The following is a 59,268-nucleotide window of genomic DNA, read 5'->3' on the forward strand; positions in this document are numbered from 1 at the left end:
AAAGTTAAAATACTAAATGTTGCAACATTAAAAATTGTTTGAGACAATTTTCAAATAAATTTTCAAGACATATAATAATTTTAAAAATGGATTTTTAATGGAATGTTTTCAAAATTTTGCTGACTTATTTTTCCTCTCCCTGAACCTAAGATTAATTTAAAATAATCTAATCAGCTATAAATTATCCTAACTATCTAACTGTTAGTTACTAACTAACTATCAGAAGATAGCAGTGTTTACATGGTTAGTTAGGTTAGGTCTTTGTATACAGTTAGTGTTTAACTAACCTGAATTACTTAACCTGATTACTGTAGATTTGGTATTTAACGCCCAGACTTATGTTGATGCACTAATATAAGCATGTTAAGTCCAGGCAAGCTGCCTATGCATCTCACCCCTTTCTAAGTTTGGAATACACAAACAAGGTAACCCTAATGTGTTGGTGAGATGCTCAAGTCCTAAATCTATAGGAGCATGCTTTCTATGGGTTCGATTGAGACTACAACTAAAATTGATTTTAAAAATTTTAAAAATAAGGGAATTTTAAAAAAATAAGTAAAGAATTTTTTCCCTAAATTTGGAAATGTTGAAAATAATATTGAAAATATTGATCCTAGTCTATGAAACACATTCCTAATTGACGTCATAAGTTGCTAAATTCACTTTCATAGAGGGGTTTCATGAATATGTTGGCTAAATTTGACTTGGACTCAATGTAATTAATTTCAATGTCATCTTTAGTGACATAATCCCTAATAAAGTGATGTCTAATTTGAATATGTTTGGTTCTTGAATGATGCACAGGATTTTTTATTAAATTAATTGAGCTAACATTGTCAATTAGTACTTTTATTTTTGTAAAGTTTAAATTAAAATCTTTTAGAGTGGGCATCATCTAAAACAATTTTACAACACATTCTCCTATTTCTATATATTCTGCCTTAGTAGTAGATAAGGCAACACAATGTTACTTTTTACTAACCTAGTTGACAAGTGATAGGCCAAGCAACTGACACCCACCACTAGTACTTTTACGGTCTAGTTTACAGCCAGCATAGTCTGAGTCAGAGTAACATATAAGTTCAAAGTTGGTTGTTCTAGGATACCAAATTCCTACATTTGAAGTTCCATTTAGATATATGAAAATTCTCTTTACGTTAGTTAAGTGAGATTCTTTAGCATAGGTTTGGTATCTAGCACACATACTAATTGCAAATAAAATGTCAGGTCGACTTGCAGTCAAGTATAGAAGGCTACCTATGGAACTTCTGTTGGTGCGAGAAGCATCCGACGATCGAACCTGAGTTTTGATAATGGCAAAAGATTCAAAGTTAAGGTTTGTGGTGATCTAACATGTAGAATAAGTGTTTCAGGAAAGTCCTAGCTACTGTTAGGCAAAGGGAAAATCCTAAGGGGTGGTAACCTTAGGTCCTAGGGGGCGGTAACCCTAGGTGAGGGAAAACCCTAAGGGGCGGCAACCTTAGGTCCTAGGGGGCGGTAACCCTAGGTGAAGGAAAACCCTAAGGGGCAGCAACCTTAAGTCCTAGGGGGTGGCAACCCTAGGTGGAGAAAAACCCTAGGGGGCGGTAACCCTAGGTCCTAGGGGTGGTAACCCTAGGCGGAAAGTCCAGTCGGTCTGGAGGACCGGACTAGCATCAGATAATCTCTCCTGAGGGGAGTAGGTGAGGACGCGTTGCCCGTAGAGGGAACAGTAGGCGTCGGGTCGACCTAGGGTTTCCGGATGGAAATCCGAAGTCAGACTCGGACAGTCCGAAGACTGTCAGTTCTTCTTTACTATGATTTATCATATTCTAACACTATCTTGCAGGGTATTTGCTCGGACTAACCTTGTTTTGCAGGAGAGGAACCTGCTAGAAAAAGGTGGTCCGGGAGCCTAGGATGGATCCGGGCGCCTGGAGGTCCAAGCGCCCGGAACAGGTCCGGGCGCCCGGAACCAAGTTTTATCCCTACCGTGACTTCACCACGTGGAGCATCCTGGTTGGTTGGCCATGTCACACTCCAGGCGCCCGGAATGTCATATAAAAAGAGGGTCGAGGGAGCAGCTGAAAGAACAACATATTCTAAGCTTTCTTCTGTGAAGTGCTGCCATCGAGACGACCTTGAAGTGCTACGACTCGACGCCGACAACCCGAAGCTCAGACTCTTCGATCTTTCGTTGTCGGTATTAGTTTTTGCTTTACATAATTGTAATCTCTACTGTATTCCAGTTGTAATATTTTACGAGCTTATAGTTGTTGCCCACGGAAAGCGATCAAGGATCGCAGGCTTTCGAGTAGGAGTCGTCACAGGCTCCGAACGAAGTAAACTCCATGTGTCGTTCTGTGCTTGCTTTACTTTTTCCGCTGCATTACTTAATTTTACGATTCCGATATTTCGAAAAACGAAATAGCCACGAGCGCTATTCACCCCCCCTCTAGCGCTTTCGATCCATCAATTGGTATCAGAGTGGGGTCATTTTGAATCGGTGCAACCACCATTCAAAATATTTTTCGTGGTATTTTTAGATTTTTAGGAGTCGATTAGAATTTAGCTTCATAGCTATATTCTAATTCTTTTTCTCGAATCGGTTTTCTGCTCGGAGTTGGTGCAGCACCACCCGAGTTCGTGATCCATTTTCTTCCTTCCGCACTACTAAGCCAGGACCAAGTCCTGGAACATTTTTTCAGTTGTTTTCTTTTTAGGTTGATCTGAAATGGCCCTTCAAGAAGGCTACAGTACAGCTCGCCCTTCGCTATTCGCCGGAGACGACTTCGGGTACTGGAAAGGTCGGATGGAGGCATATCTCCAGACTCACTTTGAAGTCTGAATGATTGTCAAAACCGGACTCCAACTACCAACTGATAGCGCCGGCAAACCACTACCATACGAGGATTGGGACGCATCTCTAACTAAGAAGGTGGAAGCTAATGCCAAGGCAACCTGCACCCTCCAGTGCGGCCTATCAAAAGAAGAACTCAACCGCGTCGGCCCCTTCAACAGTGCCAAAGAGTTGTGGGAGAAGCTCATTGAACTTCACGAAGGGACATCCGACACCAAAGTAAGTAAAAGAGACTTAATTTTCAATAAATTATTTAACATCAAATTGCAGGAAGGTGAATCAGCTGCCCAACTCCATGCTCAGATTCAAGATCTGCTCAATGGTCTTCATGCAATTGGACAGAAGGTAGACAACCGGGACATCATAAGGTATTCTTTAAATGTTTTTCCAAGGAACACCTTGTGGGCATCCATGGTAGATGCCTACAAGGTCTCCAAGGACTTATCTACCATTAAGTTAGATGAACTTTTTGCAGAATTTGAACTTCACGAACAGACTAATGCACGCCCGATCGAGAAAGGGTTGGCTTTGGTTGCAGGAACAGGGAGAACGCGCGAATCAAAAATCAAGCGCAGAACCGAACCTGAGTCAGAAGAAGAACCAGATTCGAAAGACGACGATGAACTTACAACCGAAATAGTCAACTTGGTAAAGAAGCTCTGCAAAAAGAAGGGCTTCAACAAAAAGGATGTCAAAAGGCCATTCAGTCTAAAGAAGCCCAACCAAGCTCGAAGGTTAAATTCGAAGTGACCTGCTACGGGTGCAATCAGAAGGGGCACATCAAGGCAAACTGCCCGAACCAAAAGGATCCAAAGAAACTAAAGAGAAAGAAGGCATTGAAGGCAACATGGGACGAGCCCTCTTCCGAGGAATCCGACGACGAAGAACTAGAGCAGACTAACTTTCTCGCATTGACAGCTCGGGACTACACCAACGAATCCGGAAGCGAGGATGAATCGGAAGCCGAGTCCGAGAGAAGCCACAGATCCGCATCCGTTTCCGAAGGGCCAAACCCCTCTGTAAGTCAAAATAGGTTATATTGCATAATTAATTATTTAATGCATAAAGTAGCTAAGTCCAAAATTCGAATCAAGTCGCTTCTAAAGGAGGTAACACTCCTTAAAGAGACGACTAATAACGAATCCTTAACTGATCCAGTTCTGACTGGAACCTCAACTCAAGTTCAAAAACTTGAGGAAGAGAATTCCAACCTGAAAAGTCAAGTCAAGGATTTGAAGACAACCTTAGAACGATTTTCCTTGGGATCTAAAAATCTTAACTTGATTCTTGGAACACAAAGGGCAATCTACAATCAAACTGGACTAGGATACAAAACGAAAAACAAATATAGGTCATACCTATCTCTCATACAAAGAACAAATAGAAAAATGGTCCAAGCATAGGTTGCCAAGTCCAACCTGATCAATCAAGTTGAACTTGGACAGTATTGGGTCCCTAAGGATCAAATACATTACCTCAATAGACCTTATCGAGACTATGATCCAGGGGGAGCTAAAACTATAAAAATTCGAAATTAATTATTAAAATTCAAAATTTGAAATTCGAAATTAATTATTAAAATTCAAAATTCAAATTCAAAATTAATTATTAAAATTCAAAATTTGAAATTCGAAATTAATTATTAAAATTCAAAATTCAAATTCGAAATTAATTATTAAAATTCAAAATTCAAAATTCAAATTCAAAATTAATTATTAAAATTTAAAATTCAAAATTCAAAATTCAAATTCGAAATTAATTATTAAAATTCAAAATTCAAAATTTGAAATTAATTATTAAAATTCAAAATTCAAAATTTGAAATTAATTATTAAAATTCAAAATTCAAATTCGAAATTAATTATTAAAATTCAAAATTCAAAATTAATTATTAAAATTCAAATTCGAAATTAATTATTAAAATTCAAAATTCAAAATTCGATATTAATTATTAAATTCAAAATTCGAAATTAATTATTAATTATTATAATTCAAAATTCAAATTTGAAATTAATTATTAAAATTCAAAATTCAAATTCGAAATTAATTATTAAAATCCAAAATTCAAAATTCAAAATTAATTATTCAAAATTCAAATTCGAAATTAATTATTCGAAATTCAAATTCGAAATTAATTATTCAAAATTCAAATTCGAAATCAATTATTAAAATTCAATTTCAAAAATTCGAAATTAATTCAAAAATTCAAAAATCAAAATAAAAGGAGGGTCTAGAATAGCTGGCAACTCCGAAATCTATTTACCCGACTGGGTAACCGAACTTAATCTACCCGAAATGGGTAAACAAGAGTAGATTACCCGACAGGGTAAGTAAGGATAGATTAAAAGGGTTAGATTTAACTTGAAACAGAGTACTGTTGAAGTTTTTGGATGATAGTACGTTGGGGAAGCTTGGGCATCGCACGTCTAGGAAGATATGGCTTCGACCTGGTGCATTTGGCCTAGTGGAACTAACTGAAGCTACCCTTAAATGGATCCTAACTAGTTAGACCAAGGTTCAGTATTAAGTTCAATGGGTAGGACTATTTGGAAAACCTAAGGCATGGTTACTTTAATGAGCTCCTTGTGACTCATCATAGCCCAGAAGTTTATCCAAAGAACGCTTACTTGTTGAACCCAAAGCTAAACCCGAATCTAACATAAAGTTAAACTAAACTCTAAAAATTGAACTAATTCATCTCACAAAATGATAGGATCCCCTGATTGAAAACATATATCGGGTGAGATGACTAAGCAAATTAAAATTTAAATATTTTTCCAAATTAATTAACTTAATTATTAAAATTTAAATAACTTACAAATTTATTCTTAAAATTAAACTCATTTAAAAAAAAAAATGAACAAAACAGGGGTCAAAAACCAGGGGCGGGCGCCCCCGGTATACGGACCCGGGGCGCCCGCAGAGGACCCGGGCGCCTCGCCTCACACGACCCCGGGCGCCCGGAACAGGTCCGGGCGCCTGGACTCCCTTATAAATAGGGAACAGGGGGCGCCCCCTACCCTTGCACCTCCAAGTTTTCCTTAAGCTTTTCAGGCTTCACTGTGAAAACTTTCAAAATTAAAATTTTCCGCGGTTGATACGGAGTCGTGACTCAACCGAGGTCGTCAGTTCTAAAATTTCTTACGATGGCTCCTCGGTAAAATTTCTATCCCTTCTTAAATTTTTTTTCCAAACTTATAATGCTTGTTTATTTCTTAATATAATATTAGTTTGAAATTTAGGAAGCATTCTAAATCTGGTGTTGGGCCCTCTTCACCTAGCATTGACCCTAGGTTTCCCACCGACGAACTTAGGCTTAAGTTTGAGTCAACGATTTACATGGCCATTAGAACCAAATGTATAGATAGAGCGTTCTTTCTACGCTCTTGTGTTCCAGCCTTCGAGGCTATAAACCACTATAGGTTGCGGAACTTTGTTGAGTGTACCAGCTCGGTAAACATAAGTTTGTGTGTCGAATTTTACAACAACCTAGTAAAAATAGACGACTTTACCTATACCACTAGGGCAGCTGGGACGGATATCCCACTATCCCCCACTACCATTCGTGAGTTTCTAGGGTTACGAGAGTCACCCTGCACCTTTTTGTGCTATCCTCCCAGGGAGCTACCTTTTGGAGATCCCTACTCACATATTACCCTTGATACAATCTATTCGTATTTTTTTGAGGACCAGCGTGATCCCACTGTGACCCAGTTTAGGTCAGTTACCCTTAGAGTTCAGGACTATGCCCTTTATAGGGTCCTAGTGTTTTACATTCTACCGCTAACCACCCGCGACATTGCGATGATGCGTCCATTCCACTCCTTTCTTCTTTATGCCCTGTGTCAGAGGTTAGACATAGACATCAGCCTACACATCTTTTCCACTATTATCTACGCAGCTGGATACGTGACCAGCGGACGGATACATATGCCCTACCGTCACATTCTGACAGCTTACATGTCCTCCTTGCACATTGATGTCACCAGAGGTGACACCCGCTACATGACCGAGTTTGACATTATAGGAGCCAGGAACTTCTCCCTAGCTAATATCCATATAGACGATGAGGGTACCATGTCCTGGCGGAGGGGGGCACAGCACTAGCAGGAGGAGGAGGCAGAGCAGGATTAGTTCATGTTGGCACTATTTCCTGAAGACGCCGCTCCTGCCCCACCACCAGCTCGAGCACCACGTCCAGCTCCCCGCACTCTAGCCGATCGAGTATCTGGACTAGAGAGGGCTATGTCGAGCCTCCAGCACGAGAGCTCCAAGTTTCATCGAGACATACGGCGAGAGGTCTCCGATCTACGATGAGAGGTACGACAGGAGGTCTCCGACTTACGACGAGACGTACGGCAGGAGATCTCCGACCTGCGCCGAGATCTACGAGAGGATGATCGGGCTCGTCACACTAAGCTCCTGACACTACTCCGGTCGCTGGGTTCCGGAACACCTCCCTCATCATCTCAGTAGCTCGACTGTAGCTCCATTATGACAGCATGTAGCAGCACCTTTTATCTATGTTGACTATTACTTCAGACTTGATTGATTCTGCCTTAATTTAATAGACCAGGGTGTTTCAAAAACTGTTTTAAAATTACATTTCTAAAATTCTAGGTAAAATTTTGATTTTTCAAAATCCCTACTTTACTAGACTTTCTAAATTTGGACTTAGCCTAGGCTTTTCCCCTAGAAATCATGTTCCCCCAGGACTCAGCCAGAGCATCTCACAAACACCTAGGTTTACCTTGATTGTGTTTGTAAAACATAGAACGGTGCGAGATGCATAGGGTACAGCCTAGACTCAAGAATGCTTATTTCTGTGCATCAATATAAGTCTGGGCGTTAAAGACTTTATTAACAGTAATCAAATCAAGTCTTCCAACCCTAGTCAAATCTAACTAGATCAATTGACTTGACTTGACTAACCAAGTGAACACTGTTGCTGTCTAGGCAATCAGCAAGTAGCTAAAGGTTAGACAGTTGGTGAAGGAAATAATAAGTTTAAGCATGCTTGTACTTAAGGGATCTGATATCTGATCAAAATAAATCTTAACTCATGCTTGGACCTTAGGGCTCTGATACCTTACTAAAACAAAATTTGTAAACTATTAAATACTAAGGTTAACGCTTCTCCTTTGCCTTAAGTATCTTTGAAATTCATTTATCTTAAGCAGCCTTTCAAAAACTTCTTCAAATTTAAAACTTTCAAGTCTCTTCTATTTAAATTTTTTTTTTGAATTCTGTTAGAAAATTCACTAAGTTAAAAAAAAAAGCTGAATATATCATAAAAAAAAATCTCCTCTAGCAAAATCAATGGTTTAAAGTTCTTTTTGCACTTAAACTATTTTCCTTAGCAAAATTTTCTTTCAAAAATGTTGCTATTAAAACCAAATTCTGCTAAGTTTTGTCTTGAAAAGTTAAGTTTTTTCAAAACTAGCTTATTTTTGATATATGGCAAAGGGGGAGAGTAGAGAAATTCAAAGAGAACAAAAATCCAAAGGGGAGGTTATATTAAGGGGGAGTTTGTAATGCCATTTTTTTTCCTTGTACTTATACCTTACTGCATATTATTACTTAACTTTGACTTTCGATTGCCATAATAAAAAAGGGGGAGATTGTTGGTGCGAGAAGCATCCGACGATCGAACCTGAGTTTTGATAATGGCAAAGAATTCAAAGTTAAGGTTTGTGGTGATCTAACATGTTGAATAAGTGTTTCAGGAAAGTCCTAGCTGCGGTTAGGCAAAGGGAAAATCCTAAGGGGTGGTAACCTTAGGTCCTAGGGGGCGGTAACCCTAGGTGAGGGAAAACCCTAAGGGGCGGCAACCTTAGGTCCTAGGGGGCGGTAACCCTAGGTGAAGGAAAACCCTAAGGGGCGGCAACCTTAGGTCCTAGGGGGTGGCAACCCTAGGTGGAGAAAAACCCTAGGGGGCGGTAACCCTAGGTCCTAGGGGGTGGTAACCCTAGGCGGAAAGTCCAGTCGGTCTGGAGGACCGGACTGGCATCAGGTAATCTCTCCTGAGGGGAGTAGGTGAGGACGCGTTCCCCGTAGAGGGAACAGTAGGCGTCGGGTCGACCTAGGGTTTCCGGTTGGAAATCCGAAGTCAGACTCGAACAGTCCGAAGACTGTCAGTTCTTCTTTACTATGATTTATCATATTCTAACACTGTCTTGCAGGATATTTTCTCGGACAAACCTTGTTTTGCAGGAGAGGAACCTGCTGGAAAAAGGTGGTCCGGGCGCCCGGGATGGATCCGGGCGCCCGGAGGTCCAGGCGGCCGGAACAGGTCCGGGCGCCCGGGACAAAGTTTTATCCCTGCCGCGACTTCGCCACGTGGAGCATCCTGGTTGGTCGGCTACGTCACACTCCAGGCGCCCGGAAGGGATCCAGGCGCCTGGAATGTCATATAAAAAGAGGGTCGAGGGAGCAGCTAAAAGAACAACATATTCTAAGTTTTCTTCTGTGAAGTGCTGCCATCGAGACGACCTTGAAGTGCTACGACTCGACGCCGACAACCCGAAGCTCAGACTCTTCGATCTTTCGTTGTCGGTATTACTTTTTGCTTTACATAATTGTAATCTCTACTGTATTCCAGTTGTAATATTTTACGAGCTTATAGTTGTTGCCCACGGAAAGCGATCAAGGATCGCGGGCCTTCGAGTAGGAGTCGTCACAGGCTCCGAACGAAGTAAACTCCCTGTGTCATTCTGTGCTTGCTTTACTTTTTCCGCTGCGTTACTTAATTTTACGATTCCGATATTTCGAAAAACGAAATAGCCACGAGCGCTATTCACCCCCCCCTCTAGCGCTTTCGATCCATCAACTTCTATAGTATTTTAGGTCAACTGATTTTTCATTTGGGTCATTATCTAGGATTGTGTTAGGTGCCATTGAAGTTTTTATTTCTTTGGTGTTTTCCATTCCAAATCTTTTGAGTAATTCCTTAATATATTTTTATTGGTAGACATAATTTACTTCTTTAGTTTATTTAATTTATAGACCTAAAAAGTAAGTTAGTTTACCTACTAAACTCATTTCAAATTCTTGTTCCATCATGGTTATAAATTCTTGTAAGAATTTTTAATTAGTTGACCTAAAGATTATGTCATCTACATATACTTGGGCTATAAATATATCTTGTTTGATTAACTTTACAAATAAGGTTGGGTCAATTTGTCCTTAACTGAATCCTTTGGAAATTAGGTAGGAGGTCAACCGTTTATACCAGGCTCAAGGTACTTGTTTAAGACCATACAAGGCCTTTTTATGCTTAAAGACATAGGTCGGATAATCTAGACTCTCAAATCCAGGTGGTTGACATACATATACTTTTTCTTTTATTATCCCATTTAAGAAGGTGGATTTAACATCCATTTGATAAAGTTTGAAACCTTTATGGGCTGCATAGCTAAGTGACATTCTTATAGATTCAAGTCTAGCTACTGGAGCATAGATTTCATTATAGTCAAGTCCCTAGACTTGACTAAACCCTTTAGCCACTAGTTTAGCCTTATTTCTAATAATTTCCCCATTTTCACTTAGTTTATTTTTGAAAACACATTTTGTTTCTATTACCCTTTTATTGTTAGGTGGTGGTACTAAGTCCCAAACTTCATTTCTTTCAAATTGGGCTAGTTCTTCTTGCATGGCTATGATCCAGTCTGAGTCAAGTAAGGATTCTTCTATCATTTTGGGTTCAATTTTTGAGATCAAGGATATTTAACTTAAATTTCTAAAGGATGATCTAGTCTGAACTTTTAGGTCTGGGTCACCAATTATTTGGTCAATTAGATGACTTGGGTTTACTCTTATGGTTCTAGTAGGTTCACTTAGTTGAAGTTGATCTTCTTCTTCGTGACTTAGTTTTTCACTGGCGCCCCCTTGACTAGTGATACCTCGAAAAAATTTAATTGTTTGATTTTGGGTTTGTTCTAGGTTTTAGTTGGGCTCTTCAAATTTTACATTTTTGGTTTCTTCAATTCTTAGTGTAACTTTATTATATACTCTATAACCTCTACTGTTTAGTGAGTAACCTAAAAAGATTTCATTTTCTATTTTTAGGTTAATTTTCCTAAGTATTCTCTTGTGTTGAGTATATAGACTGGGCATCCAAATACTTTAAGGTATTTAGTATTGGGTTGTTTCTTAAAATAGAGTTCAAATGATGTTTTATTATGAGTTTGGTTTATAGTGGTCCTATTTTGTACATAGCAAGTTGTGCTAATAGCTTCTGCCCAAAAGTATTTGGGTAAGTTATGCTCATTTAGCATTGTCCTAGAGGCTTCAAGTAGAGTTTTGTTCTTTCTTTCTACTGTTTCATTTTGTTGGGATGTCTTAGGGCATGAATATTCATGATGATAACCATTTTCAAGGCAGAATTGATTAAAGTTATGATTTCTAAATTCACCTCTATTGTCACTTCTGGTTCTTTTAATTTTTTGGCCTTTTTCATTTTCAATTTATTTACAAAAAGTACTAAAAATTTCAATTGTTTCATCCTTATTTTTAAAGAATTTTACCCAAGTAAATCAAGAGTAATAATCTATTATTACTAGGCAATATAGACTTCCATTTATTGATTTGATCCCATGGGAGTTAAATAGGTCTAAGTGAAATATTTCTAGGATTGAATTTGTTTGAAGTTGATTAGTTGATTTGTGAGTAGACTTTGTTAATTTTCCTTATTAACAGGCATTACAAATTGTTGATTAGGTAATTTTGGTAAGCCTCTAACTAATTCATTTAATTTACTTAGATTTCTAAAGTTTGCGTGTGACATTCTTCTATGTCATAACCAAGTTTTTTCCTTTTGTGTTAAGTAACACTTAAATGAGGAAGTGGTTAGGTTAATTGCATAGATATTGTCTTTTCAAAACCCTTTTAGACTTATAGAAGGGTTATCTAAGTGCTTAATTAGGCATTCAGAGGATAGGAACCTAACCTTACTTCTAGAATCACACAATTGACTAATGCTAAGAAGGTTATATTTGAGATTTTCAACAAGTAATATGTTCTTAACAATAAAATTAGTTTTAAGTTCAATATTACCTACCCCATTTACCTTGAGTTTGCCGTTGTTTTCAAAGACAACTGTTCCTAAGTTTTTGTATGTTAATTGAATGAACCTAGTGTGATCCCCCGTCATGTGTTTGGAGCAACCACTATCCAATATCCACTTGGTTTCCTACAATAAGTAGGAGTTAATATCATTTTAGATTCGAACTTACTTTTAATTTTACTTTTAAAGTTATGTATCTCTATTTTTATTTTATTTATTTCAATTTTATTTTAACATTTAATTTAGGCTTTTAATTTAAGTTTAATTTTTAATTTTAAAAAATTTTAAGTTTAAGTTTAAATTTAAATTTTAAATATTTAATTTTAAATTTAATTTTAATTTTCCTAGACATACATAGACATAGTTTTCCTAACCTACTATCATCTAAAACATCACCAGTACTTTTGTCAAGTTAAACTATTGTCCCTATTTTAGCTAGTCCTAATTACCCTGCTGGCTAAGTTATTATCTTAGAGGTGTCAACTAATTTGGAGCCTCCCCTTGAATTATTGAACATTTTGAGTTTAAGTTTTGGATTTATATCAATTACTTTTATAATTATAATATACTTGATTATAATTTTTGTTTATATTGTATTTGTTTAAGTTATGTTTGAATAACTTAAGGGTTTTCTTTTGTTTTGTATTTATTTTTGAAGATTTAATTTATAGTTTAAGGGAGATAGTTTATTATGATTTATATAATAAATTTTATTTTTAGGTATGTAATATTGATTGAGTCATACTTGTGTGGTTAGACATGCTTTTGTAACCCAAATGTAACGACCACACTTTTTACTACTACTCTAAGGGTGATCGTTACTTAACTGCTAACTCTACTTAACCGGTAAGGTCGAAACCACGAGGAGTCTCTACCGAAAAATTTCGGCAACATCTCCCCTGTACCGGTGACCATAAACTTTAATACATACATAGTATACAACAGCCACAGGCGACTGGATCATATATCAAACATCCACACAGTTCATATATAACTAAAATAATCAACTCTCACAAAGCACGATAAAATAATCCATAGAATAACATGTACAAGTTCTAAATTCTTTAAACAATTTAACGGAAACAGTCTTAATACATTCTTGACAAATCCCCAGATCTCTCCATAGTCCTGGCATCACACACTATCCGCACCACCTTGTCGCCTTCCTTGCTATATCTTTTCCTTTCCTTTATCTGCAATAGGAGGAAATGCAAACTATAAGCAAAAAGCTTAGTATGCGCTATCTAACTCACAAAAACTCAATATGCATGTATATACATATAAACATGCTAACGATGAATGCTTACGAAGAAAGCTACTCATGCTCATCTATTAGCAAAGAAATCAACTAACTGAAATGCTAAACATGTAAAGCTACTCATGCTATATAAGAATAAAACTGCATACTCATAATATACAAGAATAAAACTGTATGCTGGAAATAAAGCTAATCATGCTCAATAAACTCATAAGGAAAGCAAATGAAAACTAATACTGTATGCTTAGAATTAAAAGAATTAAACTTTGCTGGTTCTAAACATAGGTGATACTTGTTTCATTTACTTATAGCCTTATACTTGAAATTAATCTTTAACTTTCTTCTTCTCTTTCTTGGGCCCAGGCTTAGTACCAAATGAGCGCTCTCTAATAGAGACTGAGGTAGCGAGCCTCCAGTCTTATGAGGGTAAAGACCTTGGTCTTACAAGGGTCAAGACCTTGGAATTGGTCACCTGGATTTGTTTAACGACAACCTTGGAAGTCGGGTACTAACCTCTTGCTTTAAATTACTTGTTATCTTTTTTAATTAGACCTTGGTCTTTTCTCTACTCATAACTTCTCATAATCCTCTAAAAAGGTTTAATAGGGCACATAATCATTCCACTAAATACCTGGCTGCTCATGCTTGTTAAAATAGCAAATGAAAACTAAAGAAACTGCTCATGTGTATCTAGTAGTAAGGAAAACTGATCATACTCAACTCATGGCAATTAAAAGCTGCACGTGCTCAATAATAGCAAATGAACACTAGAAAATCTGCATATATGACTAATAAAAATCTGCATATATGACTAATAAAAATTTGCACATATGACTAATAAAAATTTGCACTTAAGCTCAATAAAATGCTTAAACAATTCTACAACTACAGTGCATAAATAAAGTCTAATAGCAAAACAAGGAAGACTGCTCATATTCGTAACAATGAAAGCTACTGGTGCTCAACTAATAGCAATGAGAGCTGTACATGTCCAATTAATTGCATACGAACTAAAATCTGCAAAGCTAACATAAAATGAACCACTTAAACACATGCTGTTCATGTCATTCTAATGGTAAAGAAAACTGGTCATGCTCAACTCATGGTGAATGAAACTAGAAGCTAAATGAGAAATCTGCACTGTTTCATCTATTGATCACGCCTACTGCCAACACAAGAACTACCATAAACTTAAATGGGAATTCTATACTGATATGCTTAATAGAACTACATGCTTACAATTAATCTACATACTAAGCTTAATCCTTGAAGTCGTTTACACAAAAAGAAAAACTATACTGAGCATAGACGAAAAAGGGCTAACAGCAATCTAATCTACTTTACAGCAACCAATAAAACTGCAATCATCCCCATGACTTCTTAATACTAAGTTTTAAGCACTAAATCACCTTAATGTGCCTACCAATGAAAACTAAGGTTCACGGTGAAAGAAAAAATTGCTGTGCAGTGAAGAAACAATTCTAGAATTCGTGTATGCTTCGAGAGCAAAGAGAGGAACAAAAGAATTCCGGAGCTATCCTACCGCAGGTGAGTAGCAACTTACCTAGTATTCTTGGACTTACAACCGAGAAGATAACGACTTAGGGTTCGGAGGAGGTGAAGATCTCGGCGATCCCTTCCTATCCGCGTGTTCTCCTTGACGAGAAGACCATGAATCTGTGAACGACTTCCAAAAAGAAGTCCTCGCCGGCCGCCGGAGAGGAACCCTAGGTCCAGCGTCGCTTCCGCCCGAGAGGAGCAGCCGCACGCGTCGGGAGATGATCGGGAAGCAAAGTTTTGATTTTTTGGCAAGGAAGGAAAAACCTAATCCCTTTATAATTAGGTTTAAATTTTTGGTTCCAATTATATCTTAACTATATTTGTTCCCCTTCCTTTTCAAGAAAAACTCTTCTGACCACTTGGCTAGCTCGACCCGCTAAAGACTTGTACGAGCCGGAGGTCGCGGTTCGAACCTCGGCTCGTACAAATTTTTTTGTCAAAACTTCTTTCTTTTTGTAAACATACTAAACGATTTCCAAAAATTACGTAAAAATACTCTAAAAATTTCTAGAATATTTCTAAAGCATTTCCAAATATTTTAAGGACTTTTGGAACTTAAAACAAGGACAATTGGGCCGTTACACCAAGCTTTACTTTGATTTTTATTTTGGCTAACTAAAGATATAAAGGATCTGTTGGTTGAGCTGGGCTTATATCCGAGTCCAGACTTGTTGTACACACCTCTTTGTGATCCAAGTATCATGTCAAGATACTGATCTAGTTGTAAATTTTTCAAGTGATTCCTTTAGTTTAACTATTTCATTTTTCAATATGAAATTATCCTCCTCAAGTTTTGCAACTTGAGTTGGGATTTCAGTTTGAATTAGTTCAGCTATTGAGTTCAATTTTAATTGTTCATTAAGTTTATCATTTTATTTTATTAGTTCATTTATTTATTTTTCATAAGTAGTTAATTTCCTATTTAAGCATGCAATTATTTTAAACAACTTTTTATTTAATCTAAAATATACCTCATCAGAACCTTCGAAAATAAGTGCGGACTCGTGGCTTGATTCGGGTTCAGACCAATCTTCCAATTCACTTTCCGATTCAAGTCTGTGCACCATCAGTGTAAGGTAGTTGGAGTGCTTCGCTTCTCTGCCGTCTAATTCATCTCTGGACAATTCATCCCACATTTCTTTAAGGGCCTTCTTCTTTTTTAGATTCGGGCAGTCGGTCTTGTAGTACCCCTTCTTGTTACATCCGAAACATGTCACATTCTTGTAGTTAGAGTTGGAGGTGGAGTTGATCTTTTGCAAGTCCTTGTTGGTGAAGTTCTTTTTTCTCTAGGTGAACATTTTTCTTACCAAATTCACTAGGTGTTCTTCATCATTTGAGTCTGGGTCAGACTCCTCTTCAGGTTCTGGCTTGGATTTAGACTTGTCTTTTGATGATCCTGCAATAAGAGCAAGACCTTTCTCAGATTTAGCATTAGTCTGTTTGTGAAGTTCTAGTTCACAGAATAATTCATCTAGTTTTAACTTTGACAAGTTCCTCGAAATCTTATAGGAATCCACGATGGATGCCCATAGTGCATTTCGAGGAAATACGTTTAGGGCATACCTTATCAGGTCCTAATTCTCTAATTAGTGGCCAATTGTATGGAGTCTGTTGAGGATATCCTTTATTCTCGCGTGCAGCTGACTGACAGTCTCACCTTCCTGTATTTTGACATTAAACAATTTATTTAAAACAAGTCTCTTTTTGTTACCTTAGCATCGTTGGTTCCCTCATGCAATTCTATAAGCTTGTCCCAAAGTTCCTATACATTTTCATGTGGGCCGACGCGGTTAAGCTCTTCTTTCGTTGGTCCGCACTGAATTGTGTTAAGTGCTTTGAGATCGATCTACACCTTTTTCTTCATTTTCGGATTCCAATGTTCCAAGTCCATTGGAATTCTGGCATTGTTGACTGGAGCTTTGTAGCCTTTGGTGATGCTGAACCACTGGTCGAAGTTAGTCTTTAGGTATACCTCTATCTGCTTCTTCCAGTAAGGGAAGTCGTCACTGTTGAATAGGGGAGGACGAATAGTGTTGTACCCTTCAAGTTGTGTCATTTCACAGTTGTAGAAAGAAAAACTAAAATGAGATACCAAGACTTGGCCTTTGATTAACAGTGTTTGAGATAAATAAAACATAGAAAAATTTGAGAGGTGGTGCACTAATCTCAAATTAAAACCGAATGAAAATAATTATTTGAATAGGTAAAGTTTTACCAATTCAGATAGAACAAAAAAACGGCAATTCCCCCGGCTTAAGCAAAACATGCTCTTATACCACTTGTTGGATCAAGTCGCATATGAGAGGAGGGGGGGGGGGGGGGTGAATCACGTGATTTTTAAAAATTCTCTTTTCATCATTTTAAAATTAGAGTGCAAGTGCAGTAGAAAAGAAAAACACGAGAAGCAGAAATGAGAGGAACACAAGCGGTTTACTTAGTTCGGAACCTTCGGCGACTCCTACTCCAATACTCAGGTCCCGTGGATCTATCGATGGACAATTCACTATAAACCTCTTCCGGTACCTCTGGGAGAGGGAATCGAAATACAAGTAAAGTTAGAACAAATGCAACACCCTGTACTTGTCCTTTTACAGTATTTAATTACAAAAAAAAATTATCGACACTTTGGAGAATGAAGTGGGAACGATTGTGTCGATATTGGTCTACTGGCCATGATTGGAAGTCCTCAGAGCAGTCGTCAGGCACAACAGCTTTGTAGTGGAGTCGTAGCAGAAGCCTGGAGCAATCGGATGTTCAATCGGATGTGCGGTAGCTCGTATAGGAGCTGTTGAAGAAGCTTTATGTGAGCAGCCTTAAATAGAGCATGGAAGGCGCCTTCCATAGCCATGGAAGGTGTAACGACCACCCTTCTTACTACTACTACTCTCTAAGGATGACCGTTACTTAACTACTAACTCTACTTAACCGGTATGATTAAAAATCACATGGAAACCCTACCGAAAAATTTCGACAGAGTCTCCCTTGTACCGGTGACCTTAAACTGACATACATAACATAATATACACAGCCACAGGCGGCTGGAGCACATATCAAACACACAAAAGGAATAACATCACCACGCAGTTTAATGAAATCAAATCATGCAAGTAATGAATAGTGGAAACAAAATAAAAACATACAATTAACTAACAGCGGAAGACTAAATGACTCATCTAATACATTCCTAATAAATGGCAATCTTAATAAATTCTTAAACTAAGTCCCAAGGCTTCCATAGTCCTGGCATCACACACCATCCGCGCCACCTTGTCGCCTTCCTTTCTATATCTTTTCCTTTCCTGTATCTGCAGTAAGAGGAAGTGTAGTCTATAAGCAAAATTTGCTTAGTAAGCGCTATCTAACTCACAAAAACACGAATGTGCATGTATACGAAAAGAACTAGAAACTATATGCTCTAAAAAGAAATAAAGCATAAACATAACTGCTCATGTCAAACTAATAGCAAAGAAAGGCTAAGGAATCTACTCATGTAATTCTAATGGCTAATCATGCTACTCATCTAATAGGTAAACATGAAATCTACTCATCTACTAGATAAACATGGTAGAATAAAGAACTAAACTTACTGAATTCTAAACAATTTCTGAATCTTATTTCACTTGTTTAAAGACTTATTCTTTAATACTTTATACTTATGTAAAAACTTGCTTTACTTGTTCAAAAACTTATACTTATAATACTTCAAAATAGTAATCAACTTCTTCTTGGGCCCAGGCATAGTACCATCTTATGCGCGTTCCCTAATACTCGATCTACCAGGGCCAAGACCTCGGAATTGGACACCTGGATTTGTTTAACGACAACCTCAGAAGTCGGGTACTAGTCTCTTCTTAAAAGTAAAATACTTATTAGCTTATTTACTTCTTCTTTAAATGCCTTGGCATTTTAATAGACACCTTGTGTGCCAAAAATCCCTAAAGTCTCGACTTTGGGATCTACTTAAGGCCTCGGCCTTTTCTTTCTTTTCTTTATCTTTCTTATACTCATCTTTATTTTTCTTATACTTTTCTTAAACCCAAAATACTGTTAGGGTATCTTTCGTATGCATTTATGAATGAAACCAACTATGTAACACATAATCATGCATAGAATACAAAAGAAATCTGCACATACAATACTTGCGAAAGTCTGCATATCATACAAGCTTAAACTTGTTAGAACTAAAAACCTTAAATCTTGCTACAACAGAACTAAAAGAAAGAGAGCAAGGAATGCATGCTACTCAATAATCTCTAGCTATTCCAAAGCTGTACAGTGTAATCCGAAAGCAAAGAAAACAAAGCACACTAATTACTCTTAAACTTCTAGCCGTTCTAATGCTGTACAGAAAATCTAAAGCAAGGAAAACATTATAATTCAATACTACTCATGCTATTCTAGTAGTAAGGAAACTACACATGCTTAACTAATAACACATAGGGAAAGTCTAACAACGTGCTAGAATAAAGAGAGATTATAACCTGCTGAACTGGAAATAAGAAACTTGAAAACTGAAGCTATAAAAACTAATCACCAACTAAAAGCTAGGGTTCGGATGGAAGCAAGCCTAAGCACAATCTGATGACTAGAATTCGGATCATAGCCATTGAAACAACCAAGGTACAAACTGAAATCTGGCTTGCTAAACTACAAACTAAAAATTTGGCACAACTGAAACAATCGAATCCCCTTTAGAAATGCTACAACAGGACACTCAAAAGGAGCATTCAAATCTGAAACTACTAGCAGGTTCCGTAAAGCACATTCCGAAAGCAAAGAATGGAAGCCAAAGCTCGAAACTACAAGTCTAAATCTGATCAGCATTTCGAAAGCAACAGGTCTACTGAAACGTCAAGGATCAAAGCTTAAGACTCCACAATATGGACTTCCTGAAACTCAACCAGTGAGAAGAAACACGACACATAAAACTCAACCAAAAGCCCTAAATCTGTGATTGTAACCACACCCTATCTCAACCTCCTATAAAAAACTCACGGCAGAAAATTCAAAGGGAATCACTGCCCCATTCGACAAGCTCCGGAAAAACAGAATGCTAACAAGAAATCCGAACACATGTCGAAACTAAACAAAAAGGAACCCAAATTGCAACTACTCAGCAATACATGATCCGAAACACAAGAAAAACGATTTGCGGCAGCAACCCTAGTCTAACCTTCTTCACAGAAAGTTCGGAACACAAAAGAAATAGAAATCCGAAGCTATCCTACTGCAGGTGAGTAAGCGACTTACCTTGGGTTTCTTGGACTTACAACCGAGAAGAAGAACTTCTAATGCTTCTAGGGCTTGCGGCGAGCTTGAAATCTCGGTCTTCTTCGCGCCTTCGAGTTCTCCTTTACGAGAGGAGCTTGGATCGGTGAAGAACTCACGGAAGAAGACGCTTGCCGGCCGCCGGAGACGAAGCCCTAGCCTCGGCTTCGTCTTCGCCCGAGAACAGGAAATCGCGGACGCCGTCGCCGAGTGCGAGAGGAGAAATTTTGAGGGAAAAGAAAATAATTAATCCCTCTCCTAACTTATCCTTTTATAACCTAGGGTATTCTGTTATGGCTTAAGATTATTTCGCTCCTTACCTTTTCACGAAATACTCGCGGAAGAGTTGGTTGGCTACGGTTTTGACCAAGTCAAGGGTTGCGGTTTCGAATCCTCAGCCGCGCACTTTTCGTTTCGATTTATTTTCAATGTTCCTAACTATACCTTATATAAATTTGTTCTCACATCTAGTTAACAAATCGAGCATGGCACGGTTGGTCGGGCCGAGTTTTGCTTGGGCCGAGGAGCTCGGTTCGAAACCCAGCTTCTTCAACTTATTTTCCTTGCTATTATTCTCCATTACCATTTTCTACATCATATACATCTTATCTCATATATTATAAACAAAACAGCCATAGCCCAGATGGTTGGCTGAGTCCGTTAAAATCTGGTTCGGGTCCGAGCTCTTGGGTTCAAAACCCAGCTTTAACACTTTTATATATATATATTTTTAAACTTCTTTCTCTTGGTAAAAATACCAAACAAACTCCAAAAATTACGTAAAAATACTCTAAAAATTCCTAAAAATCTCTAGAATTTTTCTATAGCATTTCTAGATTTTAATAAGGTCTTTTGGGACTCCAAATCATGAAATTTGGGGTGTTACAGAAGGCATCTCCAATGAGGCAAGTTTGATCCCGAACAGTCCAGGACTTATCCGTTTCAACGCCAAAATTTTATCCTGTGGAAGACGCCTTCCATAGCCATGGAAGGCGCCTTTTATGAATAATACGAAGGTACATTCACTGCTTAAAGGCAACTTCAGACACTGTTCATCTGAAGGCAATTTTCTTCTTTTGCCCTACAAAATAATGTTAGTCCAAAAAATACCCTGCAAAACAAGTATTAAGGCAATTTAATAATACAGAGTAGTAATTAGCTCCTATCATTCCATGACTAGAAACTAGTGAAGGTCTTAACTTAGGGATCCCAAATGGACCTAAACTGGACCAACACCTAGTGTCCCTTCAACTGGGATGCATCCTCACTTGGTCACTCTCCTCCAGTGACTTACCTTAACTTACCAGTTTGCCAGACATCCGGTTAGCCCGTTGACTTGTCTGGACTTCGTGCCAGCTATCTGGTCGGCTCGTTGACCTATCTAGACTTCGTACCAGCTATCCGGTCGACCCGCCAACTTAGCTGGATTTTGTACCAGCTATTCGGTCGGCCCGTTGACCTAGCTGGATTTCCTGCACACTCAATCAAGTGGTTAGATCATGATGAAACCTAACTTAACTCACTTATCATTCATCAAAATCCGGATTAGACCATTAGTGTGAACCGCACCAATAGATGCTTTAACACATAACTGGGAACTGATTAAAGTTCACCAAATTAAAACTCAAGAACTTAGGATCAATTGCACTTGATAATAATGGAAAACATAAGGTAATCAGAACATGTAATATTGAATTGAGTTCCGATTTCATTATTCAAAAAGTTTTATTAGTTGATAAATTTAAGTTTAACTTACTTAACATTAGTCAATTGTGTAATTCAAGATATCTAGTAACATTCTCAAACTTTGAATATGTGATTACAAATATCAAAAATTTTAAAATTACACTTAAGCGAAACAGGAAAAATAATATTTACACAATTGACCTACTGTCATACCCCAAAAGGAGTCTCCGCTAGACAAAAATCTGACAACATCTCCCCTGTATTGGTGACAATCTGAAACAGACATATATACAAAATATATCAGCCACATACCACTAAAATATATACACAACCATGTAGTTATATATTCAGTCCACATGGCTGAAACAAAATAAAACTCAACCACGTAGTTATATATATACATTAAACAGCCCACTCGGCTGTACTAAAAACCAACATAGCGGAAATCACAAAATAACGAACATGAAACAAATAAAACAACTAACTGCGAGCCAGCTCGGCTTGACACAATATTACCAAACCAAATACAAGATACCACAAGACAAAACTCCAAGTCCACATCAAACTATTACAATGCCAAGATCACAAATCCAAAACAAAATAGCGTAAGAAACCGAAACTAGAAGATCGTCCTTGAATGTGATGTGTGACTAGCAAACAGGACCTCCAAGCGACTCCATAAATCCTTTACCTGCTACCTGGCGAAATAAATCAGTTTTGGGGTGGTGAGTACTAAGACTCAATGGGTAATAGACAGATAGTGCATGAACATAATAAAGAACTAGATATACAAAGTTATACAGTCTCGTAGGGAGAATAGCAGATGCAATAGTGATATTATAATAAGTGTCCATACTTGAAACCATATCCTAGGCTAGTAATAGAATGTCAGGTGTAGCAAAGACCTGCTACAGTACGACTCATAACTACATGGGTAACATGTGAGGTATATACATATTACCAATAACCAGTGTCTAAACTCACACCTCAGGTATATATCTCAACCTATGTGAGTATATTAGCATAAGTAAGACCATCTCCAACCGGTGCCCTTTTACACCATTTTGGTGTAAAAGGGACACCAAATCTCCTCCAATGGAGACCCCAAAACTTGCACCAAAATTGTGCAAATACGAATTTTTTAAATATAATATATTATAATATTAAAAATTAATATTATTTAATTTAATTGAATTTATTATGTAAATTTTATAGATTATAAATTTATATTAGTTATTAACTTAAATAATTAATATTTAAAATATTTGTTATATTACTAAGATTATAAATATATTAAAATTTATATTATTGATAATTTCATAACAAATACATAATTAAACATTTAAGATTTAGAAATACATAACATATAGTCCATCATACAATTTAGAGATGTCACAAACACTAAAGTAAGCATACATTTAAATAACTACAATAACATTGCAATACTAAACAAATCAATGTTTAATATTCTGGAAAATCACCTCCTAATAAACCGCTGAAATAATCATAAAATTTATAGGAACCATTCAAAGGATCTTGAGATCCTTGTCCTTCTTCTTGAGACGAATTGATCCTAGATCCTCTCCTTGATGTGGAATTAATTGAGATTTTTGGTTTTTAGTCATCTTTTCCATAATTCTGACTTGTTCATCACGAATAAATTCACACATTATCGGATCAGTAATGATATTCAAATCTTTGAATAAAATTTTATTCTCTTCCTTGAACATAGCAACATTGATACTTCGATCCAACGCCGCAATAAGTTCGTCATTCTGTGAAACTATTTTACTGAATTATTGTTCATTCTTTCTCTTCAGTTTTGCTTTCTTCACCCCAATAGGTCGTTTAGTTAAAGTACCACCACTGTCTGAATCAGTGATGTTAAGATTAAACGAAGAGACATGTGGAGATGAAGGTGAATAAACATCTTTCTCGAGATTATATGATTGAGAATAATCAGCTTGAGTAGTTTGTCGTTGCACTCTCGTAGATGCAGCTTTGACGTTATCACTGTTAAATTTCTCAATACCTTGAAGAAGTCTCGTCGGTTGTAGATGTTGATACAACAGTAGATGACAATACCCGATTTCAAGAGTTTCTTACTAGATATGAAGGAATCAAAAATAAAAATGCTCACTTTGCCCTTAGAAATGCATTAATTGAGCATTTGTGGAAACAATTTGGTAATTTTGATAATTAAGGTTCATAATGATGTATTATTAATGAAGTATTATTTGTTTTGTGAAAATATTTAAAAAAATTTATCTAAATTGTTTATGATGGTGTATTATCTTTAAATATTAAATATTAGTATGTTTATTAAATTAATTCTAACAAAATTACAAAATACTAATTTTAATTTTCTTGTAACTAAAAACATAATATCACATAAATTAGTTATCGTACAATAAATTTTTTAATTTTAATAGTAATTATTATCGCAATAAAAATATTTAACAAATTAATATGTATATTGAATAATAAATTATAAGATGGAAAAATAGAATATTCTAAAGAATATTCCTTTTAGTGTAGGAAATGGTGTGCATTGGTTGGAGTTGGAAAAATTTTTTGTGCTCAAATAACACCAAATTGGTGTTGAAAGTGCACGAAAATAGGTTTTGTGGTTGGAGATGGTCTAAACAACAATAGTATAAATAAACAATAGCATCATAAGTAAGCAACAGTATCAGCAGGTATAATAATAATAGCGTATGCACGGATGGTCACTCCCACCCACCCCTCCGCACCATGCCCCATGTATGGTCGAGAGGGATCAGTGACAGACTGTATACCACTCCAGCTACCACTACTCTCGAGTGGCCGAGGGACAGTTGCATAGTAGCTACCTAGCTACGTCTGTGACGAGGGTCCTTGATACTCGCAACTCTACCTATCACTATGCATGAGTAAGCGAGTGGGAGTACGACAGGACAAGCGACACACTCTAGCTACCACTACCCATGAGTGACTGAGAGTATGGCCCTGGCCAACGACCCGCTCAACCACAGGGAGACATGGTTGCCGGCATGCATGCAATGACATGATGTGTAAAATGTAACAATCATCATATATATATAAACAAAAAACAAGTATGCTACATGAAGCCAACATGCTCAGTAAGGTGTGTAAATAACAACATTCAAGCAAGTAAACATGGTATCTAGTATTTATATATCCAATATCTACTATCTAATATCGGGTATCTGGTGTCTGGTATCTGGTATCTGCTAAATATCATCAATAGCAACGAGAGACTGTATAGATATAGGAACGAGTTTCTCAAAGATTGAGTGGTTAAGTATCAAGCATAGAAAAAATATGAGTGGAGACAAGATAAATACAGGAATTATTCGAAAATATAGCTCATGCACTAAGATCAATGTACTAAAGAGATAAAGCAAGAAGTACTCACCTTTATTTGTCGATTGTGATAAATAATGTCACGTCGAGATGTGTCTCCGACTAGTATCCTGCAACACAGAATATATAATACTGTTAAGTTCTATCATAAGCCAAATAGCTAATCCTAATCCTAATCTGATTAGGAATCAATATTTTAATTCCATTTACTGATCCAACACTACTTTCATAACTAAACCCCTTATGATCTAATCCAATTCAATTAATTAACCCTTCTTGTTAACATGTTTCAATTATCCATAAAGATATAAACTAAGAATCCAACTAATATGATCAATCATGTATCCATTTAATCCTCAATTAACACACACATCTTTTAAATTAATCATTGCCAAGCTTAAAATACTCATATCAACTAATCAAGTCCATAATCTAATAGATTAAACAATCCTAACTATTTTCACCATTCAATTGGGTTTCACCCTATGCATAAATCACTGCAATACTCACCCAAATCCAATTGCGCAGCCGTTGACCCGTGACCGAGGAAGCTTGCTACTGGAAAAGTGGCCGGAGCTGTGGTTCGCTAACGAACAGCGCAGTTGGAGCTTAATGGCTAACCACAACTACAAACATTCCAAATCAATTACAATCAATCAATTACAATCAATGCATAATACCAAAATCCCAAACCATCATAAACCTCAATCTATATCAACCATAATCAAAACAATAACCTTAATTCCAAATTCCTCTAGCACTTACCTCCGTAACTTACCCAAATCCAGATCTGTAGCTGCACAATGAAGGATCCTGAGCTACTGAGATGCTGATCCAGCAAATAGGAGGGCGACAAGAGTGTTAGGGGCATAACTCAGTGTTCAGAGGAAAAGAGAGGAGCATGACAAACAACGACCAACATCAATCACCGATCAATGATGCATAGAGCGTCGACAGAATGGAAGGTCTCACATATTGGCTAGCGGCATCAGCGATAGGGCTCGGACAGTCAGCTTCAGGTCGCGATGGATGAAGGAAGGTCATGAGAGGGAAAACATTGACGGATCAGAGCTAGGGTTCCGATTCCATCCACCTCTCGGTCGAAAGTTGGCTCGTGCAAGGCCGTGACTCGAGGCTGAGACAACTAGACGAGTCTATGGTGATCGATGAATCTACGCCGATAAGGAAAGTGAGGAGATGTGACCTGCGATTGTAGTCGGGAGGAAGAGGTGGTGTCTGCTACTGCGAAGAATCCCGACGCTGGCGCTCGATTAGGCAGCATATCAAGGGCGAAATGAGCAATGATCTGCCCCTTTGTGGCAATTGGCGTTGATGCCCTAGTCGCTGGTGATCGGCGCGATTAGAACCAGGAGAGGGGAAGAGAAGAAGGTGAAATCGAGAAAGAGGGCGGTGCATGAGGGAGGGGAGGAGATGAAGCGATAAGTTCGGGAGAGGAATAAAGAGAGGAGAAAGAATTAGGAAAAATGTATAATATAAACTTAGGGTTAGCTTAATTAAAGTCTATGTTTACTCCTTAATCAACTCCCACTTAAATGATGTTCCAAACAGACTTCGACCTAGTCTCACCGATTCCTCTCCTCAAAATGAGTCATACGGACTCCTTTTAAATTCCGAAAAATCTCTAAAAATTTGCAAAAATTCCAATAAGATTATTTCTCAAATAACCCTATTATTTAATTTGCGATATCTTACATTCTCCCCCACTAATAAAAATTTGGTCCCCAAATTTACTGCTCAACTCAGAGATCCTCATATAAGGGTAGCAACTAAGCAGCATATACATATACTACTCTATTATAATATCATGAACATATCTCCAACCTCAAGGGATTAAGGTTTTCTTATAAAACTACAAGATGATCCACTTCTTCATAAATAGTGGTGACTCTGTGGGTTATGAGCTCACCCTGCTTATGCTACTCTTACTCTGCTATCTAGCCAACCGTGAGTGAATCAACCATCTCATAATCCATAACGCCTACTATCAGCAAAGCCTCTAACATCCATATTATGTGCTCAGACTGCCCATCTATCTAAGGCTGTAAAGCAGTACTAAAACATAACTCTATACCCATGGTATGCTGTAAAATTTGCTAAAAATGAGAGGTGGATCACGGATCTTAATCTGATACAATGCTCAGAGATATACCATAAAGTCTGGTAATCTCTCTATAATATAATCAATCAATCAACAATTACCTAACACATCATATCCTCTCCGTGTCCTAGGTAATCCCACAGCAAAGACCATCATAACAAGCTCTCATCTCCATTCCAGTATCCGAATCTACTGAAATAATTCTGCTAGTTTCTGATGTTCATCCTCCACTTGTTGACATACAAGACATTAAGCTTCAAAATCCGCGATGTCTTTTTTCATGTCATTCCACCAATAGGAACACTTCAAGTCTCTATACATCGGGTACTACCCGCATATATCGCCAATCTGGATAAGTGTGCTTCCTGGAGTAACTCCTCCTAGACTGGATGTGACTCAGGAACACACATAATCTCCCACAATAATAATGAATCTAATTCTCATTACATGAGAATTCTAACTACTGGCATGAGACTACTCCACTCATGCTACATCGGAACTGCACTAAACCCCAGATATGATACATTTGTGTAGAGTACAAATCCATCTACACTAGAAAGTAACACTAAGACGGGTGCAGTTATCAGCTTTTCGTTCCAACTCCTGAAACTAGTCTCATAAGCATCTGTCTAGGAAAGTTCTATACTCTTATTAGACAGTCCAGTTAACGACAAAATAATGCTGGAGAAACTCTCAACCGATTTTCGGTAATATCCAGCCAGACCAAGGTAGCTGCGAGTCTCCTATACAGACTTCAACTACTCCCAACGGGTAACAACTTCTATCTTCTGTGGATCCATAGGTGTACCCCTACTGGTGACCATGTGTTCCAGAGATCTCACAGAAGGTAATCAAAATACGCACTACTAAACTTCGTATATAGATGTTCCCATCGAAACATCTCTAGAACTATGCGAAATGGTGTACGTGATCCATCTCGGATCTGGAATAAATCACAACCTCGTCAATGAAGACAATATCAACTGATGCAAATATCCTAAGAATACCAAATTCACCGAGTCCATGGAAATATCTAGAGCTAAGCCTAAATGGCAATATCAAGGACTCATAATGTCCGTACCACAGGCACACTCATACGTAAAATCCCTGACAACAAGTTTATGATCTGATCACCAACTACAAATCACCACATTCATAAATATCACACATGCGCTACTTCCCATGTCACTATCAACAACAAACATCAAATAATACAGCATCAAGCCAAACATCCACTAATAGATCATCAACAAATAACATATCACCACACTTGATCTAGTAATATCCATCAATCTCAAACCATCCTCAACATCAATCAAACCAGATAATTTTCCTATAACCAATTCTCATCTTGGTACACTATCAAGATGTAGAAGTATATCATCATCCTACCAATGGTGTATAACTATTGAAGTCCAAGGGATATCCCTTGACTTCCTGATCGATAATCAACAACTCTTCAAGCGATAGAGATACGATCCATCCAAAAGATATGAGTATTAAAACTCTACCCATCAGAGAATATCACCATAAATCTCATAATTATACCCATAAATGTCTTCTGACAAATGTTGATAAAATATCGAACCTCCCGATCTAACATATAAACTTCAAGACCTTTAGTAAATGATCATGTGGTCAAGGTCTTGAGCTACTTATGGAGACAATGTTAGCTGAGTCTACTAACTATCGTCTTACAACACATCATACTACGTTTGCTCCACCTGAGGTTCAATAACCTCTAGTGACGAGCAATGCCCACAAGGGTAGAGGAGTACAATCAAAAAATAACTAACCAACATAACTGTCAATCGTCGCTTTACTTCTCGAAGATCATCATCTGAAACTTTCACTCAGTAACGGTGAAACTTCATAGGTGTTAATCAACTAACATCATGTTCTCCACATAATCACGGGCCATATATCTCTAGGTATCATTGAGGATATCTAACCATATCCGATCGATCCATGAGTCAGAATCTCCTATGGAACAGCGCTGGACGAGTCAATTGATCATCGCCTTATAAACCATCATGCCTCCCAAAAAGGTAGAGAAGTACTCTCTCAAAACATTTCAAAATAATCACCGAGATGTTTTGTTCTCAAAAATCGTATTCTGCATCTTTCTTCACGTGGTGCCTGATCACATAAAGGATACGCACCTAACATCATCTTTTTTTTCTAGTACAAGTCATATATCTGAATGTACTCACCAAGTTATACAACCAAGTAACGGTTATATCCCGTAAGTGTTAAGCAGGTAGTGTTACACTTTTCCACACCAGTGAGGTCATCTAACTGAATGTACCTTCTAAGTTACTCAACCAGGTACATACAATTCATGATCAAAATCCCCATAGAATATGATACGTCCATACAGACTAGTCAAGCCAACAATGGTATGTGGTAAATTCAGTTCTTTCTATGTATGTACAAGTCATGTACTCAAATATGTCTTCTAGGTTATCTAACCAAAAACAAATAACCCAAAGGTTAAAATCTTCATGAAATAGAGTAAGTTGGTCTCCTACTGACCGAACTAATAAAAGTAACTCAGTACTCTACTAACTACACCAATAAGAATGGATCAGTCTTCTACTGACCAAGTCCACAAAAGTAAATTGGTCCTCTACTAACCGAAGCAACATGAGTAAATCGATACTCTACTGACCACGCCAATATTATATTTAGCAGATACTATTCACTACCAAACTTGTGATAACAAAAACTAATAATACTGGTGGTATGGTAAAACAAATTCCCTGAGACTCTAATCCCTAATCTCTAGTAGTGTTTGATAGATCTAACTTATGACTGACATAACATAAGTCATACATGGTATAAACAACTAGTTAAGTAACAATGGAAGTGTATGATAATAATAACCCACATACCTCTGATAGCTTGGAGATTTCTATCGCTGCCTGTCCCCAAAACTCGAAAAATCACATCGAGAAACCAAATCACGGAAATCCAAAGCAAAGAAAATAGGCCTCGTAAACCTGTGGCTCTAATACCAATAAATTGTCACACCCCCAAAGGAGTCCCTGCCAGACAAAAATTTGGCAACATCTCCCTTGTACCGGTGACAATTTGAAACATACATATATACATACAAAATACATCAGCCACATACGACTGGAATATATACACAACCACGCAGTTATATATTCAACCCACACGGCTGAAACAAAATAAAACATAAGCACGCAGTTATATATATACATTAAACAACCCACTCGGCTGTAGTAAAAGCCAACACAACAGAAATCACAAAATAACGAGCATGAAATAAACAAAACAACTAACTGCGATCCGGCTTGGCTTGACACAACATCACCATACCAAATACAAGATACCACAAGACAAAACTCCAAGTCCACATCAAACTATTACAATGCCAAGATCACAAATCCAAAACAAAATAGTGTAAGAAATCGAAACCAGAAGATCATCCTCGAATGTGACGTGGGACTGGTGAACAGGACCTCCAAGCGACTCCATAAATCCTTTACCTGCTACATGGAGAAATAAACCAGTTTATGGGGAGGTGAGTACTAAGACTCAGCGAGTAATAGACAGATAGCGCATGAACATAATAAAGAACTAGAGATACAAAGGTATACAGTCTCGTAGGGAGAATAGCAGATACAACAATGATATCATAATAAGTGTCCATACCTGAAACCATATCCTAGGCTAGTAATAGAAGGTCTGGTGTAGTAAAGACCTGCAGTAGTACTGCTCATAACTACATGGGTAACATGTGAGGTATATACATATTACCAATAAGTAAATCAGTGTCTAAACTCATACCTCAGGTATATATCTTATCCTATGTGAGCATATTAGCATATGTAAACAACAGCAACATAAATAAGCAATAATAGCATAATTAAGCAACAGTATTAGCAGGTATAATAATAACAGCGTATGCATGGATGGTCACTCCCACCCATCCCTCCGCACCATGACCTATGTATAGTCGAGAGGCCGGGTCAGTGACATACTGTACACCACTCTAGCTACCACTACTCTCGAATGGCCGAGGGGACAGTTGCATAGTAGCTAACTAGCTACGTCTACGATGGGGTCCCTGTTGCTCGTAACTCCAGCTATCACTACCTATGAGTAAGCGAGTGGGAGCACGACAGGACAAGCGGCACGCTCCAGCTACCACTACCCATGAGTGGTCGAGAGTGCGGCCTTGGCCAACGACCCGCTCAACCACAAGGGAGACATGGTCGCCGGCATGCATGCAATGACATGATGTGTAAAATGCAACAGTCATCATATATATATAAACAGAAAATAGGTATACTACATGAAGCCAACATGCTCAGTAAGGTGTGTAAATAACAATATTCAAGCAAGTAAAAATGATATCCAGTATCCATATATCCAATATCTGCTAAATATCATAGATAGCAACGAGAGACTGTATAGATATAGAAACGAGTTTCTCAAAGATTGAGTGGTTAAGTATCAAGCACAGGAAAAATACGAGTGGAGTAAAGATAAATACAGGAACTATATAAAAATATAGCTCATGCACTAAGATCAATGTACTAAAGAGATAAAGCAAGAAGTACCCGCCTTTATCTGCCGATCATGATAAATAATGCCATGTCTAGATGTGTCTCCGATTAGTATCCTGCAACATAGAATACATAGTACTGCTAAGTTCTATCATAAGCCAAATAGCTAATACTAATCCTAATCCGATTAGGAATCAACATTTTAATTCCATTTACTGATCCAACAAAACTTTCACAACTAATCCCCTTATGATCTAATCCAATTCAGTTAATTAACCCTTCTTGTTAACATGCTTCAATTATCCATAAAGATATAAACTAACAATCCAACTAATATGATCAATCATGTATCCATTTAATCCTTAATTAACCCAAACATCTTCTAAATTAATCATTGCCAAGCTTAAAATATTCATATCAACTAATCAAGTCCATAATCCAATAGATTAAACAATCCTAACTATTTTCACAATTCAATTGGGTTTCACCCTATGCATAAACCACTGCAATACTCACCTAAATCCAATTGCACAGCCGTTGACCCTTGATCGGGGAAGCTTGCTACTGAAAAAGTGGCCGGAGCTGTGGTTCGCTCACAAATAGTGCAACTGGAGCTTAATGGCTAACCACAACTACAAACATTCCAAATCAATTACAATCAATCAATTACAATCAAAGCATAATACCAAAATCCCAAACCATCACAATCCTCAATCTATATCAACCATAATCAAAACAGTAACCTTAATTCCAAATTCCTCTAGCACTTACCTCCACAACTTACCCAAATCCAGATCTATAGACGCATAGTGAAGGATCCAAAGCTACCGTGATGCTAATCCAGCAAATTGGAGGGCGGCAAGAGTTAGGTCATAGCTCAATGATCGGAGGAAAAGAGAGGAGCATGACAAACAACGACCAACACCAATCGCCGATCAATGATGCATAGATTGGTACCGATCCCCCTTTTCCACAGTGCCGACAGAATGGAAGGTCTCACTTATTGGCTAGCGACATCAGCGATAGGGCTCGGACAGCCGGCTTCAGGCCGCGATGGATGAAGGAAGGTCATGAGAGGGAAAACATTGATGAAATGGAGCTAGGGTTCTGATTCCCTCCACCTCTCGGTCGAAAGTTGGCTCGTGCAAGGCCGTGACTCGGGGCTGAGACAACCACACGAGTCTATGGCGATCAGTGAATCTACGCCGATAAGGAAAGTGAGGAGATGTGACCTGCGACTGTAGTCGGGAGGAAGAGGTGGTGTCTGCAACTGTGAAGAATCCTGACTTCGACGCTCGATGAGGCAGCAGATCAGGGGCGACATGAGCAGTGATCTGCCCCTTTGTGGCCATTGGTGTCGATGCCCTAGTCGCCAGTGATCAGCGCGATTGGAACCAGGAGAGGGGAAGAGAAGAAGGTGTAATCGAGAAAGAGGGCGGTGCGTGAGGGAGGGGAGGAGATGACGCGATAGGTTCGGGAGAGGAATAAAGACAGGAGAAAGAATTAGGAAAAATGTATAATATAAACTTAGTGTTAGCTTAATTAAAGTCTATGTTTACTTCTTAATCAACTCCCGCTTAAATGGTGTTCCAAACAAGCTTCCACCTAGCCTCACCGATTTATCCCCTCAAAACGAGTCATACAGACTCCGTTTAAATCCTGAAAAATCTCTAAAAATTCATAAAAATTCCAATAAGATTATTTCTCAAATAATCCTATTATTTAATTTGCAATATCTTACACCTACCAACCTCCTCACTAAAGCATCTATTTACACAACCAGAGGAAACCAAATCGTCGCATAGAAGACCATGCCCCACTCACATAAGACTCATTTAAAAAATGAGTTAAAATAGTTTACTTAGAGGTCTACCAAAATTAAGAAATTTAGAAAATATAATCTGTAATGCTTGTCAACAAGGAAAAAAAATCAAATCAACTCACAAATCAACAAACTTAAATCGAACCAACTTAATACTTGAGATCCTACATTAGACCCTTTTTGATTCACACAGAGCTATGTCACTAATAGGTAATCAATATTGCTTAGTAATAATTGATGACTACTCAAGATTTAAATGGGTAAAATTTTAAAAAACTAAAGATAAAAACTTTAACATTTTCAACTATTTCTGTAAATTAATAGAAAATGAAAAAGATATAAAAATTAAAAGAATAAGAAGTGATCATGGAGGGGGGATTTGAAAATCATAGATTTACCATATTTTGCCAAATAAATGGTTATCACTATGAATTTTCATGTCCTAGATCCCCTCAATAAAATGGACTAGTGGAAAGAAAAAATAGGACATTACAAGAAACTGCTAGAATCATGTTAAATAAATATAACTTAATTAATCAATTTTAGGTGGAAGTAATAAATATAGCATGCTTTCTTTAAAATAGAATTTTCTTTAATAAATTTTATAATAAACCCCTTATGAAATATATTATAATAAAATACCCCACTCAAGTTATCTAAAAGTATTTGGGTATAAAGTACACATATTAAACACTAAAGATTACTTAGATAAATTTACATCCAAATCAACAATGGGTATTTTCGTAGGGTACTCCATAACCAGTAGGGCTCATAAAGTCTACAATAAAAGCACACATAAAGTGAAAGAAGTAATCAATGTAATCTTTGATGAAAAAAATAATCTACCTAACCTAATTAATAAAAATATTGATCAAAATTCTAGAAACATAGAAGACGATAAAATTAGACCTAACTCAAGAGAATCAGAAGAACCAATTACTGACCCTAACATAAGAACACCTAGGGTAAGATCCAACCCCCCAGTTGACCAAATTTTGGGTGACCTAAACTTAGAATTTCAAACTCGATAATCTTATAGAAATTTAAGTCAAATAGCCCTTATCTCCAAGATTTAACCCAAAACTATAAAAGAATCCCTACCTGACCCGGATTGGACAATTACAATGCAAGAAGAACTAGCCCAATTTAAAATAAACCAAGTCTGGGAACTAGTACCTAAACCAGATAATAAATCAATTATTGAGGCAAAAGGGTCTTTAGGAACAAATTAGATGATAAAGGAGAAATTATTTAGAATAAAGACAAATTGCTAGTAAAAATATTTAGTCAAGTTGAAGGACTTAACTATGATGAAACTTATGCCCCCGTAGCTAGACTTGAATCCATTAGGTTATTGTTTGCCTATGTAGTATATAAGGGTTTTAAATTATATCAACTGGATATAAAATCTACATTTCTTAATGGATTCATAAAAGAAGAAGTCTATGTAGGTTAACCTCCTAGGTTTGAAGATCAAGATCACCCAAACCATGTTTTTAAACTAAAAAAGGTCTTGTATGGCTTAAAACAAGTATCAGGGGCTTAGTATGAATGATTATCAATATACCTAATATCTAAAGGGTTTAACCAAGGCTAAATTAACTCAACCCTATTTGTTAAAACCTTAGAAAAAGATATTTTTATAGCCCAAATCTATGTAGATGATATAATTTTTAGCTCAACCAATATAAATTTCTTAAAAGAATTCATTAAATTAATGGAAAATGAATTTGAAATGAGTTTAGTAGGTGAATTTAATTTTTTCCTTAGGTTTAAAAGTAAAACAAACAAAAGAGGGTATTTTTGTCTATTAAACAAAATATGTTAAAGAATTAATTAAAAAAATAGAATAGAAAATTCTAAAATTATGAATACCCCAATGACAATTAATGTAAAAATTAATTTTGATTTTGAAGAAAAATCAGTAGACTTAAAGTATTATAGATGTGCAATAGGGAGTCTATTATACTTAATTGCAAGTCGACCTGATATTTTATTTATAGTTGGTATTTGTGATAGGTACCAATCATGTGCAAAAGAATCACATTTAACAATTATAAAAAGAATACTTAGGTATATCAAGGGCACACTAAGTGTAGGACTTTGGTATCCTAGGATTAGCACATTTGACTTAGTAAGGTACTCTAACTTAGACTATGTTGGGTGCAAGCTAGATAGAAAAAGTACAAGTGGAAGCTATCAATTCCTCGATCAGTGCCTAGTAAGCTGGTGCAAAGGTTTTTCAAAAACTAAGTGTTTTCAAAGCTAAGTATTTTTCAAAAATAAGATTTTAAAAGGTAAATGTTTTTCAAATTTAAGTGCTATTTTTCAGGGGGAGCTTAAAGTTAAATTTTTTTGGGGAATCTTAACTTAGAAATTTGAACTTTGAAAGCATAAACCTTTTTCTAAGTTCTATTTCTATACTCAGAAATTTTATCTTTGAAAATAGAAAATTGAAAAATTCTTACTTATATAGGTGTTTAGTTATTCTTAACTTTTTAGGCTTTGTTGGTGCAAGGAGCACTAGATGATTAAACTTGAGTTTTGATATTGGAAAAGCGTTCAAAGTTAAATCTTATTATTATACTAATGAGGTTGACTGAGTGTATAGGAAAGACCTAAGTGAGCTTAGGTAAGGTTAAAGTCCTAGTGAAAACTAGGCAAGTGGAAAGCCCTAGTTGTGGCTAGGTAAGGAAGTCCTGGTTTAAGGGATTGGGTAGAAATCTTAGTAGGTTGAGGACATCGGGTGCAAATTCCTATTGGTCGAGGACAGTAGGTGAAAGTCTTGGAGGTCACAGACACTAGGCAGAAGACTGGATGGGTTAGGGATCAGACATCCAGCAGAAACTCTTGAAGTCTTGGATGGTGAGCAAAAGTCCAAACGGTCTAGAAGATCAGTTTGACATCAAGTAAACTCTCTTGAGAGAAGGAGGTGAGGATGCATTCCTTGTTAAGGGAATATTTAGTGTTGGTTCAACCAAGGGTTTCTGGGAAATTTGAAAGTCAGAACCGGATACTTCGAAGACTGTCAAATATTTTATTTCTATATTATTGCTTATTTTCTAACTCTGTTATGCAGAATAATGATATTGGAAGCTATCTGAAAATGGGCATCTAAGCTTCTAGACTGGGTCCAAGCGCTCAGAAGTCCAAGCACCCGGACTAGGTCCAGGAGTAGGGAAAGGATTGACTGGACGACTAGCCGAGCTGAGGTGGCACACACTGATTGGCTGGCATACGTCATAGTCTAGGCGCTCGGATAGGTCTAGGCATCTAGAGTTGAATATAATTTTAGAGATAAGATTTCACCAAGGTTTAGCCACGTTGACACAGTCTAAGTACCCGGGGAGTGGTCTAGGTGCTCGAATAGGGCTATAAAAGGAGGGTTCGACAACACCTTTGGAACACAATTCCCTATAACTTCTGCTCTTGCACGTTACTCCAAAAAGCTCTCCATGACGCATGAACACTGCCTCGATGACAACTATGAATGAGCTTCCATTTCAACATTGTCGGTATAATTAATTTCATTTTACTTGTGAATTTATTTCAATCTAATTGTGTAAACATTTAAAATTTTAGTAGATTTCTCAAAGTAAACACTCAACGAGTGTGGGCTTTGGAGAAGGACTCATCACAGGCTCTAAATCAAGTAAAAATAATGTATTAGCATAGTTCTTTGTACTCGTTATTTACATCTTTAATTTAGCTACATTTTCTCCAAGTTTTTATGAAAAAAGTAAAAGCCATGAGTGTTATTCACCCCCCCCCCCTCTAGGGCTTTTGATCCAACATGCTTTACTTAACTTTGAACTATGTTACTAGATGATCGAACCCAAGTTTTGATAATGGCAAAGGGTTCAAAGTTAAGAATTATTATGGTTCTAATAAGTTTGACTGAGTGTGTAGGAAAGTTTTAAATGAGTTTAGGTAAGGTAAAAGTCCTAGTGAATATTAGACAGGTGTAAAGTCTTAGTTGCGAGTAGGCAAGGAAGTCTTGGTCTGAGGGACTAAGCTGAAGTCTTAGCAGGTCAAGGATATCAAGTAGAAAATTCTACGGGTCGAGGACAGTTGCTGAAAGACCAGGAGGTCGCAGACACTAAGCGAAAGACTGGACGGGTCAGGGAACGAACGTCTAGAAGAAAGTCCTGAAATTATGGAGGCTGAGTAAAAGTCCAAACGGTCTGGAGGACCAGTTTGGAATTAGGTAAACTCTTCTGAGAGATGTAGGTGAGGACTATTAGGATGTATACTAAAAGCCTAGCTTTTCGTATGAACATTTATTTTGAAATGAGAATCACATTGGTCAAATGTCTGCATTTAGTAAAATGCAGTTGTCTATTTAATTTATATTATAGATAACATGGTGTGTGGTGTCACACAGAAGATCATGTTATCAGTTCCTTATAAATTATAAATAGTAGCTCACAACCAAGATGGATTGGGATAAACCATTGGAATGGTTGTAGTGTAATTTGGTACTAGTTTATCTAAACTATAAAATTACACTAGTACACTATATGTGTATTGAGCAGGACCATTTGAGGTTATTCTTTTTATACTGATTGCATAAAAGAACATAACCTCTGTTATTATGGATGCACATACTCTTAATCCCGATATAATAACAAGTACATATACTTAGTATTTATTTCTTTAATTTATCAATGGGTGAGATTTATTCGTTAAATCAATAGGCCCGATAAATTGGGAAATAATATAATTTATATGGTGTGTTGTTGATTATAGAAGGAAACTATGTCCTAGTTATCTAGGTTGATGATTCCCCCTTGAGGAGCTCATAAGGATTGTCATGTAAACCCTGCAGGTGGACCTATTCCGGCATGACAATGAAATTGAGTGGTACTACTCTTGGAGCTAGATGTTAATTAAGTGAGTGTCAGTAACTCATTTGATTAATGGACATTCGATATCTTAAACACAAGGAGATTAATGCACTCATAATAAGAAGGATCTCATAATGTAATATGAGATTGGTGTGATAGATCAATAATAACTCTTTAGTGGTATGAGTTATTATTGATAAACTTGAGTTGGGTGTTCGGGTTGAACAAAGGAAGCTCAAGCTCATCGGGAGATCAAAACCAATTCCTCCTCTCGGTCCTTGTTGTAGCCTCTATAAAGTCTTGTATCCACAAAGTCCACTTCATACCCAAGTAATGGGTTGGACACATCCTTGCTTGGTGCAAGGGGGTTGGCCAAGCATTAGCTAGGAGCCCAAGAGGTGGTCGGCCAAGCTTGGTGCCCAAGCAAGGGGTCGACCACATAGGATTAAAAGGAGTGATTTTATTTTTTGTTAAAATCTTTTCTTTTATAGTCATCCACATGGTTTTAAAAGAGAGTTTTAAATTTTAAAATATTTCCTTTTATAGCTATCTACAAAGGTTTAAAAGAGAGATTTTAATTTTGTTAAAATCTTTCCTTTTTTATAGTTATCTATAATGTTTAAAAAGAGAGATTATAATTTTGACAAAACTTTCCTTTTTTGTAACCATGATTTAAAAGAGAAGTTTTAATTTTAATCTTTCCTTTTTTGTAGCCTTCTACATTGTTTAAAAGAGAGAGGTCAATTTTAACTTTCCTTTTGTAGCCATCACAATAGGAAATTTAAAAGAGAGAGATTTTAATTATTATTAAAATTTCCTAATTCGCCATGACCAAGGATTATAAAAGAGAGGTAGAGGTTGTCTTATAAAAAACCCACATATCTCTACAATTTCTCTCTCTCTTTTCCTTGGTGGTTGACCTCTCTCCCTTTCCTCTTCCTAAGGTCGACAACACCTTGTTTCTTCTCTCCCATTCTTCTTTCTAAGGCCGACACCCATCTCTTCTTGGAGGCCGAAACGTGAAAGAAAAGGAGCACTTGGTGGCCGGTTGCTTGAGAGAAAGAAGAAGAGAAGAAAGTTTCCTATTTTGGCATTCCTTGGCGGTCGAAATTTCTTAGAGGAGAAGAAGTGGTTCGGGTGGATTTCATCTTGGTTCGGGTCCAAGAAGAGGAGAGGAATACAGCAGAAGATCAAGAGGTCTTTGTTTACAAAGAAAGGTATAACTAGTTCATAATTCCGCAGCGAAACTAGTTTTTTTTTGTATGGATCCTGAAATACCAACACAAGAGGCTAGCAATTTCATGTTTCATTTTTATGTTTTGATTTAGTGTTTTGATCTTATGCTTCTGTTCAGGTCTCTGTAGTTAAACCTAGGGTTACTATAAGAAGTTTAAATATCCAATTTATTTGAAAGGCTTTGTCTAGGAAGTGGTGGATGATCCCATACCCAAGAAGGCCGAGTGCCTCGCCATGTTTAACCTGGAAGCCAATTCTTGAAATAGATATTTAATCAAATTTTGTAACATGGGATGAACTTGGATTAATAATGTTAAGTATCGTTTGTAATCCAAGTTTTAACTACTGAAGAACACATGAGATGAACTTCAAGTAAAATGTTAAGTTCCATTTCCAATTCAAGTTTAACTCATGAGGAACACATAGGTTGTTTGGAAAGGTCTGTGCTTGTACAAATTTTTGTATAGGGGAAGCAAAACGGAATTCCAAGTAGCGACCAACAATTGGTATCAAAGCGAGCTTTCTACCTCAGTGTGTTTGTTTTTCAGTTAAATTATGCATGGTTCATACATAAATTTAGGCAGAATAATAGTAGGATGTGTAAATTGATTAACTCTGTGGTTGTAGCCATCCTAGTTCCAACTAATATGGCCCTATTGTGTTTGTGTGTGATTGGACCCTTGGGCATGTCGAGGGCATTTTATCTGTGTGCATGATTGTAATTATTAAATACAGCAGGAGCTGTATGTTGGTGTGGTTAGCACTAACGGTCTAACCCAGGTTTTGATGAATGACAAAATAGGTTAAGTTAGTTTTGTTGTTAATCTAACACTCTGACCGAGTGTGCAAGAGAAGCCCAGACAGGTCTATGGGCTGACCGGATGTCTGGCACGAAGCCCAGCTAGGTCAACGGGTCAACCGGATAGCTGGCACGAAGTCCAAACGCGTCAACGGGCTGACTGAACATTTGACACGAAGTCCAGCTAGGTCGACGGGCTGACCGGATAGCTGGCGAGAAGTCCAAACGGGTCGATGGGTTGACCGGACATTTGGCATGAAGTCCAGCTAGGTCGACGAGCTGACCGGATAGCTGGCGAGAAGTCCAGACGGGTCGAAGGGCTGACCGGATGTCTGGTAAGTAAGTAAAGGTAAGTCACTGGAGGAGAATGACTCTGAGGATGCATCCCAATTAAGGGATAGTAGGCGTCAGTCCAGCTTAGATCCATTTTGGATCCCTAAACTGAGACCCTGACTAGGTTCTGGTCTCGGGATGACAGGACCTAAATCATAAATCTATATAAACTATTTATGCATATATTTTTATAACTCTATGTTGTAGATACAAATGTATAGCTTCGAATTCTGTACGCGTAGCAACTGACAGAGCTTGATTCTGAGTTTGGAGTCAAAAGTTATGGCCCTCGGAAGATTACTATGTCAAACAAGTAATTGGACGCGCCTGGGATCAGCCAGATTCGAACTCTCCTCATCTGATCCGAATTTTTAGGATATGATAAGCTCTGGAGACTCCTCCAAAGGGCTATAAAAGGAGGAGTTGAGCAAGCTTCAAACATAGAACCCTCATACGTGCTTCAACGTATCCAAACGACTTTCCGACTGCTCTGGGCTCCTGCTACGAAGCTGTTGCACTCGATGACTGCTCCGAGGAGTTCCGATCGCGCCCGACAAATAGACATCAACACTAAGTGCTTCATCGTTTGATCCTTAAAAGTGTTGGTAAAATTTCCTTTATTGTACTTAATTATTATAAAAGGCAAGTGCAGTGTGTTGCACTTGGCTTCATTCTTATTGTACTCTATTCTCTCTTTCGGGGGTATCGGAAGAGGTTTTAGTGGATTGCCCATCGATAGGTCCGCGGGACCTGGGCCTTGAAGTAGGAGTCGCCGAAGGCTCCGAACCAAGTAAAAACCGTCTGTGTTATTTTTGGTGCTACTTTTCGTATTTACTTTTCACTGCGTACACACGTGTTTTAAAAATCGAAAAGAAGTGTTTTTCAAAACCACGTGATTCAACCCCCCCCCTCTCACGTGCGTCACGATCCAACACTATATTAGTTTTAGGATTTTACATTCTGTTCGATCTAGATTACATGTACATTCCTTCGTGAAATATAGAATTGATAAATGTAAAATTTTATTTTGTTGCGGATCGTATCCTTGCAAGGCATGGTGCTATTTGAGGACCGGTGGCACAGCGGAAAAGGAAGCAAGAAGGATGCAACGACATAAACCCTTGGGCCGGCGGCAGGAGTTGGCGACGACTAGTGTGTTGGTTGCTACTTGGAAAACCTAATGGTTCCACTGTACAAAAATTTTGTACAAAGGTTTGAACCTTTTCCTAGCTACCATGTGTTCTTTTAAATTAAATTTTGGATCGCCTGCGGAACTTAACATGTTTGATCCAAAACTTAATCTATTTGTTCTTTTAGGTTTTGACTTGGATCTCCTGCGAAACTTAACACGTTCGATCCAAATTACCTAAGTTATTAATTCCATTAAATATTAATTTTCATAATTGGTTTCCAGTACTGACGTGGTGAGGCACATGACCTTCTTGGATATGGGAACAACCACCACCGACTAGACAAAACCTTTTAAGGAAAGCTAATATTTAATTTCCTAAAATAACTTTAGGTTAACCGAAAAGAACAATCAAATCACAAGGAAAAGAAAAAACAAAGAACATAATATCGAAAACAAATTCGAAATACTAGAATTGCATGCCTCTTGTATTTAGTATTATTTCCAAAAATAACTAGTATGATGCGGAAAGGAAAAATACTAGTTATACCTTTTAGAAAGACCTCTTGATCTTCTACCGTATTTCTCTTCTAACCTCGGACGTTGTGTGGGCAACGATCTTCTGAGATGAGAACCACCTTTCCACCTTCTTCTCCTCCATGCTAGGTTCGGCCAAATCAAAAGCTTTACCAAGGATGAACAAAAAAACACCAACCAAGCTCCAAGGGATGCAAGCTTTCTCTCCTTCTTCTTCTTCTTCTTCTTCTTCTTCTCCAAGTAGTATCCGGCCACCACAAGAGCTCCAAGCAAAGAAGGGTTTCGGCCACCACAAAGAGGAAGAGAGGGAGAGAGGATGGTCGGCCACAACACCAAGGAAAAAGAGGGAGAGAATCAAAGAGGTTGTTCCCCCATGAAGGCTCCTCTACCTCCTCTTTTATATTCCTTGGTCTTGGCAAATAAGGAAAATTTAATAAAAACTTCCTTAATTCCTTTGCCATTGAAAAGGAAAATTTATTTAATTAAAAATAATTTTTCTTTTCAATTTACAATGGCCGGCCATATTAAAGCTACAAACAAGGAGAGTTTTAATTAATTAAAACTTCCTAATTTGTCTCCAGAAATTTATAAAAAAATTCTCCAATAATTTTCATCCCTTCATGATTGGTTAAAAGGAAATTTTATAAATTAAATCTTTCTTTAAACATGTGGATAATTTCTGGAAAGTTATCTAAAAATTAAAATCTCCTTTCAATCTACAAATAAGGAAAGATATCAAATCTTTTCTTAATCTTTTGTAGAAACTAATAAAAGAGAATTATTAATTTTTTAAACTTTCTTTTAAATCATGAACAATGTTAAAATGAAAGTTTTTACCAAAATTCAAATCAACCTTTTAATCTACAAATAAGGAAAGAGATTTAGCTCTTCTCTTAATCTTTTGTAGAATCTAATAAAAGGAAAAATTTAAAATTTCAAACTCTCTTTTAAATCATGTTATCCACATAAGAAAATTTTAAAAAATAAAATCCTTTTATTTTAATTTGGGCCGGCCACACCAAGCTTGAACCCAAGCTAGGGCCGGCCACCTTGAAGCACCCATGAACCAAACGTTGGCCGGCCCTAGCTTGGTCTCCAAGCTAGCTTGGCCGGCCCCTATGGGATGGGTAAGAAGGTGGGTATAGGTGGGTATAGTACTCTATAATTAAGAGGCTACGATAGGGACCGAGAGGAGGAATTGGTTTTGGTCTCCCGATAAAATTAAGCATCCCGTGTTCGCCCCGAACACACAACTTAATTTTATCAATAATAATTCATTCCACTAGAGAACTATTATTGAACTACCGCACCAATCCCAAATTACATTTTGGGCTCCTTCTTATTATGAGTGTGTTAGTCTCCCTGTGTTTAAGATAACAAATGTCCACTAATTAAGTAAGTTACTGGCAACTCACTTAATTATGATCTAGCTCCAAGAGTAGTACCACTCAACTTCATCGTCATGTCGGACTAAGTTCACCTGCAGGGTTTAACATGACAATCCTTATGAGCTCCTCTTGGGGACATTCTCAACCTAGATCACTAGGACACAGTTTCCTTCTATAATCAACAACGCACACTATAAGTGATATTATTTCCCAACTTATCGGGCTTATTAATTTATCAAACTAAATCTCACTCATTGATAAATTAAAGAAATAAATATCAAATATATGTGCTTGTTATTATATTAGGATTAAGAGCACACACTTCCATAATAACTGAGGTCTTTGTCCCTTTATAAAGTCAGTATAAAAGAGACGACCTCTAATGGTCCTACTCAATACACTCTAAGTGTACTAGTGTAATTATATAGTTAAGATAAACTAATACCTAATTACACTACGACCTTCCAATGGTTTGTTCCTTTCCATCTTGGTCGTGAGCTACTGTTTATAATTTATAAGATACTGATAACATGATCCTCTGTGTGTGACACCACACACCATGTTATCTACAATATAAATTAATTGAACAACTATATTTATCATAAATGTAGACATTTGACCAATGTGATTCTTATTTCTAGATAAATGTTTATACCAAAAGCTAGACTTTTAGTATACATCCTAACATAGTGTTAGCGGCATATAGAGGACAGCTATGGATGAGGCTATAATAGTTGGAAAATTAGTTTTCATATTTATTGCCTTTTATGCTGTGTTTGTGTGCTTGTGTGTATGTTAAAATTCCTCATTTCTAAATAACTAAGTGGGAGAGGAATTATTTAAATTTCATGGTCTCCATTACTGGTTTGTAAGTGATCCATTTTACCTGTCACTCAGGTTTTGTCTAAAATTCTTTTCATTGGAATCACATAACTAAGTTCTTGAAAACAAAAATGTCATACAGTTGCCTGAATGTCTGCGGATTGTTGCGCATCTTCGTCGAATAGGAGCATTCACTGAATCTGAGTTACGTTTGCAGGTATAGTTTCTCTTTTCCTATTCCATTTTCTGTTGTTGTGTTGTTACCTTATGCAGTAAAAATGGCTGCTAATTGCTGAAGTAGACACATGTTAGTCTGAACTATATATTTTTAATCTATTGGCATACATCATATGAAAACTTATGGAGTTATTTTCCTACATATCTGGTGAGAGAATATATGCCAAAGTTAATTCCCTCACCTCCATTGAGACTGAGCTCCCATATAGCTATTACAACCTTCCATATTGCCATCCACAAGGTGGAATCAAAAGGAGTGCAGAGAATTTGGGTGAGCTTCTCATGGGTGACCAGATTGATAACTCTCCATACCGATTCCATGTTAATGTTAATGAATCACTTTACTTGTGCACCACTAATGCATTGAATGAACATGAGGTTAAACTTTTGAAGCAGAGGACACATGATCTCTACCAAGTGAACATGATACTTGACAATCTATAAGCAATGCTGAAATTGAACATGTATGATAAAGTTGAGTCTGTGAGCTGTCCATTGGAGCTTGACAAGTCTCAGACCATTCGGGAGCAGGAGAAGATTTCTTTTACCTATGAAGTTGTATTTGTTAAAAGTGACATCAGATGGCCATCAAGATGGGATGCATATCTAAAGAATAATATTTATGAAGTTGTGCTGGGCGTCCTCGCATGTCGAGGACGCCCAGACGCTTCATGCGCACGCCGCTGGCCAGCCTCATGCGGAAGGCCATGGTCAGCATGCTGAGTAGCCACTCTCACTCGTGAGTTTGTTCCTATTTTCAATTCAAATTATGCTTTTTCGTTTGATTATGATCCTTCTTTACATTCTCATTTATAGAAATATTGTTAGATTTCTGCCTGACATTTTTAGCTGGTAGTGAGCGTCTTGGCAAGATTGAAGTAGAAGGAATCTCAATTCATCAATAAGTCTCTATCAGCTTTGGGAGACAAAATGGACACAAAAGGTAAGTATTTGAACTATTTAATAGTTATTGAAAAAACATGATTTAGTGGCATTCAATTTCTTAACAACAGACATCGAGACAGTCAGAAGAGACAACTGTTTGTTGGTAAAGAATCTGGTAAACGAATGCCTACACAAGATACTAATTGAGCGAGATATTCCTGGCGCAGTTCAATATGTGAAGAACACAATTTCAGATCTTTTAATGAACCGTGTGGATTTGTCTCTTTTGGTTATAACAAAGGCAATTTCCAACTGCAGACAACATTACCATCTCGGTGATATAAGATCATATTTTAACATTTGTGTATGAACTCAAGTTTTTCTACCTTCTTTGGCAGGGTCTGACCAAAACTGGAAGTGATTATAATGTAAAGTCTGCACATGTTGAGCTTGCTGAAAAGATGCGAAAAGTATAGATCTTATCTGTTTGTTATCTTGCCTTAATTTAGAACTGATTTTTTCATTATTTTTATCCTTGTAAAAAAATAAAAAGGTGACAAAGATCGATACATTGAGAACATATACTTTTAGCATGGAAAACCATTCATACCGAATTGGAGTGTCTTGAAGCTTAACTTGTAAAGTTTCTGAAACAGCAAGAATAGAGTTAATAAGGATTCATCTGATTAATGCTGTAAAAAATCTTTCACTTCTTGTATGAATGCAGTCCTTTCACTTTGATCCCTCAATTTGTTATCGAGATTTTGAAGAGAGCTATGACCCTTTGTGCTAAGGCTTATGTGTATAACACATCTTGTCAACAAGTGTCTCCTTTATGTTATGAAAGAATATTCAGCATGTAGTTTGAAATAATTGAGACTTTATAGATTTTAGTACCATTTCCTTGATCTAGGGTTAGAACTAGACTAATGGCAGACAATAGTCAGAGTTACTTAAGTATTGTTCTTGCTCATCATAATGTGCACACTGCACTATCTATGTTTTCCCCTTCATTCGATGTAATGAGTTCTCTATTGTCTATGATCACATGGTCCTTTATTTGTACTATTTATTAATATAAGTTCTTATCTCAGTATCCAAAGTAATGAATAGATCAATTTCATAACAACATTTTTCTTATCTAGAAATCTCTTTTTTTTTTTGTCAGTATAACTACTTACCATTGTGTCATTACAGGAGAAATTTTTATTGTTTCAGTATCAGATTAAGTGCTAAATTTTTATGGCCTCGTGATGCAATGATATATCTTGAGCCAAAGTAATCAAATCAGTTACACAAATGATAAATCTTATGCATCATTGAAATCCTTCAATCTTAATTGTGCCTAGTAGGTATTTGTGGTGGATAAGGTTATTAAGTATCTTTGCAGCTATGCATGCATCATGTGGATTATTCAAATGCACAGAGTATCCCATCCCTATCGATTCTTTCTGGCTCAGTCTCTCTACTGGTTCAACAATTCAGAGGTGGCTATTTTCACAGCATTTTGAACATTGAGCAGAGGCAGCTCCATCAATGTCAATCAGCAGTCTTATAAAACTGAAAAGGAACAGAAAGAGTTGTGTGTGCTTTCTGATCTGTCTTATTTTTTTCTCTTGTCACTTTGCTGCCTTTTGCATAATGACAGTGAGGGCTATGGCATGGTTCCCAGCTGACAAATGTGCCTGTTGCATGTGGTAGAAAGCTATCCTATAATCAAACTATCAGAGTGGCTCCAACAAAATAGCAGTCCAAAGTTAAGTTGTTGGGCAGATCAGTTCAACATAACACAGATATCAATAATACATAACAGACAAGGGTTTTGAAATACATATTTATGATATGGTAGATGATAAGTGGATATGAACCCCAAGAACTTTTGGAATGCGAGGAAAGCTGAAGAAGAGACAGATTAGTGGAAACACCACACTAGAAAAAACTGAAGGGTGGAAGAGCAAAGCAATGTTTGGGAATGGATAACTCTTTGCCATGCCAGAAGGCTGGGTCATGGCAGAAGCTGCTCCCTGAAGACCCTGAGCATGTCAAAGAAGTTGACGACACCGATAAGACCGTAGTTATCTTGCAGTCACCAGGAATGATAGATCTATCACTATATGATGTGGTTGAGATAAATGATGAATGTTTTTCTTTTTAAGCATTCCATTAGTCATCTTGTTACCTGATGCTCTTACTACTTTTTCAACTATAATTTTTAGTCTTGGTTTACTAATATATTATTTATGTGTTTTTACAGTTTTCAAATCTCAAGTACTCCAGAGTTGAAATTGATGAAGTGCGGTTCGAGTGGGCTGAATGCATGCTAGATTACATTTGAAGTGCGGTTATACCTTGATGTGTTATTAAAAGAATGTTCTACCTTGATTTTGATATCTATTAGCTAGCTTTTGATGTAAAAAGAATGTTTGAGTATTTTATGGATACTGTTGTAGGAAGATTATTTATATAATTTATGAATATTTGTGTATTTTATGGATATTGTTGAATGAAGAATATTTGTATAATTTGTGAATATTTGTGTATTTTTTTATTATTGTCGATTTTTCATTATTTCGGAAATCAAATTTGTGCTGTTAAAAAATATACATATTACATCAGTTTTCCACCGCTACAAAATCGGTGTTATTAACTAATATTACATCGGTCATTTACCGCTGCCAAAACTGGTGTTATTAACATACAATATTACATCGGTTTTACACCGTTGATGAAACGGTGTCGTTAAGTGATACTACACCGGTTAATAACCGATTCGAAGACCGGTGTCATTAAGTGATACTACATCGGTTTTAACCCGATGTCTAAAATGACAGACTTTTAACATCGGCTTCATAGACATCGGTCGAAAATGAAATAGACACCGGTGGAAAACCGATGTCTATGAGGGTTTTTGTTGTAGTGAAGGGTCTAATCACACACATAATAACTATAAGCTATAATAGTTGGATCCTGCATCCACAAAGTTAGCACATCCTACTATTATCCTGCCTAAATTATGTATGACATGTGCATAATTAAACTAATACCAAATACACAGAGGCAAAACCCTAGCTCTGATACCAATTGTTGGTTGCTACTCGGAAAACCTAATGGTTCCACTGTACAAAAATTTTGTACAAAGGTCTGAACCATTTCCTAGCTACCATGTGTTCTTTTAAATTAAATTTTGGATCGCCTACAGAACTTAACATGTTTGATCCAAAACTTAATCTATTTGTTCTTTTAGGTTTTAACTTGGATCTCCTGCGGAACTTAACACGTTCGATCCAAATTACCTAAGTTATTAATTCCATTAAATATTAATTTCCATAATTGATTTTCAGTACTGACATGGTGAGGCACATGACCTTCTTGGATATGGGAACAACCACCACCGACTAGACAAAACCTTTTAAGGAAAGCTAATATTTAATTTTCTAAAATAACTTTAGGTTAACCGAAAAGAACAATCAAATCACAAGGAAAAGAAAAAACAAAGAACACAATATCGAAAACAAATTCGAAATACTAGAATCGCATGCCTCTTGTATTTAGTATTATTTCCAAAAATAACTAGTATGATGCGGAAAGGAAAAATACTAGTTATACCTTTTAGAAAGACCTCTTGATCTTCTACCGTATTCCTCTTCTAACCTCGGACGTTGTGTGGGCAACGATCTTCCGAGATGAGAACCACCTTTCCACCTTCTTCTCCTCCTTGCTAGGTTCGGCCAAATCAAAAGCTTTACCAAGGATGAAGAAAAAAACACCAACCTAGCTCCAAGGGATGCAAGCTTTCTCTCCTTCTTCTTCTTCTTCTCCAAGTAGTATCCGACCACCACAAGAGCTCCAAGCAAAGAAGGGTTTCGGCCACCACAAAGAGGAAGAGAGGGAGAGAGGATGGCCGGCCACAACACCAAGGAAAAAGAGGGAGAGAATCATAGAGGTTGTTCCCCCATGAAGGCTCCTCTACCTCCTCTTTTATAATCCTTGGTCTTGGCAAATAAGGAAAATTTAATAAAAACTTCCTCAATTCTTTTGCCACTAAAAAGGAAAATTTATTTAATTAAAAATAATTTTCTTTTCAATTTACAATGGCCGGCCATATTAAAGCTACAAACAAGGAGAGTTTTAATTAATTAAAACTTCCTAATTTGTCTCCAGAAATTTATAAAAAATTTCTCCAATAATTTTCATCCCTTCATGATTGGTTAAAAGGAAATTTTATAAATTAAATCTTTCTTTAAACATGTGGATAATTTCTGGAAAGTTATCTAAAAATTAAAATCTCCTTTCAATCTACAAATAAGGAAAGATATCAAATCTTTTCTTAATCTTTTGTAGAAACTAATAAAAGAGAATTATTAATTTTTTAAACTTTCTTTTAAATCATGAACATGGTTAAAAGGAAAGTTTTTACCAAAATTCAAATCAACCTTTTAATCTACAAATAAGGAAAGAGATTTAGCTCTTCTCTTAATCTTTTCTAGAATCTAATAAAAGGAAAATTTTAAAATTTTAAACTCTCTTTTAAATCATGTTATCCACATAAGAAAAATTTTAAAAATAAAATCCTTTTATTTTAATTTGGGCTGGCCACACCAAGCTTGAACCCAAGCTAGGGCCGGCCACCTTGAAGCACCCATGAACCAAACTTTGGCCGGCCCTAGCTTGGTCTCCAAGCTAGCTTGGCCGGTCCCTATGGGATGGGTAAGAAGGTGGGTATAGGTGGGTATAGTACTCTATAATTAAGAGGCTACGATAAGGACCGAGAGGAGGAATTGGTTTTCGTCTCCCGATAAAATTACGCATCCCGTGTTCGCCCCGAACACAGAACTTAATTTTATCAATAATAATTCATTCCACTAGAGAACTATTATTGAACTACCGCACCAATCCCAAATTACATTTTGGGCTCCTTCTTATTATGAGTGTGTTAGTCTCCCTGTGTTTAAGATAACAAATGTCCACTAATTAAGTAAGTTACTGACAACTCACTTAATTAATATCTAGCTCCAAGAGTAGTACCACTTAACTTCATCGTCATGTCGGACTAAGTCCACCTGCAGGGTTTAACATGACAATCCTTATGAGCTCCTCTTGGGGACATTCTCAACCTAGATCACTAGGACACAGTTTCCTTCTATAATCAACAACACACACTATAAGTGATATCATTTCCCAACTTATCGGGCTTATTGATTTATCGAACTAAATCTCACTCATTGATAAATTAAAGAAATAAATATCAAATATATATGCTTGTTATTATATTAGGATTAAGAGCACACACTTCCATAATAACTGAAGTCTTTGTCCCTTTATAAAGTCAGTATAAAAGAGACGACCTCTAATGGTCCTACTCAATACACTCTAAGTGTACTAGTGTAATTATATAGTTAAGATAAACTAATACCTAATTACACTACGACCTTCCAATGGTTTGTTCCTTTCCATCTTGGTCGTGAGCTACTATTTATAATTTATAAGATATTGATAACATGATCCTCTGTGTGTGACACCACACACCATGTTATCTACAATATAAATTAATTGAACAACTACATTTATCATAAATGTAGACATTTGACCAATGTGATTCTTATTTCTAGATAAATGTTTATACCAAAAGCTAGGCTTTTAGTATACATCCTAACATAGTGTTAGCGGCATATAGAGGACAGCTATGGATGAGGCTATAATAGTTGGAAAATTAGTTTTCATATTTATTGCCTTTTATGCTGTGTTTGTGTGCTTGTGTGTATGTTAAAATTCCTCATTTCTAAATAACTAAGTGGGAGAGGAATTATTTAAATTTCATGGTCTCCATTACTGGTTTGTAAGTGATGCATTCAAACTTGCGCGTTGGCTCTGAGTGGCTTCCTCCACAACGGATGAGTTTGTTTGAGGATCACTAGATCAAATTTCCTTTATGGATGATTATAGGAAGTTATTTAGGTGCATGTGATCTTCTTCAACTGAAGGGGCACAATTCTATTTAATGGACTAAGTATTAAGTAATTGTATACACTTAGGCACATTTAATAGTATCCTCCCATCGGAGTCACTGCTATTATTTGTGTGACCAAAGAAAAACCAATTATTAATTTTATTTGTCATAAATTTAGGATGACAGGATAATAAAATTAATGGGTAAAATCTCCTCTTACAAATGTTTGAATTTGTATACGTCCACATTAACGTGACATACAAAATTTAAGGTGTTTTAAGGTGTTGGTGAATTTAAATGATATTGTTTGAGGAATCAATATTATTTTAAATTCTAAAGTATTGACCAAATATTTTGTGATTCTTAGGATTTCAAATGGCCTTCAAACCTCCTGCTGTTATATCAGAGAATAAACTTACAAGTCCCAATTATTTTGATTGGAAACAAAAAGTGGGTTGTCCTCACAAAATTGAGAACAATAAATGTGTATCCTATTCATTAGTTATTGAAACATATTTAGTGGTGTTATCTACCGGTACCTAGTGTGTGGATACGGGAGCCACTAATCATGTTTGCAATTCATTACAGGGGTTCCAGAAAACCTGACGACTACATGAAGGGGAAATCACCATCTACATGGGCAATGCTACAAAAGTGGCGGCTGTTGCAATGAGAGATGTTTATTGATCCTTTGATAGGAATAAAACATTGATTTTAAGAAATTATCTTTATGTACCAAGTTTTATAAAGAACCTGATTTCAGTTTCTAAATTATTTAAGGATGGATATTCTATTTATTTTGATGATAAATAGTTGTAAAGAAAAATAGAGTGGTTATATGTTCTGGTGCGTTGGTTGACAATTTATATACTCTACATCCAGTAACTCTCACGATGCAACAAATGGAAATTAATAACACATCTTCTAATTCAAATAAGAGAAAGCAGCATTCGGAAATGAACTAAACATATCTTTAGCATCTAAGGCTAGGTCATATTAACTTGAGTAGGATTCAAAGGTTAATAGCCGATGGACTTTTGGGTTCATTGGTGGTGGAAAACTTTCCAACCTGCGAGTCTTACTTGGAAGGAAAAATGACCAAGAGACCTTTTAAGGATAAGGGGGTATAGAGCCAAAGATGTGTTGGAATTGGTTCATTCTGATTTGTGTGGACCTATGACTATCTAGGCAAGAGGTGGTTTCTAATATTTCGTCTCTTTTATAGACAACTATTCAAGATATGGGTACATTTACTTGATGCGCCGTAAGTCTGAGTACTTTGATAAGTTCAAAGAATACAAGGCTGATGTGGAGAAACGTCATGGTAAAAGTATCAAGACACTATGGTCTGATCGTGGTGGCGAGTACCTCTTAGGAGAGTTTAGGAGTTATTTATCAGAGGCTGGGATTCAATCCCAACTATTTGCACCTGGTACACCCCAATAGAATGGTGTGGGAAAACGAAGGAATAGGACTCTTATGGAAATGGTTAAATCAATGAGGAGTTATTCAGAATTACCAAATTCATTTTGGGTATATGCTCTGGAAATGACAGTGTACATTCTGATTTTGGTACCTTCTAAGTCAGTACCCTCTACTCCCATAGGATTATGGAATGAGCGTAAGCCTTGTCTGAAGCATATTCAAATTTGAGATAGTCTAGCACATGTGGCGAAGGGAGACACTGATAAGTTGAAATCACTTACAGAAGTTCGCTTGTTTGTGGGTTATCCTAAAGGAACAAAAGGTGATTTATATTATAGTCCTAAAGATCACAAGGTCATTGTTAGCACCAATGCCCAGTTTTTAGAAGAGGGCAATGTAATGAACCACAAGCCCATGAGTAAAATTATTCTTGAAGAAACAAGAGAAGAAACGTTTATTTTAGTACCAACGGTACAAGATGAGATACCACAAGAAACTGCAACACGTGTCACAAATGATGCACAATTACAAGTAGTACCACATCGTAGTGGGAGGGTTGTTCAGCAACCTGATAGATTCATATTTTTGGGAGAGTCTTCAGACTTGATCCCTGGTGAACATGAACCTGATCCTTGCACATATGATGAAGCTCTCCAAGATAAAGATGCAACATCTTGGCAAAGTACAATGAACTCTGAAATAGAATCTATGTATTCTAATCAGTTCTGGGAGCTTGTAGAACCACCAAATGATGTAAAAGGCATTGGGTGTAAATGGGTCTACAAAAGAAAAAGAGGGACCGATGGGAAGGTGGAAACCTTCAAAGCAAGGCTTGTTGCAAAAAGGGTATACTCAAAAAGAGGGAATCGATTATGAGGAAACCTTTTCGTCGATAGCCATGCTTAAGTCTATCCGAATTCTTTTATCTATTGCCACTCATATGGATTATGAGATTTGGAAAATGGATGTCAAGATATCTTTCCTTAATGGTAGTCTTGAAGAAAACATCCATATGAAGCAACCAGAGGGATCAAAGTAATAAGGAATCGCAAGAAAAGAATATTGTTCTTATCCCAAGATTCATATATCGATACTATCCTAGCTCATTTTTGCATGCAAAACTCCAAGAAAGGTCTTCTACCTTTTCGGCATGCAGTACTTTTATCTAAAGAGATGTGCCCTAAAACATCAAAGGAGATAGAGGACATGAAGGCAGTTCCTTATGCTTCGATTGTAGGAAGCCTAATGTATGCAATGCTATGTACGAGACTGGATATCTATTTTACTGTGGGCATGGTTAGCAGATATCAAAGTAACCTAGGACAGGGACATTGGACTGTCGTAAAGCATATATTAAAGTACCTGAGAAGGATTAGAGATTATATGCTGGTTTACTAGGCAGATGATTTGCTCCTTGTGGGTTACATGGATTATGACTTCCAATCAGATAGGAACAATAGTAAGTTGACCTCGGGGTATGTGTTTACTTTGGGAGGTGGAGCCATAGCATGGAGGAGTGTTAAGCAGAAATACGTTTCGGACTCTACCATGAAAGCTGAGTATCTGGCAGCCTCTGAAGCACCCAAATAAGCTGTATGGCTCAGAAACTTCTTGATGAACTTAGATGTGATTCCTGATTTGCCCAAAATTATGATAATTTATTGTGATAATAGTGGTGCAGTAGCAAACTCGAAGGAAGCACGAGCCCATAAGGCAAGTAAACCCATTGAGCGTATGTACCACCTAATATGAGACATCGTAAAACGACGAGAAGTTGTTATCGCCAAGATTGCATCAGTAGATAACCTAGATCCTTTCACTTAGGCCCTTCAGGCGAGAGCTTTTGATGGGCATAGTGGAGGGATAGAAATCAGATGTATGGTAGCATATATGACAGCATAGTCTTATAGTATAAGTGGGAGATTGTTAGGATGTATACTAAAAGCCTAGCTTTTTGTATGAATATTTATTTTGAAATGAGAATTACATTGGTCAAATATCTACATTTAGTAAAATGTAATCATCCATTTAATTTATATTGTAGATAACATGGTGTGTGGTGTCACACAGAAGATCATGTTATCAGTTTCTTATAAATTATAAATAGTAGCTCACAACCAAGATGGATTGGGACAAACCATTGAAATGGTTGTAGTGTAATTTGGTACTAGTTTATCTTGACTATAAAATTACACTAGTACACTATGTGTGTATTGAGCAGGACCATTTGAGGTTGTTCTTTTTATACTAACTGCATAAAAGAAAATAACTTCTATTATTATGGATGTGTGTACTCTTAATCCCGATATAATAACAAGCACATATACTTAGTATTTATTTCTTTAATTTATCAATGAGTGAGATTTATTCGTTAAATCAATAGATCCAATAAGTTGGGAAATAATATTATTTATATGGTGTGTTGTTGATTATAGAAGGAAACTGTGTCCTAGTTATCTAGGTTGATGATGTCCCCTTGAGGAGCTCATAAGGATTGTCATGTAAACCTTGCAGGTGGACCTAGTCCGGCATGACAATGAAGTTGAGTGGTACTACTCTTGGAGCTAGATGTTAATTAAGTGAGTGTCAGTAACTCATTTGATTAATGGACATTCGATATCTTAAACACAGTGTTGGGATTTTCGAGCCGCAAAAACCGCTTTTGCGTTGCGGAAACCCAGAAATCCCATGCCACCGGATCCGTGCGAATATTAAAATTTTACATGTACAAATTTTCTAACCCTAGATCTACATTAGATCTACATGGTTAAGAGATTACCCTTGTAGCGAAGCCCTTCGCGAATCCCGCTCATCCAAAAGTTGTCGGATCTCGAGTGTATTCAAGTGGACACATCTCTATACGTATCCACATGAACAATAAAGATGGAGAAAACATTTAGAGTGTGCTAGCACTCTAATGGTGTTCGACCAAGGAGGAGGAGAGCAAGAAGTGAGGAGGAAGAAGATGAAATTAAGGTTGCCTTGAATTAGCACACAAATGCACTAAATCCTCCTTTTAAGTGGCCGACCACACAAGGAAGACCAAGAGTCACGGCTCTTGGTTTTCCCTCATTAGGTGGCACACACATAAGCCAGCCTTGATGATGTGGAACATCATCATTGTCCCACTTAATGCCAACTCACAAATGAGGTGGCAATGGTCAAGTCAAACTTGGCCTTTCATCTTCCGTCTCAAGTCAAGTCAAACTTGACCACTTCTCTCCCATGGTTGATCAAATCTAACCATTTGATTCAAATCAATTTAATATAATGAATCTCTATTCATTGATTAAATTGATTTAATGAAACATAATCTAAATTAGATCCATTGAACACATGAATCAAATTGAGTCCAACTCAATTAGTTTAATTTGGATTACTCTTAATCCAATTTGGTTCATAATATGAACCTAATCCTCTAGGTACATTAAATGAACCTAATCTCCATCTAATTGCCCTTTGTGTGTGACCCTATAGGTTCTTGTAAGGTTGGCAATGCTCTTAAACCCATTTAGAAGCATAAGTAATGAGCGGTATCTAGTAACACATCATTACTACCCAAGTTACAAGAATGTTGAGATCCAACATCACCTTGTGACTATTAATTGTGACTCTTCACAATATATGACAAGTGTCCTTCTATCCTTGACATCTAGATTGATCAATGTGAGGCATAGACCGTGTCATCCTCTAATCAATCTAAATCTTAAACTTCAAGTAGACTCACTCTAATCAAATGAGCTCAATATCTCATATTGACTCATTTGGGCATGGCCATGCACTTAGTGGTCTCACTCTATCAAGAATAACGATGTCACTCCCATTATATAGGAGGGATAGATCTCATCTACATCACTCATATCCCTCCGCATAATTTGTTACATACCCAGTAATCGTCTTTATAGTCCACCCAGTTACGGGTGACGTTTGACAAAGCCAAAGTATGCAACTCCTTATGTAGGGAACCATGGTGACTACAGGTACAAGGATTAATAGTCATACTAATATCCACATGAGAAAGTATATGACACTCATATAACGATCCATGATACTCTCTCATGGCAGGTCATTCAGTATACATTCTCCAATGCATACCCATGCGTCAACTTGATATCTCTATATCCATGACTTGTGAGATCAAGTCATCGAGTTGACCGACATGCTAGTCTCGTCGCATTAACATTGTCCCTGAATGTTAATACTTGACTAGGAATGATTAAGAGTAGTGTTCTCTATATCATCTCACTATCGATTCAACCAATCGATTGATATAGATAAGAACCTTCTACTCAAGGACATTATTATACTTAGTTATTTGGCACCAATACAAGTAAGTATAATAACCAAAAGAAATGCCTTTATATACATAGGAATATGATACAACGAGTCCAAGCACCTAAGTCCTTCATTGAGAAACAATTCCCTAGCCAAGTCTTTACAGACTACATCAAAGGAATGTCGTTCCCAATGAGTAGTATGTCATCCACATACAATACAAGAAAGACAACTGTGTTCTCTACAACCTTCTTGTAGATACAAGGTTCATCTTCATTGTTGATGAAACCAAACTGTTTGATCCCATCATCGAATCGAAGATTCCAGCTCCGAGAAGCTTGCTTTGGTCCATAAATGGACTTATGCAGCTTGCATACTCTTCCAGTATGCTATGGATCTACAAAACCCTCAGGTTGTGTCATGTACACATCCTCGAGTAGGTTTCCATTCAGAAATACGGTTTTGACATCCATCTACCAGATCTTATAATCGTGGTATGCTACAATAGCAAGTATGATCCGAATGGACTTAAACATCGCTACTGGAGAAAAGGTTTCATCATAATCAATACCATGAATTTCCTTAAAACCTTTAGCTACCAGACGACCCTTATATATAAGTCCATCCATGTTAGTCTTTCTCTTAAAGAACCATTTACACCCAATGGGTTTTACCCCTTCAGGTGGAACAACCAAAGTCCATACTTGGTTGGTGTACATAGATTCCATTTCGGATCTCATGGCCTCTAGCCATTTCTCAGAATTTGGTCTCATCACAGCTTTCTGATAGGAGGTAGGCTCATTCAATGAGTATAGAGTCATCATGGTCAGACAAGAGAAATGAGTATCTTTCAGGCTGACGACGTATCCTATCAGACCTGCAAAGAGGTATGTCTACTTGAACTGGTTGTTGTTCCTCAACTCCTTGTGAAACAATCTCATCATCCACAACACTTTGTAGTTCCAGTTCAACTTCCATCAAGGCTTCAGTGCTATGGTCCATATCTTGAACTTCTTCAAGATTGAACGTACTCCCACTAGTTTTTCTAGAAACAAAGTCCCTTTCTAGAAAAACTCCAGTCTTAGCCACAACTACTTTGTGCTGACTGAGAATGTAGAAGTAATATCCCTTCGTTTCCTTGGGATATCCTATAAAATAGCACTTATCAGATTTGGGTCCCAGTTTGTCCGAGACTTGATGTCGAACGTAAGCCTCACAACCCCAAATCCTCATAAAAGACACCTGGGCATCTCTCCCAGTTCATATCCTATATGGTGTCTTTATCACAGCTTTGGATGGAACACGGTTGAGTATGAAGGCTGCTGTGTCCAGAGCATAGCCCCAAAGAGATATAGGAAGATCTGTGTGACTCATCATAGATCGTACCATATCTAATAGGGTACGATTCCTCCTTTCGGATACACTATTCCACTGTGGTGTTCCAGCAGAAGTGAGTTGGGATAGAATCCTACACTCAGCTAGATAGTCATGAAACTCATGGCTAAGGTATTCACCACCTTGATCTAATCAAAGTATCTTAATACTCTTGCCAAGCTGGGTTTGTACTTCATTCTTTAATGCTTTAAACTTTTCAAAGGATTCTGACTTATGTGTCATCAGATACACATAACCATATCTACTGAAGTCATCAGTAAATGTAATGAAGTACCTATAACCACCCCTGGTAGCGACATTGAAAGGGCCACATACATCACTATGTATAAGTCCCAACAAGTCAGTCGCTCTCTCGCTATTTCCACTAAAGGGAGTCTTGGTCATCTTGCCCAGTAGGCATGACTCGCATGTCTCATAAGATTCAAAATCAAATGAGTCCAACAAACCATCTTTATGGAGCTGGGATACGTGTTTGTCATTTATATGACCTAAGC

General features: G+C 37.1%; 2 protein-coding genes across 10 annotated transcripts; one reads left to right on the forward strand and one right to left on the reverse strand.

The window, feature by feature from the left end:
* Positions 1-12,942: 12,942 nt before the first annotated feature.
* LOC122005664 lies at positions 12,943-26,513 on the reverse strand. Of its 9 annotated transcripts, XM_042560782.1 has the most exons (7): positions 26,013-26,513; positions 25,819-25,869; positions 25,551-25,666; positions 25,093-25,150; positions 22,366-22,372; positions 21,888-21,947; positions 17,978-18,025 (listed from the first exon to the last, which is right to left on the reverse strand). In XM_042560782.1, the coding sequence occupies exons 1-7, from the start codon at positions 26,082-26,084 to the stop codon at positions 18,003-18,005; spliced, it is 387 nt and encodes a 128-aa protein (XP_042416716.1). In that variant the 5' UTR covers positions 26,085-26,513; the 3' UTR covers positions 17,978-18,002. The 9 variants fall into 9 exon arrangements, 2 of the variants coding, with proteins under 2 accessions (XP_042416715.1, XP_042416716.1); XM_042560781.1 differs by lacking the exons at positions 17,978-18,025; positions 21,888-21,947; positions 22,366-22,372 and adding an exon at positions 12,943-13,095; XR_006118454.1 differs by lacking the exons at positions 17,978-18,025; positions 21,888-21,947 and having other exon boundaries at positions 22,150-22,372; positions 25,806-25,869.
* An 18,781-nt stretch (positions 26,514-45,294) lies between these two features.
* LOC122004297 (DNA polymerase delta catalytic subunit-like) lies at positions 45,295-46,208 on the forward strand. Its single transcript, XM_042559207.1, has 3 exons — positions 45,295-45,496; positions 45,861-46,033; positions 46,131-46,208. The coding sequence occupies exons 1-3, from the start codon at positions 45,295-45,297 to the stop codon at positions 46,206-46,208; spliced, it is 453 nt and encodes a 150-aa protein (XP_042415141.1).
* The last annotated feature ends 13,060 nt before the right edge of the window (positions 46,209-59,268 follow it).

This window comes from Zingiber officinale, chromosome 7B, assembly GCF_018446385.1.
Source record: "Zingiber officinale cultivar Zhangliang chromosome 7B, Zo_v1.1, whole genome shotgun sequence".
Lineage (NCBI taxonomy): Eukaryota > Viridiplantae > Streptophyta > Magnoliopsida > Zingiberales > Zingiberaceae > Zingiber > Zingiber officinale.

Bases quoted from the DNA above. Each gene is read 5' to 3' on its own strand.
- LOC122005664 (XM_042560781.1), bottom strand. From the start codon at position 26,084: ATGACCTTCCTTCATCCATCGCGACCTGAAGCTGACTGTCCGAGCCCT. The intron at 25,870-26,012 runs GTGAGACCTTCC...TTGCTGGATCAG, and splicing joins CTGATGCCGCTAGCCAATAT to CATCTCAGTAGCTCAGGATC. The intron at 25,667-25,818 runs GTAAGTTACGGA...GAATGTTTGTAG, and splicing joins AGCTACAGATCTGGATTTGG to TTGTGGTTAGCCATTAAGCT.
- LOC122004297 (XM_042559207.1), top strand. From the start codon at position 45,295: ATGCTGAAATTGAACATGTATGATAAAGTTGAGTCTGTGAGCTGTCCA. The intron at 45,497-45,860 runs GTCGAGGACGCC...TCTTAACAACAG, and splicing joins TGTGCTGGGCGTCCTCGCAT to ACATCGAGACAGTCAGAAGA. The intron at 46,034-46,130 runs GCAATTTCCAAC...CTTCTTTGGCAG, and splicing joins CTCTTTTGGTTATAACAAAG to GGTCTGACCAAAACTGGAAG.